This window comes from Corylus avellana, chromosome ca11 (genome assembly GCF_901000735.1).
Source record: "Corylus avellana chromosome ca11, CavTom2PMs-1.0".
Classification (NCBI taxonomy): domain Eukaryota; kingdom Viridiplantae; phylum Streptophyta; class Magnoliopsida; order Fagales; family Betulaceae; genus Corylus; species Corylus avellana.
Genome location: NC_081551.1, coordinates 17,481,845 through 17,552,199, shown reverse-complemented (window position 1 = coordinate 17,552,199; position 70,355 = coordinate 17,481,845). Strand labels below are relative to the sequence as shown.

Genomic DNA, 70,355 nt, shown 5'->3' with positions numbered 1-70,355 from the left:
TCTGTTCTGCGATCTACATCGAGCTAAAAAGTGACTTTCAAAAAGTGATTAATTTAAATTAAAATATCAAATCAAATTCCATTATTGATTGAGTATATTTATACAATTGATTTGGGTGTCGGTTCAAAACACGAGAGATGATGGTACGTAGTAGATCTCAATGCCCCTTGTTTTCTCTTCTTCACAGTTGCAACCACTTACTTGAATTTACTCCCATACCCTCCTTCTCTATTCTTTTGTTATATTATAAAATTAAATCATTATATTAGAAAAATGTTATACTTTTTCTCAAGTACTCATTCTCTGACGTGACAATAACAATCATCATTGAATGCTATATGTATTTTTCTTTGTTATTTCATCATATTGTAACTTTACAGAATAAACACTTAGAATGAGTTACTCTTGTATTACTCTCGTGTTCTTATAAGAATAATGTGTCTCTTAAATTACTATAAAATTTGTGATTGATCAGTATTAAATTTTGATGAAATAATGATTTTAAATATCACCTCATTTTTAGATGGATATAAGATTAAGAATGACACAAGAGACTTCTAAAAAAAATATATATTAAAAATTGGTCTTCTTTCCTGGCCTGCCTAGTTTAAAAATTGCCTACAAAACCGAGGGCCTTTTGGGGATAAAATAACAAGAATCAACCGACAATAACAGAAACCAAAGTGATAAGCGAAAACTAGCGACTCTGACATGATAACACTAGTAAAATGAAAACCATCAAACTTCCCAAAACACCTCGTCAGCCTCTCCATGATATCTTACCAAACTCCTCCCACAATATCCTTTATAAACAGCCAGCAATTCTCACACAATCCATTCATCCAAAGCTTTTCATATCTCCTTTGATTTTATTGGCTAACTTCTTCCATTCTCATTTGTTCCATTAACTCTCCCTTAATAATGGCAAAGAATGTTGCTCAGTCTCCTCTTGAGATTAATAGCCTGGCTTCTCTTGACCAAAGGTTGGCCATGGCCAAGCGCTGTTCTCATGGTATATATCTTTTGCTTTCCTTTTTTGTGTAGTTCTCTTTGGCCTTTTTATTTTCTTTCATTTTTCTCTTCCAAGACATAATTTCAGCTCAGAAAAACTTGATGCTTTCTGGGTATCTCACAAAGTTATGAGTAAATGTTGCATTTAGTTGATAATTATGTGATTAAGATTGAGTATTTCATAGTCTCTAATACTACCAAATAGCATGCAGAGGGGCTTTTCTTGCTTTTAATGGATAAGGATGATCTCCCTTTTTTCATTGTTTTTTTATTTTTCTTCTTTAATGGATAAACAGAGGGTGTGATAGCAGGAGCTAAGGCAGCCGTTGTTGCTACTATTGCCACTGCCATTCCAACTGTAAGCCTTCTTTCTCACATTTCTCACTACTTCTTTTCATTTTTCTTAGTTTTTCTTAGTTAAACTGAAAAATTCTTACATTTAATTTACTGATAATATGCGTATATATTGCAGATGGCTAGTGTGAGGATGCTGCCTTGGGCAAGGGCCAATCTGAATCACACTGCTCAAGCTCTCATAATCTCCACAGGTTACCATCACACCATCATTAATTATCATTATCATATTATTGCATTGATATTAATTTCTTAAAGGAAATTGTTGTTTGATTTGATGCAGTGGCCGGAGCAGCATATTTCATAGTGGCTGACAAGACTGTTTTGGCAACGGCTAGGAGGAACTCCTTCAAGCACTCTGACAATGAAGCATGAATGCCAATTCTTGATTATTATGTAAACCCAAAATCTAAATAAATAAATATGGGTTTCCTTCCACTTTAAGAGCACGATATATAGGAGCATTAGCATGTATTCAGAGATCATCTTATATTAATGCAAATCGTCTTCTACAAATGATTTTCTTTTGTTCAATAGTTACATAATTTACCAATAATCTTTACATGAGCAAGAACCATCTTTAAAATGGTGGAAACGGTTTCGATCTCTGGCGATGATTTCCCTATGGAAGATCTTGGATATTAGCTTTGTAGCCGAATGGCAATTTCCACAAACACGAAGGTTTTTCACAATTCTAATTGTCGTCCCTGGCTTTGTACTGATTAGACCAAAAGCAATGGCCAACTTCTCACTATGATGACTCAATGCTCCTTCCTTCCACTCCTCATCCATGTCATGAAGCACCTCAGATGTATCCGGCACGAACCCGGCCATTTCTAAAAGCCTATCTGTTTCTTCCAACATCTCATAGATATCTTTGCTCAGGGGATGCTCTTTATCACCAACAAGAAACTCATGAACAACACTATCCACCTCAATGGAGGTGCATCCAGGAACTTTCTTCATTCCCTTATCGTTGAGCCTGGTTCTCACCCTAGCTACATCATCCCATCTACAAGCTCCTGCATATATGTTTGATAAAAGCACATAAGCCCCTGGGTTTTCAGGCTCCAATTCAAAGAGATGCTCGGCAACATGTTCACCCAGTTCGACGCGTTTATGAACTTTACAAGCTCCTAGAAGAGAACCCCAGATGGCCCCATCTGGCTCCATTTCCATATTCTTCATCAATGCCTCTGCTTCATCAAACATCCCAGCTCGGCCTAGAAGATCTATCATGCATCCATAGTGTTGCAGTTTTGGCGAAATATTGAAATCATGGATCATTGAACTGAAATATTGGCGTCCAAGTTCTAGCAAACCAGCATGGGTACAAGCAGATAATAAACCAACAAATGTGATATCATCTGGTTTGAGTCCTTCATTGACCATTTTTGTAAAAAGTGCAATAGCCTTATCTGCATGTCCATGGATTCCTAACCCAGATATCATCGCATTCCAGGAAGCCAGGCTTTTAGAACTCATACCGTCAAAGACTTGTTCTGCTGCCTCTATATTTCCACATTTAGCATACATGTCAATTAGACTTGTCCAAAGAGAGCTATTGGTTATATTTTGAAAGTTCTTATCAACATATGCATGAATCCATTTGCCAAGGTCAAGAGCACCTAAGGAAGCACAAGCTGGAAGAACACCTAAGAGTGTCACATCATTAGGCTCAATATGTGATCTCAGCATTAACCGAAAAAGCACCAATGCTTCTTTATAGCAGCTCATATATGTATAACCGCCAATCATAACATTCCAAGAAATCACATCCCTTTGATGTATACCATCAAATAATCCTCGAGCTGTTTCCAAATCACCGCACTTTGAGTACATATCAATAAGTGCATTAACAAGCCGAAGATTTGAACCAAGTCCATGATGGTCCTCAATCCAAGACTGCACCCAATTGCCCAATTCAACCGACCCCGACTGAGCACAAGCTGAAAGTACAGTCACCAACGTACTCTCATTGGGCGGGACGTTCATTTTCTGCATCTCCTCAAAGAACGCCAATGCCTCTTCAAACCAGCCACATTGAGCATAGCCCGCAATCATAGCATTCCAAGATACCACATCTCTCACAGGAATTTCATCAAAAAGCCGGCGAGCATCGCCCATTAAACCCCTTGCAGCATAACCAGTGATCAAAGCTGTAAAAGACACCGCGTCTCGAAGGGTACTTTTATCAAACACCAAACGCGCATTTTCCAATGCACCATTTTGAGCATACATGTTGATGAGCGAAGTATGCACAAAGGCATCACACTCAAGCCCAAGCTTCAAAACTTGTGCATGGACCTGTTTCCCTTCATGGGTAGCCCCAACTTTAGCACAAGACTTCAAAACAAACGGAAAAGTATAAGAATTCGGCTCCGCCCCGCACAGAATCATACGGACATAGAATTCCACGGCTAGTATAGGGTTCTTGCTCAACGAGTGTCCACGTATAATTGTGTTCCAAATGAACCGGTTGGGTTCTTGGATGGATTCAAAGACTGAGAGCGCGTAAGGGAGGTCGCCAATGGGCGAGATGGCGCAACTCTCGATGAGCTTGCTTATCGCGAAGTGAGTGTTGTGGAGGCCGGTCTTGATGATGTGAGAGTGGACTTGTTTGAGGTCCTGGATGCTTCTGCATTTGGAGAGCAGGTGAAGAGATGGGTGGTTTTCCAAGAGTTTGTATGGAGGATCAGAGTATGGGAGAATATGGATTGTGGAGGATGAAATGGGCAGGGAGAGCGAAGTTGGAGAGAGCACCATTTTTGTGTTTTGCTCTCTCTCTCTCTCTCTCTCTCTCTCTCAGAAGAAGAAGAAGAAGAAGAAAGCTGAACCAGGGGCATAGATAACCATACTGAAAATTTGAGTGGTCAATATTTGATTATGAATTTTGTAAAATCTAAAATCTAAAATCTAATGCTTTATAGAAGGGTTTTCTGTTTTCTCAGCAAACCTATAAGCAAATTGAAAGCTTCTTGGAGGCAATTGAAGCTTCACCTAGAAAGCTAAAAGAAGACTTGAAAGTGATTTAAACGTCTTAATTTGCCACCATTGATGGAATGATTTAGTGGGTTGAAGTTCTTTATTAGCCTCTCAGGGTCCAATTTCAAAATAAATGACTAGTGTTTGGGATTATTTTCGCTAATGTTCTCGGTGAGGCTAGGTTTGGCTATAGTTCAACTCATTTGAGAGAAAGTCTCCCATTTTTTTACTATCTAGACTCATGTTACTGATTCCTAATGCGTATGCGCTACTATGGCTTAAGACAAAAAATGTCTTAATTTACTTAATTGAGTATAAAGAGTAATGTAATATAAATGTCTTAATTTACTTAATTGATTATAAAGAGTAATGTAATATATCACATTTTTATCTTATAACTATTATACAAAATTGACGTGGAAATTCCAATTAATTTTTAAATTTTTTTGTTCTTTTAACAATGGCTGATAAGAGATTGGTTAGAACTGCTACATCATTTGTGAGATGAAAATATAATTTTTATCATTACTTGATTGTGAAATGCTAATGGTTTTGTAAAGGTGAGTGATGACAATAACACAAGAAGATTACAGTTTGAGAATAACTTTTTAAGGAACTTGGTACAAATCAAGTCATTTGTGCTTTCCATTAGGATGATGACACATTAGCATGGAACAACAAAAGTGAGTGCTGTAAAAACATCAAATCTATCATTTATCAACAAAATTCAAAAAAACCATGAAATAAAGAAGGAAATCAAAGGAGAAAGATAAATATTTGATATTTTCACGACATTCATTTTTATTGTTTCATATTGACGTGTCATCCTCTTAATAAGACAAAAAATACTTGATTTGTGTGAAGTCCCTATAAAAGCTATTCTCTTACTGTTTTATATGAATTAATGAAAAAAATATTGCAATCAAGCAAATGGCAAAGATTTGGAAGAGCTCCAAAAATATGAAGACACTTCTCATGTGCTCTTGGTGTGTGTTTTCATTTGTATGTATGTGAATGATATTTATGTTTTTGGGTTCCAATTGTCTTCTTTAAATTGTGAATGTTGTTGAATTGGGGGTGTTAATATTCCAAAATGATCGCTTCTAGATGAAAAAAAACAAAGAAAAGAAAAAAAAAAAAAGACACTTTATGAAGAAGGCTTATTCCGTTATTCGCATGCCTTTTCTTGTTTTTGTTTTTCTTGCCCAAGTTGTCGGATTAAACCCCAGTAGCTAAGAAATAGGTTTAACCATAAATTGTGTCCGAAATAGTAAAAACTAAATAGTACTGCTTCATAATATTCCATTTCACTACAGCATGTGAATAACGGATAGGATTCATAGTTTTGATCATTTGGGAAGAATTTAAAGCTTATACAAATATGCATACATGACGTTGAAATTGGCACATTTATAATAATAATAATAATAATAATAATGTAGAATTATGTATATTGTTATATGTACTCATTTTAAATTTTGTTCATAAAATAGATATTATCAATTTTATTTAAAATCAAGAGAAGTAAAACGATAGCTATTAGCCTACCACGGCATAATGAGTCTTTTAGAGCATGTTTGAGATTGTGTTTAAAAAATATAACTAATTTTTAAGTTAAAAATGGCTTTTTGGCAAAAGCTTTATTTTAAAGTTTTTTGTCAAAAATGTGCTTTACCCATTTTTAGGTTTTTTAGATCATTAAAAACGCTTTCAATTTTTTTTACCAAACGGGGTTTTTTTTTTTTCTTCTTAAATGGACTTTTTGAGTATTAAACATACTTTTAAGCCCTTCAAACACACACCCAAACATGCCCTTTAGTACTTCGACAACAATTACAAGCAGAGAAAGTGTTTAAAATATATATATTGCCTCTCATTACATCACCAAAGCTTTTGAGTACAATATTCACTTACAGATTAACTTTGTCACTCAAATGAGAAAAACTATTATCTTTACAAAATTATTGTCTTTACATCTACATTCGGAATCTTGTAAGTACCTCAAGACCTTTTCTCTAAATCCTATTAAATCAAAGATTAATCTAAAACCTTAAACCTTTGGGATAAGTGATGGTTTAATATGGTATTAGAACAAAGGTTTTGATCATAAGTCCATGTTTACACTATTTCAATTAAATATTCTAGGGTAAATCTATAATAAGTCCTTGAGTCAATCGTCTTAAATTTAAAACTCCCTAAGATTTTTTTTTTTTTTTTTTTTTTGAAAATTTACTCCCTGGGTCACTGAAAATGGCAATAAAATCCTTGCTGTCAAATTTTTTTAACTTCCGTTAGCTTGAGTGAAACACACCGTTTTTGTGGTTAGCCATGTCACTTTATTTTTGATCCTACATGTCTGCTGTTGACACGTAGGATCAAAACACACCGTTTTGGACCTATCCAAAACGGTGTGTTTTGGTAAAACTTGGGGTTTTATTTGTTGAACCCCAAGTACTCGTGTTTCATCCCTTCCAGCCGACGAAGAACACAAGCTTCCCTGACAAACAATCCAAGACCCACCGTGACTTCAAGGTTCTACCCCCGACACACTCACCAGCACACCCACCGGTCAAACACTCAGTCCGGCACAGAACCCATCGATCTAGCGTCACTCAGCCTGGCGTCAAATCTCCGGCTAGGGTTACGTGAAATTAAAATTTTTTGATTCAAAAAATCTGGGTTCTGGCTATAGGTATTTTATGGAAATTTTTTAGGGTTTTGTTGGTTCAAAGAAATGGAAGCCTTTTCTTGTAGTTTTAGGTATTTTATTTTAGCATTGGAACCCTATTGTCGAAACCTCGAAACCCCCATCCCCAAGCTTTTTTGTCAAATTTGGATTGTTGTGTTGGATATATATACTGTTGTGCAGAAAACACGCGATCACAATTATGGTTAAATAATGCAAGAACAATCACACACAAAATAACACCAAGATTTAAGTGGTTCCCTCAATGTGTGGTACGTTCACTAATGGAGGCGATCACGAAGAAATTCACTGTGAAAGATGGAGTACAAAAATATAGTATAGAGAGAAAATCACTCAGACCCAAAACCCCAATACATCCAAATCTCACTATCACACAATATAGATTATTCTACAAAAGAATACAAAAGACAAAAATACAAACTCTTCTTCTTTTGCTAGGATACGATGGCGGTTGGTCTTTATTTCTTTTTCTCTTCCACAATAGCACCCTTTCTTTCTCTCTCTTATTTTGGCTCCTCCAAAATCAAGAAGAAAATAGTCGGCGTCCTTTGATCATACACACAGCAGTCTACCTTTTGTTTTCACCTTTGTGCGGCTCTGTTGGTTGGTGTTTTTCACACACTCTACCAAGAAGATCAAAAACATGTATATGTAGGCAAGCCAAGTCGGTTGCTTGGAGGGGAACTCCAAGTTGGCCAAAACTCCTATTGCACATAGGTTTTTAATATTCCCATTAGGTCTTGGATTCCATATAAGACAAAGTCAAATTATTTCCTTCTTAGAGAAGAACCACACATTGAGGACCCACCTTAGTCATGGGTTTAAAGTCACCTTACGTCAACAATCTCTACCTTGACTTGAAACCCATTAAGTCGTAATAATACAAATCTCCTTCTAATGCCTCCGCCCAAGCCCCTAAGGGCAATCACAATCCATGAGTGTCACTCAAGTTCAAGCACCTCTTGAACTTGAGTAAAGGACCTGGTTTAGACAGACTACCATGCTTTTCTGCTAGTCCACTAGGCCACACAACTTTCTCTGTTGGCTCTTTCTCTCTATAGGCCCATTTGCACCCTTTAGCCTCCTTTACCTTGAGCAATTCTGTCGATTCCCAAGCTTTACCTTTTTGTAGTAACTCCACCTCTGTCAGCATGCCATTTTGAACAGACGATTAGTCTTCACTACCAGTTGTCAGAACAAAGGAAACCATGTCCTCAAATCCATACATCTTCGGTGCTTTTTGATCACGTTTCTCTCTGCCTTTTGCTAAAGAATAATGCTCTTCTTGGCGTTCTGAATCTCTTGACGATTCTTCGTCATCACATATGTCCATGAGTGAACGCTGTTCATCAAGCTCCACTTCCATGACCTATTTCCCTTTCTAGCTTTCAGTCGATGCTTCACTCTCACCCTTTCTTAACATATAGGCCTCATCAAATACCATGTCCCTGCTATCAATCTTCATCTTTAAGATTGGATCCCATAGCCTATAGCCTTTAACACCAGATTCCAAATCAATACAGATACATTTTCTTGACTTTGAATCTAATTTTGATTGCTCTTCACTCTGCACATGAACGTATGTCAGACAACCAAATATTCTCAACATAGAATAATCAACTAGTTTACCTGACCATACTTCCTTTGGAATCTTGAAGTCAATCCCAGCGGTTGGAGATCGGTTGGTGACGAAGCATGCATAATTAACTACCTCAGCCCAGAAACTCTTTGGCAATCCTGCACTCAACCTCATACATATCGCCTTTTCCAACAGTGTTCTGTTCGTCCTTCCGGCAACTTCGTTCTACTATGGAGTCCCTCTCACTGTGAAGTGACGAGCAATGCCTTCTGTTTTGCAGAATTCCAAGAATGTAGCGTCTTTGTACTCTAACCCATTGTCGGATCTCAGATACTTCACTCTTTTTCCAGTCTGATTTTTCACCTGCGCCTTCCACTGCTTGATGAAGGTGAAAACCTTTGACTTGTGCTTCATAAAATACACCGAGACCTTTCTTGAAAAATCATCGATGAAACTGATAAAATAATGTGCACCTTCGTTTGATGGCACTGCCACTGGTCCCTAAACATATGAGTGAACATAGTCGAGAACACATTTGCTTGTATGAGACGCCACCTTAAAGCTGACTCTTTGTTGCTTCTCATACAGACAGTACTTGCAGAAACCCAATTTACATGACTTCACACCTTTCAACAAATTCCTCTTGTGAAGCTCAAATATACTATGCTCGCCTAAATGACCAAGCCGCATATGCCACAAAACTGTGTTATCATTATTTGGTTTTGCCGAGGTGGACACTGCAGCTCCACTTGTAACTGTGTCACCGAGTAACTTATACAAATTGCCAATTTTATTACCCTTCATTATCACCATAGCACCTTTAGTTATTTTCATAACTTTATTTTTGGCTGAATAACCATAGCCCAAAGAACCCAATGTGCCGAATGAGATCAAATTTTTCTTAAGGTCTGGAACATATCTAACATTAGTGAGTATCTTGACAATCCCATCAAACATCCTGACTTTTATGGTACCTAGTCCAATGGCCTTACACCTAACATCACTGCCCATTAGCACTGTACTCGCATTACAGGATTTAAATGTGTTGAACCACTGCTTATTTGGACACATATGATTTAAACAAGCAGAATCCAAAACCCAAAGAGTCTATGAGAGAATTTTTACCTGAGGAAACTGAAAGAACATCTGCGCTAACCTCGCTGTCATCAAACTCACCATCGGCCACACTAACTGAATCTCTGGAACCTTGTCTCTTCATATATTCAAGATCTTGTTTCATCAGCCTGAAAAAATTTTCTGTAATGCCCTTTCTTATGACAATAATAGCACTCCACATCTTTTGCATTTGACCGAGATTCTCCCCCTGTGCCAATCGTGACATGGACCGATACTGCTTACCTCTACCATTCTTCCTTTTAAACTTGTCTCTTCATATCTTCAAGATCTTGTTTCATCAGCCTGAAAAAATTTCTGTAATGCCCTTTCTTATGACAATAATAGCACTCCACATCTTTTGCATTTGACCGAGATTCTCCCCCCTGTGCCAATCGTGACATGAACCGATACTGCTTACCTCTGCCATTCTTCCTTTTAAACTTGTCTCTTCCACGCTTGGGCTCAAACCATGCCATAAGCCCATCAATCTGATCATTGACAGGTTTTCTCCGCATCTCATGTGACAAGAGAGATTCTGTCACCTCTTCAAACGCCAGAGTCTCTTTTTCATATAACAATGTCGTAACCAGATGATCATAAGAAGGGGGAAATGATGCCAACAGAAGTATCACTTTATCTTCTTCTTCAATCTTCACTGCAAAATTCAACAATTGTGTATTCAACATGTTGAACTTGTTGAGGTGCTCCAGCAGATCTGTATTTTCCTCCATCTGTAAACCATATAGCTGCTTCTTCACGTACAGCTTATTCGTCAAATTCTTTGCCATATACAGACTCTCTAATTTCTGCCAAATTGATTATGCTTTTTCTTCATCAATCACATTGTAAATGACTTCAATTGATAAATTAAGATGGATCGCACTGGCAGCTTTCGCATCCATCTCTTCCCAAACATCATTCTCCATCTTCTCGTGTTTCTTCGCCTTTCCCAATAACGCCTTGTGAACTCATTGCTCAATCAGCAAATCCATCATCCTTCTTTGCCAAAGAGAGAAATTGTTCTTCCCATTAAACTTCTCCACTTCAAACTTGATACTTGCCATATTTGCCGTCAATTTGATTTCTCGAACCTGAGCTTTGATACCACTTGTTGTGTAAAAAACACGCGATCATAATTACGGTTAAATATTGCGAGAACAATCACACACAAAATAACACAAAGATTTAAGTGATTTCCTCAATGTGAGGTACGTCCACTGGTAGAGGCAATCACGGAGAAATTCACTATAAAAGATGTAGTACAAAAATATAGTAGAAAGAGAAAATCACTTAGACCCAAAACCCCAATACACCCAAATCTCACTATCACACAATATAGATTATTCTACAAATGAATACAAAAGACAGAAATACAAACTCTTCTTCTTTTGTTGGGATACGATGGCAGTTGGTCTTTATTTCTTTTTCTCTTCCACAATAGCACCATTTCTTTTTCTCTCTTATTTTGGCTCCTCGAAAATCAAGAAGAAAACAGTCAGCGCCCTTTGATCAGACATACAGCAAGCCACCTTTTGTTTTCACCTATGTGCGGCTCTGTTGGTTGGTGTTTTTCGTACACGCTACCAAGAATACCAAAAACATGTATATATAGGCAACCCAAGTCGGTTGCTTGGATGGGAAATCCAAGTTGGGCAAAACTCCTATTGCACGAAGGTCTTTAGTATTCCCACTAGGTCTTGGATTCTATATAAGACAAAGTCAAATCCTTTACTTCTTAGAGAAAGACCACACATTGAGGACCCACCTTAGTCATGGGTTTAAAGTCACCTTACGTCAACATATACTTTATTGATAAGGATTGGCAATGGGTGTCGGCATGTAATATTTTGGTTGTGGTCCCATATAGTGGTTTTGTCCATAATAGGTAGATGATTTGCTTCTTTTTTTTTTTCTTTTTTTTTTGTCATGGCTTAGTTGCTTTGTTCATTCACTTGGATTGGCTCGCATTAGTTCTTTCACATAGATTGGCAGTGGGTGTCAGCATGAAATTTTTTGCTTGTGGCCCTGAAACTTTGTTGTTGTGGTCCCATATTGGTTGTTGTCTGCAACAAGTATTACTACATATCATTATTAATTATGAACCTTTTTAAGCTTAGTGGCTTCTTCTTCTTCTTCTTCTTCTTTTTTTTTTTTTTTTTTGTGGCTTAATTGCTTTGTCCATATTTTTGGTTTTGGTCCCATATTGTATTGTCGTGTGTTGTCCTTTGACAGTTGGGTCATAGATATACTAACACTTTCACTTACGAAAAAAATGGGATAAAGTAGAAAACGAAACAAAGCATCTTTTATATTTTTGACCTTCAAAATATAGATTATATTCATTTTTTTTTTGATGTATTATGCTTATTAATCTTCCCACCGTAAATTTAATATTATTGTTGCATGTATCCATCAACTCAAATTAATTCAATGGAATTGAACATTAATAAGCTCCCTAAAAACATGTTGACTTGTGGCTTCATCAAATACATATTTCCCCGTTGTTTGTTCTTATATTTGTCTAGATGTTTTAATGCTTGGAGGATATACATTGGTTATTCTTTTTTATCATATTCTTGTTTTGTCCATATGCTTTTTTGTTCTTTGATACCATTAAATACATTGTAGACATTCTTTTTCTTACACTTTTTCATATGTTCGTAGATATGGTTGTCAATATGAACATCCACCATGGTGGGATAATGCACCATACCCCATTTAAATACGTTGGTGGTGACATCCATCAAGTAAATGGGTTTGATGTTGACTTTTTTAGTATGTGGGATGTTAAAGAGCTGGTTAGTGATTTAGGATACATGAATGACTTTAGATGTTGATATAACATCGGTGACGATCATGACCAAGTGATACCTTTGAATATTGATGTAGGCATTGTAGATTTTTTAAACATTGTTGATATTTACAAATTAGAAAAAGTCCATTTATATGTTGAACATATGGTAGACCATGCTATAATGGTACATGCGCCTTTATTTCTTGAAGCTCGTGAAGCAAATGATGGAGAAGTGGGTGATAGGGTGGATGAAGTACATAGGGCTGCCCGTGAAGACGAAGATGGAGAAGGAGAAGATGGACAATGTCAAAATTCTCAAGCAAGAAATCGTAAAAGCCCACGGATTAAAACTAGGGCTGCTCGTACGATTACACCATCCAAGAAAGTACCTCCACCGACTGTGCATCTCCAAGCGAGCAACCGATCACCAGCCAAGGAGGTACACATGATTTTATTCTTTTCATTTTATTTATGTTTAGTTTATTCTTTTGAATTTAGATTATGTTAATCAACTGATATTTTAATCATTTTAATTAAAACAGAAGGAAGATGAAGGAAAACAACTATTGTTAGGACTCATCCAAGAAAAGGACCTCCACCAACTATGCATCTCCAAGCGAGCAACCGATCACTAGCCGAGGAGGTACACATGATTCTATTATTTTCATTTTATTTATGTTTAGTTTATTCTTTTGAATTTAGATTATGTTAATCAACTGATGTTTTAATTCTTTTAATTAAAACAAAAGGAAGTGGAAGGAAAACAATTGTTATTAAGACTCCATCCAAGAAAAGGACCTCCACCAACCGTGCATCTCCAAGCGAGCAATCGATCACCAGCCTAGGAGGTACACATGATTCTTTTAATTTAACTGATTTTTTTTTTTTTTTTTATTCTTTTAAATTGAGAATGCTTAGTGAAATTGTGGTGGTTGTTGATCATATTGTTATACTTTTTTTTTTTTTTTTTACAATAAGAAGGATAAGAAGAAAAACACGGGACGCTTAACCTGTTTTGCAAAATGAAGAGGACAATTCTAACGTCGGTGTGAAGGACAACTTTAATGTCGGTGTGAAAGGCATTGACCATGTGGGTGTGGACGCCATGCCAAAAACAGGTATAAAACACACAAGACGTGGTAGGCCACGGAAGGCGAAAGTGGTTAAGGCTATTGATGAAGTCATCAAGAGTTGTTGAGCGACTTCGAAGTAACTGATGGCGAGGATGAAGACCTATTCTACGATTTTGATGAGGTTAAGAAAGGAAATGATGGAACAGCCAACTGGTGGGACAATGTTGACTGTAACATAAATGAGAAAGGAGCCGAGTTTGGGGACCAGAAATCTGATGATGAAAGTGATGGTCTTGCAAGTATGCAAGCCAGTGATTCTAATGATGTTGGAAAAAGAAAGAAGCGGTATAGGCAGTTCAATGAGAAACATGATTTGAAAATTTCAGTAACGTTTGCCTTTGGGGATCAATTCGCAGATACGTATTCCTTCAAGAGGGCACTAAAGACTTATGATGTGCAGAAGATGTTCGATTACCACTACAAACATTAGGACATGAATAGAGTTAGTGCAGTTTATAGAGAAGAGCATTGCAAGTGGAGGATTCATGCATCTGTTGATGCTACGATGACATGTATATAGATTAAAACTTTCTACTTGATTCATATTTGTGATAATCAGTACGAAAACACCAGATGAGATGTTGAGTATCTTGTTCGTACTTATAAAAAGGACTTCAAGGATGATCCCACATGGACCTCGTATACATTGCAACAAAGGGTTAAGAGAGACCTCAACATAGATATTCCTATTGCTCGTTGCTATAGATCAAAGAATGAAGCATTGCATCAACTTTTTAGCAGTCATTCTAATCAATATCGCCTCACTAGGAGATACGCGTCAGTAATACTAAGCACCAACCCTGATAGTAGTGCTTATGTTTATAGAGATGGAGCATTCTTCCAAAGAATGTATATTTGCCTTTATACATGTAAGAAGGGCTTCGAGTATAGTTGTCGGCCCACAATTTGTTTAGATGTTTATCATTTGAAGGGGGAATATGCGGGGCAACGACGACATGCTCCCCATTGCATTTGTTATGACCGAGGCCGAGACAAGAGAGTCGTGGCAATGATTTATTCGCATTTTGGTGGAAGACTTATGTGGGGTAAACGGCAGACTTGGTTGGACTATTATGTCTGACAGGCAAAAGGTATTTGGTGTTATTATGTCTTTATGTTCTTATTGTTTTTTTTTTTTATTTGTTTATGTTCTTACATATAATTCAATGCATAAATGTATATGTGTAGGGGCTTGGAACTGTTGTTGACGTTGTGTTGCCACATGCTGAGCATCGCTTTTGTGTTCGACACTTACATGCGAACTGCAAAGCGAGAGGCTACACTGGGAAAGCTTTTAAGGATGAGTTGTGGAGGGCTGCATGGGCAGCCAATATTTATGTTTTCGACGACCACATGTAGAAGATCTTCTCAATGGACAAAGGTGCGCAAGCTTACCTTAGTAGTGTACCTAAGGCATCATGGTCCAAGCACGCTTTCAGCTGTCAAACCAAAAGTGACATGTTATTGAATAACTTGGCTGAGAGCTTTAATATTTGGATTAAAGAAGCAAGGAGTAAGCCCATACTAACCATGGTTGAAGATATTCGTCGGCAGATAATAGCGTGCTTCTAGTAAAAAATGAATGAAATCCAGTCGACACAATAAACAATATGCCCAAAGATTCTGAACAAGTTAGAGAGGTCAAAGAGTGATGCAAGAAATTGTATCAGTCGGTGGTAGAATGAATTAGAATTTGAGGTCTACCACATGTACGATGCACGACAGTTAATCAGGTTAGATCAGTACACATGCACATGTGGGAGATAGCAGTTGAATGAGATCCCTTGCTCACATGCTTGTGCTGTAATTTACATGCATAAACAAAAGTCGAAGGCATATTTGGATGGATATTACATGTTAGACAAGTACATGCGAGGAGATGAAACTCAAGTTTAGGGCATGCAAGGTCCAAATACATGGCCATTTGATGATCCATGCGATGCCATTCTGCCACCTATCATTAGAAGAGCTTCTGGTAGACCAAAGATTGCTAGGAGAAGAGCTGCTGATGAGCCGACCAACCGCTACAAGCTAACCCATAGTGAATATGTTGTGAAATGTGGAAATTGTGGTTGTTTAGGGCATAATTACAAAGGTTGTCAGTTATATAACATCCCCAGCTCGTTAAGGCTGAGTTTGCCACTTTTCTTCTTTTACAACAAAAGTTTTTGCAAAGATCTATAAGGTCTATCAGAGCACTTGATTTTAAAGGATACGATAAATGTATAGAACATTTTTCAAGAGATTTTATTACAAGCGAAATAAGAAAACATTAAACTTTAGTTGCAGAATATCATATTATTACAATAACTGATATGAAAAGACTTTGAAAGTTAATAATTATTCCCACCCCCATTCCGGCCTCCTATTCCAGCGTCCTTTCTACCTGAAAACAAGAAATAAAACTGAATGAGTCCAAATGGACCCAGCAAGTAATGTCCACAACCATAAATAGTTTTACTCTTTGTCCTCAGTTTTAAAAAAATGTTTTCACTTTTCACAAATATATATACATCTAGCCATAATAATATATGTATGTACGGTTGCATCTCCCATAGCATATACATACTATTACATTTAGTAATAAATCATTGTCATAAATCATCATTATAAATCATCATCATAATGCATCATTATAAATCATCATTGTAAATCATCATAGTATATAATTGTTGAAATTATATTATCATTTTCTCATATTAAGGCCCATGTACACTGTTACCCATGTGTATGAGGGTTGCGGGTCCTTGTGACCATGGCATTGAACTGTGGTCTCAGCCATGCCCGACCGTCAATTAACTCTTTTTGGTGCACTTAACTGTCATGTTGATGGAATACCACCTTCTTGCATAGCCTCCTTCAGTGGTTTCGCCTCCATCTGAGTATCGGTGCCGAACTCCTCTCATCCTTACTTATCTTGGGGCCAAAAATACTCTCATCCATACATGTGCCATCATTTCATAAATATTTAACTCATTTCTTGTACTTCTCTTTGTACTTCTTTTGATGCATCTTAGGGCAATGTGTAAGAGGGTTTATCATCATTCTTCTTTCTTATAATCATCATCATTTCTCAACTTTCTTTTCTCAAAAATAAAAACTTTTCAAATATAAACTTGTTGTACTTAGAAAGCGTTTAAAGAAATAGAAGCTGTCTAAATAATTCTTTTAGAAATCTTTCATGCATGCAACATATCTCCATGACAGGTAAATAAAATAATTATTTGAAAAAATTACAGTTTACTCCCCCAAAGTTGACAGCATTTTTCAATTCGAACATCAAAGTTTCAATTTTTGCAATCCACCCCTCCCCCAAAGTTTCAAATTTTTGTAATTTGACCAATTGTGTCCAAAACTTCCCATATTGCCCTTAATTTTTATTTTTTATAAAAAAATTTAAAAAAAATTCGGGTTGGCCTTTGGCCATCTGGCCATTTTTGCACCTCCAAATTTATTTATTTTTTCATAAAAAATAAAATCAAGGGCAATATGGGAATATTGGGATAATATTGGTCGAATTGAAATAAATTGAAACTTTATGGGGGTGGATTGCAAAAATTAAAACTTTGATGTTCGAATTGAAAAACGCTGTCAACTTTAGGGGGTAAACTGTAATTTTTCCTAATTATTTACAGTTTGATACAAGATTGTATAAATAGCATGACATGAAGAAATTTTAGAAGGAGTAGTGAATTTACTTACCTCTAGACTGAAGATAAAAGTTGTCTGAAGGATCTAGTTGCTCCAATCTAACTAACACTACTAATATATCTTTTGAAACTAATTTCTCAAGTCCGTTCTCTCTCGTGTTCTTTATTCTTGTAGCGCTTTGTCTCACCCTTTCTCTCTCTGCTCTGTGTAAACACTCTCAGAAAGAAGAAAGACCGAGTAGAAAGCGGAAGAAGGAAGAATATGTGGAAGAGAAGGGAGATGAGTAGTGAAATTTGTGAAAGGGAAGAGCTCTATTTATTGGAAAAACCAAATACTATTCTACCTTCCATTTACAATTCTACCCTCATTTTACTATTCCACCTACCAACACTATTATACCTACTATTGACTATTCTACATTCCATTTACAATTCTACCCTCATTTTACTATACTAATACTATTATACCTACAATTAACTATTCTACATTCCCTTACTATTCTACCTACTAATACAATTCTTCCTACCATTTACTATCCTATTATTTCACCAATTACCACTTTCTGTAACACCATAATTTTTCCAAGAATTAAAATCAATGGCTAAAATGGATATTAAAATAATATCATCATCAAAATAATTTATTTAAATAACTTTAAAAATTCTAGGGCGCTACAAGTTACCTTTGAATCCGGACCGGAAAAGGTGGAAACCAAAGAAATATAAGTCAAAAAATGATGCTAGTCAAGAATAGGTAAAACCAAGAAATATATACCAAAATTTATTAACTTCGCATTTATATGAATACTAGAATGGGGATAAGTTTTGTCTTAATGTTTGGTTAATGCATTTTAGGGAATACAAGTTCAACCCCACGTAGAAGCAGCAGTTCAAGGATCATCACAGCTAAGTGTTCATGCACGTAGGGCGGCTCAGTCACAGGTAAAACCCATACTTTTTAAGGTTTAGATTGGAGCACTAAGTTTTTTTTTTTTTTTTTTTTTTTAATGATTTCCTAAATATTATTTCTTGGTAGTTATGCTACAGAATTTTTTTATTTTTTTTTTTTGGGACTAGTGTTTGCATTAACAAAATTTCAGTTCGATACATTGATTCTTCTCCATGGATGCCAACATAAACCACTGGCGGAAGCAGAAGCGGGGTCATCACAGCCACGTGTTCGTACACGTAGGGCGACTCAGTTACAGGTAAAACCGATACTTTTTATAATACACATTTTATATACCTGTGCAATATGTTATGTAATATTAACTAAGTTCGGAGCTCCTTGGGCCTTTTTGGGCCTCCTTGAGCTTGGTTGGGCTCTTGGGCCTTATGGCTCCCTCTAGCTCTTGCGAGCTTTCTTGGGCCTCCTAGTCTCTTATGGTAAATAACCTGTTGTGAGGCTCTCTTGGGCCTAATAACAATGGTCTCTTATTCGGTCTGGGTTTCGGGACTCAAGTGTATTTTTTAGATCTATCATACCCCATCTCCATCTTGTCAATTAACTGTCAAGTTAGCTCATGAATTGCTGCTAAATGTAGGGAATGATGATGACTGGAAAAATCTTTAGAGCCTCAAAATTCAACATCAACTAAGGGCATATTTGGTTGTGCGTTTGAGGGGCCTAAAAACCAAAAAAAAAAAAAGTACATGTTTGGTAAAAAAAATTGAAAGTGTTTTAAAGAGTCAAAAAAGCCTAAAAATGGTAAAAACACACTTTTAGCAAAATCTTAAAAATGAAGCTTTTGCCAAAAAATACGTTTTGACTTAATAGCTCTATTTTTCAAACGCAATTTCAAACATACTCTAAGATATTTATTCCCTATGAAAAATATCCTTGGACATCCTTCCGGTGAGAGCAAAGTTGGCAAAGTTATTTCCATCCAATGGCAATGAGGTTTGGCTATGCCCTTTATGCAATCTTAAATTAGAAACTACTCAGCATCTTTTCTTAGGTTGTAATAGTGCTAGAATAATTTGGAGACAATATTCAAACTGCGCTGGCCTCTTAATTTTTTAGATGCCTTTGAGGATCTCTAGGTTAACAAAATAATCATAAATCCAACAAAGCATCTATCTAGCTAGCCCAAAATTAATATTTGAAAAGCTCCCATCACTGGATTTTTCAAAGCTAATGTAAATGTATTTGTTAGACCTTCATTCTCAGTCATCTTTGCTATATCTAGAGCTAATGTTGTTGCTAAGTGGATACTTTACTACTCATAATTTTTTTTATTTATTTATTATTATTTTTTTTTGTGGATTATTCCTGTAATTCTTATTTTATTTCAGCCTTGTAATTTCTATTATTCTGTCCCTTCTCCTTTCCTTGTATTGCTTAGGAAAAAAAAAAAAAGACAAAAAAAAAAAAGGCTCTCAAGCCAATTCATTCCCAATGAGCTCAGCATTTTTAAATTATGACATCATTATGACATGCATGATAAGCTTAAAACCCTTTTGTGAAATGTTGAAATAAATATACAAAAAAAAAAAATAACAAATAAATACTATCAGAGTATACATCACATGCAGATTCCGATAAGCTAGCCTACTTAATCTCTCATTTTCTGGAAAGCCAAATAAATCCGAATAAAATGGAGGATAAATAACCTAAGCACATAGGAATATTAATATATCAATTTGTTCATGATTAATCAGAATTTCCAACCGAATCCTTAATGGCACTAGATGCTTTACAATATTTTTGGTCCAATTAGCACTTACCAGTCATTTTCCCACTCGCTCTTTTCTGTTTTGGATGAAACTTTTTGTGAAGGAAAAATCTGTAATCACCATGTGAGTCACCCACCTACCAATCATATCCCAACTTGGAAAGTGACCTCAAAATTGTGATTTCTGATTGCCTTTCACCTTCAAGCTTGCAATTTAATCATAATCAAGGTTTCCAGTGGTGGCTCATGAAAATATCAACTCATGCATGCAAGAGCAAAAAGGCCAGGAATATTCAATCATTCAAAAGCAACGGCTATTTTTTTTTGGGTGTAATGTGGTTGGGATGTGGATTCTCCAAGTATTATTGAAAGGAAATGGCTCCCTCCCTTTAAAAATTAGTCACATAAGGGGAATAAGGAGTGGGTGGCTGGGTGCAATAATATATATTGTCTAAGGTTTTTTCATGTCGAATATTCATCATGTCTGGTTTTAAAAAAACGATGGTGATTATATGATTCCTCCTTATCGGATCCTTGGTCAACAAGCAAGCAATTATGTGCTCATCTGTTCTATGTGGAGTTTGAATTTGATAGCCATATCAGCACATGTGGGCCTCTCAGGCCATGCTCTGAGGGCTTTTCTATCACAACATGTGTTCATAAACCTTTTTCATCGCTTATATTCTGTAGTAGTTGTGCCGCTCGCAAATATGCTTATTAATATGCTACATAAACACCAATTATATTGTGACATGTGTTTTTAAAACACGCATGCACATGCATGTATAATGCATGCAACAACTTTTTTTATTTTTTCCGTTTGAACTATATTCCATTTATGAAACTTTATTTTGGACCACCTTGTTACAGGGAGTGTCTTGTGATCTTTACAATGGATATTGGTATACGAGAAGAGAAGATTAATACATTACGTATTCATGCTTAAGGACCTAATTAAGAATACTCTCATTCTTTAATTGCTTATTTTCACCCACCAAAACCTAATAGCATAAACATACAGTAAATCATGTTAAATAACTTATGTTTTTTGATTGGATGAAAAATTTCGAATATTTCATGATTTATGATTTAAGGTCACAGCCAGAGTGCCCGTGACACACCCGTGGCACTGCCTGCATGCTTGCGACATGCCCTTGGCACAGCCAACGTGCCCCCGACATGCTCATGGCATAGCTTGCATGCCCCTCGTGGCCCTGCCTACGCTCCCCACCCATGGCACTCTCTGCCTACTCACGACAAGGCAATGGCACTACAAACTAAGGTTAGTGGCACTGCAAACGAAGGTTAGTGGCACTGCCCTGAGTGCCTACGACATGCCCATGGCCCTACCTGTGCGCCCACACACTCATGCCACAGCTTGCCTTGTTGAGTGCCATAGCATGCCTTGGTGGGTGCCATGGCTTGCCTTGGCAGGTGCCATAACATACCTTAGAGGGTGCCATTGCATGCAAAGGATTGCCTTGGTGGGTGCCATGGCATGCAAAGGCTTGCCTTGGTGGGTACTATAGCATGCCTTGGTAGCTAGGTGCTATGGCATGCCTTAGTGGGTGCCATGGCATGCAAATGCTTACTTTGGTGGGTGCCATTGTATACCTTAGTGGGTGCCATGGCATGCCTTGGTAGGTGCCATGGCATGCCAAGGCTTGCCTTGGGCCTAGTTTGATGAGCTTGAACGGTTTTTTTTTTATTTTTGAGAAATTTTGTTTTTGAGCCTTTAAGGCTTGCTTTTTTTTTTTTTTTTTTTAATTGAATAAGAAAAGGGCTACAAAGGAGGATTATTTCAACTCTTGATCCGAAATGAAAAGAGAGTGAATGATCCTAAAACTGAAAAAGGGGTGGATTCCCCAACAACAAACTCAGAACGAAATACAATAATGTGAAAATACATACAAAACTAACCTTGTTTGGATAGGCTAAATTTTATTTTTGTTTTGAATTTTTTAATAAACCGATGCAGATGTGTTGTTTGGATGGGTCAAATTTCATTGTTGTTTTGGATTTTTTAAGAAACCGATGCATATGTGTTGTGTGATTTTTACAACATTTGGCAAAATTTTGAGTTTGTGAATTTGTGTCAAATCTCTTAAAGGGTCGCGCAAGGCAGTTACATAAGTCAAATAGGCACAGATTAAGGTGAACCTATCTGAACCCTCACTTGAAAACAGCAAGAACCACAGGAAAAAGGCTGAAGCCGAAGATGTATTGTCATAGTCTGATGTAGGGACTGGAGAATAAAGAAGTATTAACGACACAAATTCAGTTACAAAAGTCTTTGCTGAAAAATTAACACACCTAAGATCTGGGAGATAGTAACCCACCCAAAAAAGTACCAAAAAGCCAACAAAGCAACAAAATAACAACAAATAATTACAAAAAAAAAAAACAACTTAAAACCCCAAATAACAACAAGATGAGAGTAATGGGAATAAGGCTTGAATTCAAGACTTTTGGTCTTATACCTTATTAAATCATCACTTAAATTTAAGTTGATAAAAAGAAAAAAAAAATTATTTAATTTATATTATAACATGAAAAAAAGATAAAAAGGGCTAATATGAGTTTAAAAAATGATGAGCCTTAGTTTTATAATGAAATGAAATAAAACTGAGGCAGACAAAACTTGGTTTATCATGCACGCATGTTGAAAAGTCGGAGGTAAATCAGAATCTTACTTCCATCGTGCCACTTTTCAGCAAACTAACCGACCATTATTCTCTTCCTGCCCATTCCGCCTGCGTCGGTCCGCCGCGATTCTTATTCTAGCGAAATTGTTTAAGACATTCGCTTTAAAATTAAAAATTGAAAAGAAGAGGGAGCAAATTTACCAGGAAGACCAAATTGTACGTGCTTTATAAAGAGAAATGCTATGTCAATAAGTTTTTTTATATTTAGTCGATATTTATGAGTTATAAATTCAATAGATTAACTATTAGATTTGTGAAGTTCATCATTGACTAATGTAAGGTCCATATATGTCTACAAATCTAATGATTGATTTGTAAGAGAGAAGTGCTAGAGAGCCAAAGAGAATTGTCTAGAATTTTTTTCAAAGTGACGTGGCAGAATTCCAGCCATCCATTGAATTTTCATTTTAAAATTTTGCCACGTCAGTTTGGAAAAAATTCTGGACAATTCTCTTTGGTTCTCTAGCACTTCTCTTTATAAGATGAGATGAGAAAATATAGAAAAAATATTGACACATATATTATTAGAACTTATAATTTAGAGAAGAGAAATTAGAACAAGGAAGAGAGACTCAGAGAATTAAGGTGGTTCGGCCTATGACATACATTCACACATCAAAGCCTTTACATTGCTACATTTTTTCTTGATATTTTTGATTATATACAATACTCTTATTTATAGAGAAAAAGTATGAACGTTACAAGTCTTTTCTACTTTTACATTAACAACAATAAAATTAATTTATCATTTATAACTCTTGTCACTTGAATTCTTGTAACTAACTTTTGAATTCTTTAATTCTTGAGTTATTATTACTCTTGTTTCAATATAGATGGCCGAACACGTGGCAGGCAGCGAGGCAGGAAGAGCATATTATACTAGGTAAGGTATGGTGCACATGTCAGAGCCTTCCCAAGTTCGGAAAGCCCTAGGTGGATATATAGTCGACATGTGACAAGAGAATTTGGACATGTATATGCAAGTAAAGGATCGACGGAAAGAAGGGCTAATGAATGTGAATCTTCTTCGAATGGAATTTCAATTATTGCAAAAAGGAAGGCAAAGATGGAAGGCACAATTTTTTGTTGGACGTGCATTAACAAAGAGAATTTATTCCCATGGTTGAAAATGTTTTCCCCTTGGTGCCTATTCTAACCTGATTCACGTGGATTTTTTTCTTTTTCTTCTTTTTTTTTTTTTTAAACAAGGAAAAGTCTATACGTACACACTACTAATCTGTGTTAGTGTATAGGTAAATCTTAGGTGTTTAAACGACGTGATTAACGACTAGCGTCGTTTGAAACTGAAACGACGTTATTAGGCGTGCGTCGTATGACTCTAAAATGATGGAGAAACATTTTCTCAACCTTGGGTAACATGGCCAAACGGAAACAACGTTATTAAAACAAAACCAATCATCATTCCTTAATATATTATCATCATAAGTGTTTCACATTATTTAAAGTACAATTTTAATCATGTGTATATAAGTTCTTGAACACCTTCTCCTTGCAAGTTGGTTTTTAAGGGTAAATTATACTCAATATTTATATTATTTGATATCAGAGCCAGCCACCATGTCAAGTATGAAATCAAATGAGTTGCAGCTTTGTGGTCGAGTCACAAAGGAAACGGCCGCTGTGAAGCGTGATGGTATGTTACAATCTTAAGTGTTATACATGGCTTAAGTGGAATCTTAACTCTCGGACACCCCTTTCAAGCCGACCCTTACCCAAAAGTGTCCATCCACTTGTCAATTGATCAGATGGTCCCGTGGTGTGAGACATGTGAAACTTATTAAAGTGCAGAATGAACGTTGTGAGCATATATAGGGAAGGTATATGTGCAGGTTAGAAGTTATCAAAAGAAACTTTTTTTTTTTAAAAAAAAATGCAAGTTGGATAAATACAGTTATACACTACATGTAGTCCATGTCAGCTCAGCGCGCGCGTGGACGCCATGCATGTGAAATAGCCAAACGGGTGGAATGGAGTTGCCAAGTAAAAGCTTCCCCTCATAACACCTGACCAGCTGAATGGATATTTCATATGGAGAAGAGAATAATGTGATTTCTTTTACAATAATGCATGAAGAATCAAGTAAAAGAGGCCATGGAGTGAGTGGAATTTTTAGTAATTATATGAAAATGTAGTGCATGCACTTGGTTGTTTCAACCTTTGTAAGCCCCCTTCACAAGAATATAGCAGAAGGAAGAGGAGGTTTTTAGATTTTCATCTAAACCCCTATCATAACTTCTTTTTTTTTTTTTAAACTTTTTGGAACCCCACCTCAGGAAACCATCACCAGAGATTGGAAAAAGGGCCCCCCACAGCCTACAGGGTGCGCTATATAAAGCCTCATAACCTTAACACCAAAATCACCTCCTGCATTCATCATTCCTTTTACTCCTAGTACAAACCACTGCCTGCAGCCTGCTATACTCTGCCAACTGATTCTCTGTAAAGCTTGCATTTTTCTTAAAAGGTGAGCTTCTTCATTCACCAGCTTATGCTTACTATTTAGTAGACTGTTATACGACTGTATCATACAATTTAAATGACGTGGCAGTATAAATTTATATATCAGTCTATTAAATAGCATTTCTCTGTAGGGTAATTGTTGTAGACGACCTTTTGAGTTCTTAAAAAATGTGCCAAAGTTATCAAGAGGGACCATGTTAGGAGTTAAGGTGCACTTTTAGAAGTTGTCTGGTATACAAAACATTTTTTACAAACACCTTGTGCATCTCTCTTATCTCTTATATCATTGCTTATGACATATTCATATATCATAGGATCTTGTGTTTCAGATGAAGGAGAAAATATTTTGTGATATATACTGCTTCTGATATATCCCTTGTTTGGAATGTTGACAATAGAGGTAGAAAATGAGCTGGTCAGGAGGAGATTGGATGTGTGGCGCCTGCCAGCACTTGAATTTCAAAAAGAGGGATGCTTGCCAGCATTGTGGATACCCAAAGTATGGTGGCCCTGACCCATCAACATATGTGTTGACAAGACCAGGGGACTGGCACTGCACTGCAATGAATTGTGGTGCTCACAACTATGCCAGCCGATCAAGCTGCTATCGATGTGGTGCATATAAAAATGATTATTCTGCCATGACAGCCTCTGCAGATTATGGATCAGATGCCAGTGTCCCACCTGGATGGAAATCTGGTGACTGGCTTTGCAATAGGCGAGTTCAATAATATTCATTCACATTTGCTACTTTCTTTCTTTTCAACAGATTATAGTAATTATTTTGTTCTCTCTCTATCTCTCTCATGCATGAAGAAATATTGCATTTGCACTAGCATTATCACTTGTTTTGGTCTTGGCTAATATGGGTGCACTTTGATCAATGGGACAGAATGGGGTGTGGAGTGCACAATTATGCGAGCAGGGAGGAATGTTTCAAATGCAAGAAACCAAGGGATTATGGTAATTGAGAAATGTTTCAGTCATTTCTTTTTTCTTTCTATCAAATGCTACTTGATTTTAGTTTATGTAATTAATACAGATTATCCTTCTATTTTCAGGTGGTGCAGTTTAACCAACAAGAATTTTAGATGGTTCTTGTGTGACATCACTGATTTCTCTTCGCATCTGATCCCTCACCAGACACCACCTTTTTCTTTTTTCCTTTTCCTTCTCAAGATAATTAAGCCTTAGAGTAAGCATATATATTGAAGGCTCTTTATTGTATGCTGCAATCCTGCAGGGTGTCCTTACATGAAGCTTAAAGAAATTTCTTCTCCTTGATTAATGGAGATACTATGTTTTCAATGCCTCTCTCTCTCTCTCTCTCTCTCTCTCTCTCATTTATGTGGGGAACGTTAAAAATTCAAGACTACAACATGTGGGGTGGTCCAAAGAAGGAATGTGTGGCAATGGCTGCTATGACCAGCCAGAGAAATTCAAGTCCTGATCATGGACCATTAGAGCTTTAGATTCAACCAATGCAAAAATGGATAAAAAGATATTAGCCGAATAAAAAGATCCAATGAGTTGTTCACTCAGAAAGACAAGCTTTCTTTTGGAGCAATAATTTATGATCCCTTTAAAGCATCAAAATCCCCAAGAAATAAATACTTATGCAGATAAGAACCTGATGCCCTGCTTTACAAAGTATAGACGACACAACAAAATCCATCTTCAAAGCAAGTCAAATCCAACCTCCCCTGCTTCTGCCCTTCATTTTAATGATCACAGCTGAAATAGACACTGAAAAATTCACTTCCCTTTACTCGATTCATAGCTTCCAACATGAGTTGTAGCGCAGATTGATACCAACTAATCTCATATTACAGATTCCCCTTATTGACTTAATATATAATTTAAGTATTCGTATAATTTTGGTCAAAATGCAACTCTCTATATACTCCATTACTTAGCTTTTTGGAGATTCTAGTCTTCCTCTAAGCAACCTTTTATGTTTGCATGCTTTGTGGGATGTTAAGCAAGGCAAGGGCCCAATTTTAAAGGCACTAGCTCCCCGGCAGAGACAGCTTGGGAGAAAAAGGAAAAAAAAAAAAAAAAATTGCAGGACCATTTGCTACTTTCGAAGGCCTTGCTTATTAAGTGTTTCTTTTTTTTCCTTTTTGGGTATCTTTGTCAAGGAAAACGTGTCCAATTAAGGAACATATATATTGTTATAGTTAACGTTAGTCCAAGATTCGAGTGCTGTGTCTCTGTCTAGGTTCCTATACTCATATGCATACGAAATGCAGAAACTAATAATAATAAATAAATTAGTATTATATACTTGCATGAAGATGCACTTAACTTAGGCATGTGAGAGTATTACCAAAACTATTAATATAGTTTTTGAAGGCATGAATCTCACTAAAAGCTTCATTATAATTTATACCCAATACGCTGATTGGATGAATGAAGTAAACTTAGAAGTTCATGTATCTGGTTCCATTAAAAAATTGTATGGAATTTTGTTGAAGGAGACACAATTAATACTATAAAGAAAGGCTAACCTAGGAGGCAAAAGAATACTGCAATTTATTTGTATTGGGTGCAAAGCCAGATCCAACGCTTTACAAAAGCACAGTTGCAACTTATAATATCTCTCTATCACTCGCCCTGACATTGCATTTGCGGTGAATAAGGTCTATTAATTTATGCACCGATCTATTGGCATTCATTGGACCGTTGTCAATGAGATATCTAAAAAATACAATATCTCACCGCCTCTTCATCAAAATGAGTTGTCTCCAATTCCCAAGGGGTAGCTCAATTGGCTGAGGACCATACCTTATGAAGCGAAGGTCACTGCTTCGAATCCCCTTCCTCACTTTTCCTTCCCTTGTGCAAACATGTTAAAAAAAAAAAAAAAAAGAGTCATCTCCAAATCATAGCCTATTCTAATGCCGATTGGCTAGATGTCCAAATGATCATCGCTCTACAAGTGAACACTGTATTTTTCTCGGTCCTAATCTCATATCACAAAGCTCCCGTGAAAATTCTATAGTGCCTAGATCAAGCTCAAAGGCGGAATAAAGAGCAGTGGCAAATACCACTGAGAAATTAACGTGGCTTCAATCTCTATTTCAAGAACTTGGAGTTTCAATTAAATCTCCTCTTATTTTGTGTTGTGATAATATCGGAGCTACCTGCTTCATTACAAATCCAGTATTTCATGCTCGTACAAAGCCATAGAAATCGATTATCACTTTGTGCAAAACAAAGCTGCTTTGAATCTCTTATAGTCCAGTTTCTCCCAAGTAAGAATCAAATTGCAGACATTCTTACTAAGCCCTTCACAAGAGTTACTTTTTTTTTTTTTTTTTGAACGGATATTTGAGGATTTCATTGATTAAAGATTTCAGGCATAAAGCTCTTATAGAGCAGAGCCAAAAAGCTCTTACAGTAAAAAACATAAAGCTCTACAAAATCATAGCCACATGCTATGAGATTACAAAGTCATAAATACAAACAAAAATTCTTACAATCAAGTGCTATCTATGACTTTAATCTCCCGTTAATCTAGGTACAAAAATAGTTAAAGAACAGATCTACTCCGAACATACTAGATCTAAAACATGAGTAGTCAAATTTCTTAATAAAATTTATTTAAACTGGCCATGAGAGATAACTCCTCACACCGAAATATCCAACCCGTGAGAAATAACCCATCATACCTAATTATTCATACTCCCTCATGAGGGCAGATCTAGAGAGAATAAACTTTTTATTCAAAAAAAAAAAAAAAAAAAAAAAACTCAAATAAACAATCAGCAAACAGCAGCAGCGATCGGAGAGGAGATAAACGGCACAACACGGTGAAAGGTAGATGAATGCATAGCGAAGAGGCCGAAATTGCTGATCTAGTCGGAGAACACCTACAAACATAAAGAAAAAAAAACCAAAAGGGGATATGAGCGGGGAGTAGAAGAGGAAAGGGAGAGGAGAAGTATTAATTCTAAACCTCGACAAGAGTTAATAGACTCAGCTCAAACCTCAACATTTGTGACCTAGCTACCATTAGGTTTGCGATGGCGTATCGAACATAAATCTCACATAACAATGAAACTCCTCAACAATCCAATGATTATCAAGTTGATCGAGATAAGAAGATGTAGTACTCTGAGAAACACAAGAAGATGCAGTACTCCTCAACAATCCAACGATTAAGGAATTCGCGGGAGTCCACAAAATTCTCTCTAGCGTGTTTACATTCTATTGGGCCAACGACCTTTATATTTATCAAATATTAGCGAAACAGTTTAGCCTTAAAAATTGTGTATTTTTCAAAAAAAAAAAAAAAAAAACTTCCTTACCTGCGATTTAAAAAATCAAATTTTTACATTTTCAAGTCACAATTTTTTTAAAAAATTTTTGCTTAATTTTTTCACCAAATATAAAATATATCACATCGTTTACTTAATGATTTGTAGTAAAATAAATAATATTAACAATACTCAAACCAAAAACTAGGCCTTATGAAGATATGTCTATTTATTTGTTAGGCGTATTAATATTTAAGAGTGATCCACATATCTTGGAAAAAGATTTCTATAGGCCCATGTAAAATTTAGATATGGGCCTGAGATCCTCAAAAGCCCATCTGGCTTGTGAGTGAGTCACCAAAGTTTCCCACCGGGTGACCTCGGATTAATAAGCAAAACTAACTCCGATTAATTAGGCATACCCGTAATCTGAGGGTTTTGGGATATGTTGGGGGGTTTTAGCCGTTTAGGGCTTTAGCTTTCCAACTGCTTCTGGCTGTGAAACTTTATAGAATTTTTCTTGTCAATTAGGTTTTGCCCTAAGGCGGCTAGGGTTTTGACTTCCACTATACCTCTGCTGCCTTCGCATGTACTATAACTTCCGCTTCCACATTGGAGTTTCCCTAGGGTTCTCATCTTATGAGATATAAATGTTAAGGTTCTGAACTTTTGTCATTCCCTTTCCCATTTCTCAATTTTCTTCAGCAAAATTCGTTTTTAGCAACAATACCCATCTGGGTTTCTCAGTTTTCTTCGCCAAAACTCGTTTTCCTGATTTTCTTCAATATAAACTTGTTTTGGCCGAAAGATTAATCTGGTTTTTCTTTCCCAATCTCTGAAATTTGACTTTTCAATCTTGGTTTCTTAATTTCGTTCAAAAGATTTCGAATTTAGCATTCTTGATTCGTGTCTTCATGTTCTTTGATCATTATCTGGTTCAGGCTTTCTGATTTTTCATTGCCATTCTACGTCAAATCTTTCCGGGGTTTTGTGTGTCTTTATTGATTCCGATATTCATTTTCCCCAAAGTATTCATCTTGATCTGTTTGATTGCAAAGAAAAGTCTCTGCTAGATTGGGTTTGATTTCAGGCCTTAAAAAATTGTTAATATGAGTTTTCCCGATCCTCGCCCTCCGTTTATGGCGCAGTCCCAGCGTTTTGCTGCAGGCAGTGATGCCATTGCCATTGGTGTCTGGCCTCAAGTCCCGATGAACGATGAACAAGTCGACCTGCATTCACAACCATTCAAGAGGCCCAGAATTTCTGAGGACAACCAATCAAATGTCTTACCCTGCGCACCAATGAGTTCTAGGATGAACCCGCCAAATCCTCCAGTCAATAGAGGCACAAGCAACATTTTCTACAAGACTAAGATGTGCACCACTTTTATGGCGGGTATGTGTAGCAAAGGTGCGGATTGCAAGTATGCTCATGGTATTGAAGATATGCGGCAACCTCCACCCAATTGGCAAGAACTTGCTGGTTTGCGTGGGGTGGAAGATAGGTCAACTGGAAATTGGGATGATGACCAGTCAATAATCCACAGGTTGAAGCTATGTAAGAAGTTTTATAATGGGGAGGAGTGCCCTTATGGGGACAGGTGTAATTTTCTTCATGAAGATCCGACAAAGTATAAGGATGATTCAGGGAGGTTTAGGGAGAGCTCGGCAATAAGCATTGGAACTACTGGATCATCTGTGGTGCATGGAAGTGGCTCTAATCTGTCTGATTGTAATAGGCATTTGAACAATGGTTCGGATGCTTCCCGAGTACATATGAAGCCGTATTTGAAGACAAAGATATGTAACAGTTGGGAGAGAGGACAATGTCACTATGGTGATAAATGTCACTTTGCTCACGGGCATGCAGGTATATGGTTATGCTTAGCTTATCATTTTAACTCTGTTATATGATCAGAAGCAATTATTCTACTTATCTTAGTAGGCCATGGAAATGGGCGATGAAGAAGGTAGTGGGTAGCATCGGCTTTTCATTTATAATCATGAATTGTGAGCTTTTTATTTAGGTTGTGAAGTTTTAGGAATCTCGCTATCTTTTAAAGTGCAGAGATTGTAAGTTCATTGGTGTCTCTGATGTGAAATGCAAATCCAACCTTTCTAAACACTTTATTTCTGCAGTTTTTAATTGGAGGAGAACATGTGTTTTTCCAAGGGCCCAGATAATTAACTCTGCAAGAATTGTGAGAACCAAACTTCCAATGTAGACCTTATTTCAAGGTTTAGTACTGATTTTTTCTTAGTTGTGAAAGAGTTGACTATTGTCTGCAGGACTGGTTCAACTCTTGATTTGATTGTATTGTCCCCTAAGAAGCAGAGCAAACCTCCTCATTTCCATCTCTTGGAAGTAATAATTCATAAAATGAACCGCTCTTCCCTTTCAAACCAAAATTCCAAGTTTGTGAGTTCCACTGCCTGAATCCAGACAAGCAAGCAGTTTTGGAGTTGGTTTTCAAGCATAATTGCACTTCCCAAGTAGCTCTCTAGAAAAAATTCCACCACCCGAATTCAGTTGGTCAGAGTTGTTTATGGTTGACAGAAGGCTATTATTAGTGATAGATTGTTTTCTATTGTCTGGTTTTATGTTTAATTATCTGTTGATTAGCTTTGAACATTTCTCTCGAAGAAGGTAGATGACACTGGGACAGTTCTATTAAGATAATATCCATTGCTTTTATGGATTGAGTGTTGGGAGATCAGCTTTGCGTTTCTTGCTTATCATTTGTTCATGCAATTTGTGCACCAGCATTTTGTTGCAAAATTGGAATTACAAACATTATTCTGAGTAATACTGTATATGTTGAAATTCTTGTTATCATTCTTATTGGCATTTGATCAAAATTTCTGTCATCCTTATTGTCGATAAATGGTACTTTCTGTTAAAACACAACGTTTTTATGGAAATCTACCAATTGAAATGTACAGGGTGCCTTTGTAATTAATTACTAATTAGCCGTCCCATGAAGGTCATTTAAATTATGAAACAAAATAGATGATTGTCATTTCATTATGCAGAGGAAATTCCTTTGTGTCAGTTAAGTTTGTATTTGATCTTATAACTTATAACTTGTATTTCCAATGTCCTAATTGAAGTGTCCATTAATATGCATAAAGTTTACCAGTGAAAAGGCTACTTCAAAGCCCTAACTAACTAATTGGATTGCAATATTGAATTAATTTTTTTAGGAATTGTTTCTCAATTTTTAGTTAAATGACCCGAGTAACCAGATGGTAGGCTAACACACTCCGAGATATCCACTTTATAATGAATCTAACCTTTTTTGAAAAAGCTGTCGGCTCATGGAGCTACAGGGAATGATACTGACAGAGAAGGGTAAACTCCTGCCATATCACGTTGTTGAGAGAGTGCAGCTGAGTACACAAACATGCATGCAGTGCTCCATTTAAAGGAACTTTCTTTCTTTCAGTTTTCCCTTGACTGTGTTGGTTTCAGTATAGGTATATTTATAAGATGATTAATTAGGAAGTACTTTCAAATATATATGGTTTGATTAAGTTGCTATATGTGCAGCAACAGCTTGTATTATATGAAAAATGCTAGAAAGTTGTTTACTTCAGTGAATTACTTTTTGGCTAATGGTTTATTTTCTGATGTTTGGTTTTCCTTCAAATTAGAGTTACGAGCACCAGTTGCACATTTTGAGGGGGAAGCATCGAGTATGGGCTCCATTCCCATTTCTGCAAAACCTCAATCTGTTCCTGTTTATGATGCATCTCCACCTAAAACATCCGGTCTGCCCACTTTAACTGAAGAAGGAAATGGTAATAAGTTTTTGCTGAAGTGGAAAGGATCCAAGAAGATCGATCGCATATATGCTGATTGGCTTGATGATATGCCGCCATTGCAACACCTGCCAAGCAAAGTGGAGAGCTGATTTCAAGTTCTGAACTTTTCAGTTGGATTAAGAAATTTTAAAGAGTCATGCTTCCAAGTTTCAAGAGTTTGGTCTTTTAGGATATATAGTGAGTCGTTTCAGAGAAAGCAAGAGAATTCTTTACTCTTTTAGGTATTTGATCATATGTGGTTGTGATCAGGTTATAATAGTTTTGCTTGTCCTTACATTTCTTTTTTCTTTTTCCTTTTTAGCTTATTTTATCTCCTCTTCAATGATATATGAAATATAGTTTTGCAATTAGAAGTGGCTATTGTGATTAGAACATCAAATAAGTGTCTATGGTTCGAATGTAATTCCATTTGATTAAAGCAAGATCTTGGCTTGAAATTTCCCATTCAAAGTTGGCTTGCTTTGATATTGACAGCCTTATTAACATTTTGGAATCAGTTTCCTTCTGTTTTATTGGAAGTGATTCTACTTGCACCAACTTTGTGTACATTTTTGTCTCCTCTTAACATGGAGCCTTTTTTTAATATAAATTTGTATATTAAATATTAAAAATTATTCTTCTAATTTTTTGAGATGTAAAATTACTAATCAAATTTTTTTGTTCAAATTTTGTTAATATTCTCAATAAATAATATGACTAATCTATTTTATTAATCATTAAGATAAACGATTGTAAGTAGGATTTAATTAAGTTGTTCATTAAAATCTACACACAATTGGAACTCGTTACAACTTACAACAACGAAAGTATAACATATAAAATATCAAATAAATAAAGAATGATAGACCTAAGTAGCAAAAGAATAGAAGTAATGAGAAAAAATAAGGAAAAAAAAAAGAAGAAGAAAAGAAAACGAGTTGTGCTTTAGTTTCTAATTTTTTGAAGATTTTAAACATGTTATATCATTTTTTTTTCTTTTTTTTTTGAGATAAATTTAATATAAAAAGCCTTTTATAAATTAAGAGCCTTAAATGATGGGCTAGCCAGCACTTAATATAAAAAGTCATTGGTTTATTATGCACACATGGCATCCAATATGGCTTGATATATCAGGGATTATGTAGCTTTAAAAAAATAGAAAGAAAAAAAATTATATTTATTCCTTAAGTTTTCATTTAATTTGAATTTAATTTTTGGGTTTCTTAATTTCAATAATAAGGTCATTTAGTTTTGTCCAAATTTAAATTAGTCAATTTATCACTTTACATCATAGTTAACGGTTTTCTATCACTTGTGTCTCATTTGACACGCAAGGGTCCATCTCAACGTCAAAATTAATGATTTTTTTTTTTTCTCTAATGTTACAAATCTATGAAAGTATAATGATATAGAATATGGATTTTGTTTATGGAGTTGGTTTTTTTTTTTTTTTTTTGGGTGTGGATGACTTGGCACTTAATAGTATGTCATTGGTATTAGGTGCTGATATCAACGCTGGCGTGTCAATTGAGACACACATGACATATGACAAACCATTCATTATTTTTAAAAAAAAAAGAAAAGGAAAAAGAAAAAGTGATAAATGAACATATTTTTGAAATTTGGACTTAAAGACCATATTCTTAAAATTAGAAATTCAATAACTAAATTTAAATCCAATAAAACTTAGGGGCTATATTATGATTTTTTTTCTTAGAAATTATTCATCTCATTTTCTACTCATCTCCATATCTTAAATGGAATAATTCATCATTAAATTTGTGGGATCTACGTGTGAGTTTACAAATTTAATTGCAAATTTGAAAAGAAAAAAAAAATGGTTGAAAAATGATGGGAGAGAGCTTAAGGTCCGTTTGGCAATTGCTTGTTACTATTTAGTAGTCTTTACTATAGTAAAAATTGATTGATGTGAGAGAAAAGTAAAAATATTTAGTATGAAAAAATAAATTTTTTTTGTTTGTTTAATAGTGATTTTTATATTTAAATAATAATAAAAAGTGATTGATGTAATGTAAAAAGTAAGAATTTTGAAACTTAATTTTGTTTGGTGAATAGTAATTGGTTGTTGGCAAACGGTGCCTAAGAAAGTTCTCTAACTTCTGTTTTTACGTGCCATTGATCTCAACCATGGCTTGAGTGTAGTGAGCTCAGAGGTCTCCATCTGACCGAGGACACATGTCATCACTGCAACGCTGCTAGTCATCACTGACCTCAGCTCCTTAATATCCTCGCTTTCTTCAAAATGCAGCCACAACCCAATGGACCAACGGAGTCATGCTCTCCTTCCTTTCTTCCTCAACCACCTCTCCCCTCCTTTATCTCTCTAGAAAACTCTCTCTTCAAACGCTAACAAGAAACCTCTCACACACCACCATGGCGATAAACTTACACTACCATGCCTTCGCTGGCAATCCTCTGAGATCCAAGACCCCAAAGCCCGAAGACCCATTTTCACCAATCTCAGCCCTCGAAACCCTCAAGACCCAGCTCTTAGATACCTCCCACAGCCTCTCCTCCCCTGCTTCCAAGGTCCTGCCTTTCAGGAAAGGCAGGCCCTTGGCATCTTCCAGTGGCGGGCTCGGTGACTTGGCGCCAAATTGGCAGCTGGGTTGGATTGGTTTGGATGATTGCAAGGGTTACTTGGCCAATTCTGGGGTCCAGCTGAGTGCGGACTCGTTGGTTTACTTGGGTTCGAGGCCTGAGGACGATGTGGTCTATTGGGGAATTGATGTTTCAGGTGAGGGTGGTCTGGTGCCGGAGTTTGGGAGCAAGCAGCTCAGCTTTGTGGAGCTGAGGACGTTAATGGTGGCAACCGATTGGGCCGATGAGCAAGCTATGGGGGAATTGGCTATTGCCGGTCATGTAAGTGCTTATGGCTATTTGACGAGGATTGTGATTCTTTTGGATATAGGTGATAATATGCAGTTTTGCTCGTTTTGTTGAATGCTGACATGTAGGTGATAGTTGGAGAGTCCCACGTTGGTTGGGTATATACTTTGGTCAGATGCTCTTAACAATAATAATTTTTTATGTGCTTAATAGGTGAACCGATTCAAATTTTAATTTGGTGGCCTATAAAAAATTCTCATGTGCGTGAATTCTAGTTTCACTAGACGTATTTCTGGTATTGATTGACAACATCCTAAATATGATTGTTTTGGCTGCTTGCTTGTTTTTACAAGTTTTATTAATGTTAACCAAGCAAATATCTGTATGGGATTTGCTAAAAAACTTCTGTATGGGAATCAATCTCAAAGTAAGTGCAGATATTAATGTCAAGTATTTTGGGGAAAGAGATGTATACCAAGTGACCTCAGTTTGTTAAGAGTTCAAGGAACCCAACGGTATTTGACTAGCTGACTTGTAAAGCCGCTGTTTGTGCATGATAAATACAATTTTTCTTCATCTTTTGTTACTGCAAAGACATGATAAATACATGATAAACAGCCGCTGTTTGCTGTATTTTAATTATGTACAATTTTTTTTTTCTTATCTGTATTTCTATTTCATACATATTTTTTTAAAAAACCATTCAGAGATTTCGAATGGCTAGTTTCTGCTAGATTTCTATATATGATGTCTGACTGTAGTTTCAGTCTCTGCAAAAGAAGTTCTATAAATGATGACTTTAGAAATGAATGTATGCTTATTCATGCTTCTCATGACCATTTCATGACATATTCCTTTTGTATTTTGCTTGCACTTGCTTTTATTACCTGTTATCTTCCTGCATCATTGCATAGTTAAGGTTGCTGAGAGCTGCACGTATTTTCCCTGGTCTTGGGGTTTGATTAGGCCAGGGCATTGCTAGAATGGCATAGCATATCAAATTTCTGTGGACATTGTGGGGAGAAAACAGTCCCCATGGAAGCTGGGAGGCGGAAGCAATGCTCAAATGAGTTATGCAAAAAGAGGATTTACCCTCGTGTTGATCCGGTATGATTATGCTTAATATCTTCTGCTTCATGTGGTCATTAAAAATCCCTATAAAATGAATGCTTTAGGTGTCACATTGGTTTCTCTGGCTTATACTTATTACAGGTTGTCATCATGTTGGTCATTGATAGAGAGAATGACCGTGCACTCTTAAGCCAACAATCAAGATTTGTACCCCGAATGTGGAGTTGCTTAGCTGGTTTTATAGAGGTATGTGCTTTGTCAACTTCTAAGTGTTGCATGTTTATCTGTCGTCATTAAATTGACATGGTCCATCCCTCCAAGAAAAGAGAGATTGATTTATGAAGAAAAAGATCATTTCGCCTGAACTGGGATGCTTCTGACTTCACTATATGTCTTTGTGATCCAATTGTAGCCAAGAGCGTCTAGAATCTCAATGTAATAAATTCCATCATATGCAGTGATAGTTTGATAAACTATTGTAGTCTTTCTTTAATCTTGTTTCAATAAATTAGTAAAAATATCATTGATTTAAGGCTTTTGATTCTCTGCAGCCAGGAGAAAGCTTGGAAGAGGCAGTGAGAAGAGAAACATGGGAGGAGACTGGTGTTGAAGTTGGAGAAGTTATATATCATAGTTCTCAACCATGGCCTGGTATAAGTTATGCAAAATGCATTTTCCTCATGTGTTCCTAGTTGACACCATTTTTAACACTGTATGAATGCAGTACCTTAAACTTTATGGTTCTGTGTCTTGTCCATTAATTTTTATTTGTTAAATACATTACTTCCATTTTTAAGGCTTTTAAAAAAAATAATAATAAAAAAAAAATTTAACGAAAAAGTCGCAAACATAAAGAACACCTGGTCTTTTGGCCATCTTATGAAAATTTGAGCCTTTTAGTTTAGTAAGTCCTAAATTATAGAGTGATTTAGACTCTCAAATAGAGTCCAAAAAAAATTAATTTTATAATAAGTGATAATGATCCTTACTTTGTTGATAATTCGTCAGTTCAACAGAAACATGGTTTTGGTTAGCTTATAATATTTATATTTTCATTCATACCCCTGGGTGGGAGATCCCAAATTTGTGAAACTTAAGATCTTGTTTTAAATTCCACCCTCCTCTCTCCTTTTTTTATTTTTTATTTTTTGCCCCATTGGTTTTGTTAAAAAGATCTTAGTAACCTTCCTCATAAGAAGCCTTCTAACTCGTAATAAACTTTTGGAATCATTTGCATAAACCATCTTAAAGAATAGTCATCTTATTTTCTTGGTTTTTAATTATAAATTTTTTAATATTACCAACCGTGGTATAATGTTTTGTCCTCTGATCTTTGAGGCCCCATTGGGGGTCGAAATCTTATTCAGTTCAACGGAGCTTTCTTTGGGAAATGGTTATGGCACTATGTGCATGAGAGAGACTTTGGAGGGTGGTAGTGGGTTATATGGGGTGGGCCTTTTGGCATGATGTGTGGCGTAGGAATCCCTTACGGTAGCTTTCCATGTGCTATTTAGTATTGCAAGTTGTAAGGATGTTTCCGTGATAGATCATCTGGAGTTTTCTAGTGACTCTCATTAGGGGGATTGTTAATTTTATCAAAGTGGTGCATGACTAGGAGGTGGACCTTCTTATTTTGTTCTTCAATTTGTTGTTGTATTCCTTCAAATTAAGACGAGGAGGTGAAGCTAAGGCCTGCTGGGTCCCTTCCAAGAAGGTGTTGTTCGATCTTAGATCATTCTATAAAGTCTTATCTCCCCATGATAGTACTCATTTCCCTTGGAAGAGTATATGGTTGAATAAGGTTCTATTGAAAGTGGTGTTTTTTGCTTGGTTGGCTGCGTTACGGAAAAATCTCACTACGGATAATCTAAGGAAACAGCATATCATAATGTTAGATTTGTATAGTATGTGTAAGAAGATTAGGAAATCCGTTAATCACCAGTTTCTCTCCATTGTGAGGTTGCTAGTGCCTTACGGGATTCTATCTTCAATCTTCCTTAATACCTTGTACCACTGGATAGCTGCCAATGATTACTTTCAGATTTCAGGCTTTCTTGATTTTCTTGCTCTTTTGTCTTTTTATGAATATGTGTTTCTGTTGTATACATCATGTGTACTAGGGTTGCGCCCTTGTGCTTAATAATAAATTTTCAATTACTTATCAACTACCAAAATACAGGACTGTGAACATTCTTTGTATCCCATTCTTTGCATCCTCAGCTTCCCCCACTCAGTTGCAACCACGGATAAGTAGTGTTTCCATAAGCTTGTCCATTGTGAGGTTGCTAGTGCCTTACGGGATTCTATCATCAATCTTCCTTAATACCTTGTACAACTGGGTGGCTGCCATTATTACTTTCAGATTTCAGGCTTTCTCGATTTTCTTGCTCTCTTGTCTTTTTATGAATAGGTGTTTCTTTTGTATGCATCATGTGTACTTGGGTTGCACTCTTGTGCTTAATAATAAATTTTCAATTACTTATCAACTACCAAAATACAGGACTGTGAACATTCTTTGTATCCCATTCTTTGCATCCTCAGCTTTCCCCACTCAGTTGCCACCACGGATAAGTAGTGTTTCCATAAGCTTGTCCTGACAGCATGATTAGTTGAGAATACTTGGTGTTTGTTTATTCTGCACTATTTGTATTTTTTAGTTGATTTTTCAGCTCTGTGCTTTTCTGTATCAACTGATGAGATTGATGGTTACTATTTCCCTAATGATGCACATATAATCAGTTTATACAAATCTTCATGTAGTTTTTCGATTATTGTCTGTTGATTTATTGTTCTCTTGATTTTATTTTTTCCCAGTGGGGCCAAGTAGCATGCCATGCCAGCTGATGGTTGGCTTTCATGCATATGCAAAATCACTAGAGATAAACGTGGACAAGGAGGAGTTGGAAGGTACTTTCATCATTTACCAATGTTTAATTTACCCTTTTTCCTCTTGATTCTTTCTCCTTGTCTCTTCTCCATGATGAACGGCTCTTCTTGAAGCTATTGTCTACAATTTTTACTACAATCTCATTTACAAAATGATGTGGCAGTCCCTAATTGGTAAAATAATTAAGAGAAATTGATAAGCCAAATTTTTTTCTTAAAGGGAAAATTCACTTTACTCCCCCTAAAGTTTGAGGTGATTTTTAATTTGAATCTCAATGTTTAAAAATTTGCAATGTACCCCCTAATATTTCAAAAATTTGCAATTAACACTCTCCATTACTAATTTCCGTCTAAGTAGACGAAAATGACATCACGTGCGTCTCACGTGGGATTTTTATGTTGCGTCTTCCAATTTTGCACCCAATCTAGCTAGTGAAATGACCTAATTGCCCCTCATTAAAACCCAACGCCTATTTTGATTTTTTTCTCGTAAATTTTGAACAGTCTTCGGCTCACGCGACTCAACTTGACCCATTTCGTCCAATTGCTCCACCATGCGCTAAGATCCATTCGAAGTTTCGTGAAGTTGATGATTCGTGATATGGGATCTCGACGCCGCTGTCAAATCCATTGACCCCAACGCCACTTTCACGAACCCAAGCCACCGGTTCTTCGCCTTCAAATCCTTCGTGTGCGTAACCATGTTTGAGGGCTTCAATTTCCCTCAATTTGATCAGTCCCAATGACAACCTCTCAACAAACATCGCCACCACCTCTTCTTCGACAAGTTGAAGAAGCTCACAAACGTAAACCCTAAACAGTTTCTTTCCCAGAACCCAAACTCGTCGTTTGCAAAGTTCGCGAGCAAGTACCTCCACCTCGTACACGCGAAGATTGGATGCTTTCTCTTTGGCAACCTGAACCAGCGAAAGCTCGTGAACGCTGGCGGCATCCCCGACTCCACGTTCTTCGTTGCGTTTGCTGAGACTGTGAAGCGCGTGTGGCTTTTGCATTTCTTGGCATTTTCGGTTCAAAATTGACGAGAAAAACAACAAGACATGTGTTGGGTTTAATGAGGGGCACTATGGTAATTTCACTAGCTAGGTTAGGTGCAAAATTGGAAGACGCAGCATAAAAATCCCACGTGAGACGCACGTGATGTCATTTTCGTCTACTTAGACAGCAATTAGTAACGAAGGGTGTTAATTGCAAATTTTTAAAACATTAATAGAGTACATTGCAAATTTTTAAACATTGGAGTTCAAATTGAAAAGCACCTCAAACTTCAGGGGGGGTAAAAAGTGAATTTTCCCTATTTCTTAATTATTTTATCAATTATAAACTGTCACATAAGTTTTTAAATGATAAAAGTTGTAGTACCGCCCTTTTACTTTTCCTTGAAAAAGGAAAATTCCATTTCAAGTACATGTGAAGTATAATTGGTGCTTGACTTCATCAAATAAATCAGCTTAGCAAAAGGCAAGAAGCATCACATACACAAATAGAAAGTTGAATTGAGAATGAACCTACTTTAAGATGCAGGGATTTAGTTTATCCGGATGGGGGTTTGTTTAACATGGGAATGATCTGTACCATTTGTATAAACTATGCATTTAGCAGCAAAATCATGTCTTGTTGAAGTTTTTGGATATCAACCAGAATTAGTGTTTATTTTGACTGTATAATTTACACAAGTTCTTACACTTGTATAGTTTCATGGGCAGTGGCAAAAAGGAATAATGCGAAAAGTAACCATCGCAGGAAGAATGTGATGGTTACTAATTTGAGCAGTGGCAAAAAGGGCAAGAGGGAGGTTAGGAATCTGGAGTGCTCGGTGAATTATGATGCTAGAAGTGTGAGCTCTGGCCGTGGCAATAGGAAGGGGAGGGGGCAGGTAGTAGTTTTATGAAGCTAAGCATTCTATCTTGGAATGTGAGAGGGTTGAACAAGAGAGATAAACGTTTGAGGGTGAGTAATATGCTCAAAGATTGGAAGGTAGATATTGTATTCCTTCAAGAAACCAAGCTTTAGGGTATATCTCGCAATATTGTCTGCAGCTTATGGGGTGGAGTCATGTGGATTGGTGTTGTTTGGATTCTAGTGGGGCCTCGGGTGGTATTTTGATTATGTGGGATAATAGGGTGGTGGAGAAGGTTGATGCTTGTGTAAGGGCTTACACCCTGGCAGTGTCTTTCGGGAATGTTGTGGATCTCTCTGTTTGGGCTTTTGTAGGGGTGTATGACCCGAATCTAGATAGGGATAGAAGGCTCCTTTGGGAGGAGTTGGCTGGCGTTCTAAGTTGGTGGTGGTGTTCTAAGTTGGTGGAACATGCCATGCTGTATTGTGGCTGATTTTAATGTAACTCGGTTTCCTAGTGAAAGATCAGGTGGAGCTCGTCTAGATTCTGCTATGATGGAATTTTTTGATTTTATTTCTAAACAAGGGCTAATGGACCTTCCTCTTGTTGGGGGTTCTTTTACTTGGTCGATTTCTAATGATCCCCCCCTCTAAGGTCAAGGATTGATCGGTTTATTGTTTCTCCAGAGTCGGAAGCCTGGTTTCCAGGGGTTAGGCAGAAGAGGCTTTCACGCCTTTGCTTGGATCACTTCCCAATCATTCTTGAGCTGGGGGATGTGGTAAGGGGGAAGCTTTGTTCTTGCTTGTAAGCTCAAGGCCCTGAAGATGAATTTGAAGACATGGAATGAGGAGGTGTTTGGCAACATTGGTAGGAATAAGAGGATTCTTCTTTAAGATCTCTGGGTGTTTGATGTGCACGAAGAAAGTAGGCCTTGGATGATGAGGAGCTAAGGAGGAAGGCGGAGGTGGTTCGAGAGTTAGAGAAGTGTACCCTTATGGAGGAGGTGAGTTGGAGGCAGAAATCTAGGGTGATGTGGTTGGTTGAAGGAAGGTGATAAGTGCACTAAATTCTTTCACTCTATTTCCTACTCTAATAGAAGATACAACTCTATAGATACCCTTATGATTGGAGACAATCCCTCTTCAAATCCGGCCAAGATTAGTGAGCACATTGTTGAGTTCTATCAAAAGCTCTTTTCTGAGCAATGTAGTTGGAGGCCTATGGTAGTAGGCATTTCCTTTGATTCCATTTCGGAGGTAGAGGCTCGTTGGTTGGAGAGAGACTTTGAAGAGGAAGAGGTAAGAAAGGTAGTGTTTAAGATGAATGGCAATAAGGCGCTGGGCCCGATGAGTTTTCTATGGCTTTCTTCCAAACTTGTTGGGAGGTTGTGAGGGAGGATATTATGAAGGTGTTTAGTGCATTTCATGCAGGAGGGGTGTTTGAAAAGAACCGCAATGCTTCTTTCATTTCGCTTATTCCGAAGATTCCTAGTGCTATCAATCTCAAAGACTTTCGACTGATTAGCCTTGTGGATGGTATCTACAAAATCTTAGCCAAGGTTTTAGCAAATAGATTGAAGGTAGTTTGGGATAAGACTATCTCCAAGTCGCAAAGTGCTTTTATCAAGGGTAGGCAAATTCTAGATCCTATCTTGATTTCTAATGAATGCCTGGATAGTAGGTTGAGATCTAAGGAGTCAGGGGTTATTTGCAAAATGGATCTAGAAAAAAGCGTATGATCATGTGAACTGGGATTTTTTGTTGTATTTGCTAAGGAGGAGTGGATTTGGGGGGATTTGGTGCTCACGGATAGAACATTGCATTTCATCGGTGTGGTTCTCGATTCTGGTCAATGGTCCTCCTAATGGTTTTTTTAGCAGTTCTAGGGGATTAAGACAAGGGGATCCCCTGTCTCCTTTGTTGTTTGTTTTTGTGATGGAAGCTTTGAGCAAGATGATTTTTGCGGCGGTTCATGGGGGGTTGTTAGAAGGTTTCAAGGTCAGTAATACTACTTTCTCACATCTTCCGTTTGCTGATGATACCTTAATTTTTTGCAATAGTGTGCCTGCCCAGTTACGCTATTTGCGGACTTTGTTTTTGCTGTTTGAAGCTGCCTCTGGTTTGGAGGTTAACTTGGCTAAGTCGGTGTTAATCCTAGTGGGGAATGTGGAGCAAGTGGGATTGTTAGCCGGTATTCTAGGGTGTGGGGTTGCCACTTTGCCTGTAAAGTACCTTGGTCTTTCGTTGGGGGCCTCTTATAAGGCTTATAAGCATATTTGGGATGGAGTTATCGAGAAGTTAGAACATCGGTTGGCCAATTAAAAAAGGTTGTATTTGTCAAAGGGTGGTAGGGTCACGCTTATCAAGAGCATTCTCGCTAACTTGCCTACTTATTATTTGTCTCTTTTCCCTATTCCAGTGAGTGTTGCTAAGCGCGTTGAGATGTTACAGCGCAATTTCTTATGGGGTGGGTTAGGTGAAGAGCTCAAGTACCACTTGGTGAAGTGGTCGAAGGTGTGCACTCTGATTAAGGAGGGAGGGTTGGGTATTAGAAACTTAATGGTGTTCAATCGCGCTCTTCTAGGGAAATGGTTGTGGCGTTATGGATCAAAGGGAGATATTTGGTGGAGGGTTGTGGTAGATTCGAAGTTAGGAAGTTTATGGGGAGGGTGGTGTTCTCTTGAGCCTGGAGGAGCTTTTGGTGTGGGGTTATGGTAGAATATTAGGAATGGGTGGGATACTTTCAAAGGCTTTACGAGATTTGAGGTGGGGGATGGGACTAGGGTTAGCTTTTGGCATGATTTGTGGTATGGAGATACGGCTTTCAAGATAGCTTTTCCAGGTTTATTTAGTATTGCTTGTGTGAAGGATGCCTCAGTTGCGGCTAATTTGGAGGTGCTAGGTGGTTCCAATCAGTAGAATGCAAGCTTTTCTAGAGAGGCTCGTGATTGGGAGGTGGATGTATTTGCCTCTTTCTTCCATGTGTTGCAGTAAGCCAGAGTGAGACGATAGTGTGAAGATAGATTATGGTGGATCTCCTCAAAAAGAGGCATTTTCAAGGTCAAGCTCCTCTTTTTATCCTTGGCATGTTCTGAAGGGAGGAGATTCACTTGGAAGAGTGTGTGGCGAATGCAGGCTCCTCCGAGGGCGATCTTCTTTGTGTGGTCTGTAGCTTTGGGCAAAATTTTGACCCTAGATAACCTCAGGAAACGACATGTGATTGTGATAAACAGATGTTGTATATGCAAAAGAAGTGAGGAGACGGTGGATCTTCTTCTTCATTGTGAGGTAGCCTATGCTTTGTGGAGTGCCTTTTTTGGTCGTTTTGGGTTGTCTTGGGTGATGCCGAGACGGGTTTTCAATTTGCTCACCTGTTGGTGGTCTTCGGGGAGGAGGGAGAGTGTTGCGGTCTAAAAGATGGTGCTTGCTTGCATTTTTTTTGTGTTTATGGAGAGAGAGAAATAATAGGTGCTTTGAAGACTTAGAGAGGTCCTTGGAGGACATATTATCCTCTTGTTTTTATACTTTGTACCTTTGGACTGTTGCGTATGTTTTCTCGGTGTCGATTAGTTATGATAATTTCCTTGTACGTTTTTTCCTTTCTAGTTAAGTGATCCTATTGTATACTTCCAGTGTACTTTGGAGCGCCTTACGCTTTTAATAAGACTGATTATTACTTGTATAGTGTCATGGGTTCACAAGATGAGAATTTTTTTATCTGGCAAATTTTGTTTTACATAATGTTTCTATTTTTCTTTGCGTAGATGCTCAGTGGCACAGTAGAGAAGATGTGAAAAAAGCTTTGACATTTGCCGAATACAAAAAAGCTCAAACAACAGCTGCAGTCAAGGTAGAACAGATGTGCAAGGGGGTTGAGAAAGGACAGAACTTGTCTGCAGATTTCAACGTGGAAAGTGGTGAACTTGCTCCCATGTTCATCCCTGGGCCATTTGCTATTGCCCATCACCTCATCTCTTCCTGGGTCTACCAAGATACAATCAATGGTGTTGAAGCTCTTTTAAAACAACCTAGTGGTTCTATGTCAAGTTTGTAGAAGCGGCTCAAATTCGTTCTTAAGATAGCATGATTTCATGGAAATTATTTTCTTTTGATCATCAATATATATTATATATTGTTTCCCAGGATTGTAAAGGGTAGTTGGTATCCAAATGCCTTGGAAATTCATTATGATTTCAACTTGTCATTGTTGTAAAAGATCCTACAGCCTCTGCAATGAGTCCGAGCTGTTCTCTTTCTTTCAATTATTTATTTTAGGGAAAAATTTACTTCACCCCCTATAAGTTTCAAGAGTTTTTCAATTTGAACCTCAAAGTTTAAAAATTGGCAATGTACCCTCTTAATGTTTTAAAAATTTTCAATTTAAACATTCCGTTACTAATTTTCGACAAATTGGACTAAAATTTCTAAAATTACATAATTATCCTCAGGCTTTTTTTTAAAAAAAAAATTGTCTAATTTAACAGAAATTAGTAACGGAAGGTTTAAATTGAAAATTTTTGAAACATTAGGAGGTATATTGTCAATTTTTAAACTTTGGAGTTCAAATTAAAAACCTCCTGAAACTTTAAGGGGTAAAGTGGATTTTCTCCTTTATTTTATTTTGTTTTATTTTAAATTTACACTCATGAGTATGTCATTTTGACCATTTGATTACATATGGAGGCAATGGGCAAATTTCAAGCAACACTCCAAAGTTAACCCTGGCCACTTGTATTAAAATACATGTTTCTTAGATAATCAAAATGAAATTGATTATTTAAAGGAAAAAGAAAAAAAAAAACTTTAATGTAAAATGGTTTAATCATGGATTAAACTCAATCAATATCTCTTTTATATAATTTCATCAAAAAGAAGAAAAAAAAAATCATATTCATTTTGAACTTTTCCACATTTAACGAAGAATCAAATAAAGAGGAAATTTTTTAAGTTGTTTAATGGCAAAGCCTGTTGCTTCCTCAAGTCTTTAAATAATTTCTTCACTTTTTGCTTTTTGTCCATTAGAAATATTTATTTATTTATTTTATTATTAGTATTTTTATTTCATATCACTAAGCAAGATCTATGCCTACGCGTTACCTATTGGCTATTGATGGAGTCATATCAGAAAGCACATTGAATTTATATCCATAAGATATCCGTAGACAAGAATCACAAGATGGGAAAGATGTGGGGTATAAATGACCCACTTTGAGCACCAAATTAACATTTTCTTTGGAAAATTTGTCTCATTTTCTCTTATTTAACTTGATATTGGCTGTAGAAAGAAGGTTTAGCCGCCACACACATGCATAAAGAAGACCTTTGCCACTCTTTGTCGGGACAGTACCTTTCTCTAGAAAAACTTATCAGGTTTTCTCTTTCTTGATAAGAACCTAACTCTAGTTTTCTTCTTATCTTTTCCTTTTCTTTTTTTTTTCTTTTTCTTTTTTCCTCTCATTCTTCTTTTCCTTTCCTTATTTCACTACTATCTTATTATTCTGATCCTGAAATTTGTTAGCAGTGCAATAACTTTTACACCCAGCAACACAGAACATACTTTTGGATAGAATGAGTATATGCCATATAAAGGGTGCACATAACCCAAATCGCAGTAGATTATTCAGATGATCAAACTAATCAGGTTGATTGATCTTTCCAGCAGCTCATACTCAACTATGGAGTTCTGATGCATATTCCTCCTATACTCTCCTTGCATCAAGTTCTTTGCCCTTTTCATTTCATTATTGGGAGAGATAATGTTAATTCTCCAATTCCACATCGGAAAGATGAACAACCCACATAAAGAGAAAAAAATCATAAAGATACTCAAGGACACTAAGTCTCATACGAGTTTCTTAGTAGGTGAAACTGTGCTTTATAAGTGATTATAGAAAATTTCAAATTGACTAGTTCTTTTAGAGTGATAGCGCAAATGTGGCTACCACTTTTCCTAGGTCGTTACAAATACCATCTAAGCCATGCCTTAACACAAAGCGAGTCACATGTCCAATTCTATTCTTTGGTATGGTCTTTCTGCTTACCACCCTTCATAGCCTTCATAGACTCAACAATATACAAGCATGGGCACTGCTTTTTGATACACCAGCATATTCCAACCGTGATGACTCAAAGAACTTGTACATATTTTCGGTGATGATGCTAGGTTTTCTAATGCACCTTTTATGTAGATTTAGCCCACTTTATAGTTGACCTGGCCAAAGCATCCATGGGGTCAATACATTTCTTTAGAAGAGGATCATCATGAGGCAGAAGACCATGCATTTCATCAGAAGCAAGGATGACAGTGTTCACAGCCCTCACCAAGAGAAGTTGGATAGCAATTCTTAAGAGATTCCTCGCCCCTTCAATGTCTCTTCTGTTCATTGCATCAATTGCAGGAAGTACAATGTGCTGCATGCTTGCTTGGTCTGGCAACACAACCTCAAAGCCCTGCACATTGAAGGTTGTCGTTTCAAGCACAAAAGAGAGCAGGTATTTTAGGGCTGGCCATTAGTGTCAAGTGTCAACCAGTGGATCATAAACACAAAATGCAGACATAAGCTTATAGCTTTTAATATTTTGGTTACTAATGATCTTAGTTTGATGAAACAATTTATAATTCAGAAAAATATAAGTCAGCCACAAAATAGTAGTATAGAACTTGAAAGGGGATCTCGATACCAAGTCTCCATTTGAGTTTGCAATTTCAAAACGTGGGATTTAGTTTAGAATCGCACTTTTAGTACTTGAAATCTAGTGCCAAAGTCACTCTAAATTGGGTTACCTGACTTCGTAGTTTCTCCTGATAAAAACCAGAGATTGAAGCTGCATGTGTAGCAAGCACACCAATTCGCACATCACTTCCAGCTTCAAGTGGCCTGAGCTTTGCTTCGCTGAGCTCCCTGGCAACACACTCACCTACATGAAGGAAAGGTAAAGAACATCCCTCAGAAATCTCACTGTGCCACGCATGTGAGAGATGGCATGGCATGACTATGCAACGAGCTCCAGACTGCTCAAGAAACACCCTTTTGCGCTGCAGATTCCCCACTATTGGGTCATGATTGAATTGGATTTTATCATTTTTACCCTTGAATGAATGAAATGAGCCAAGAACTGGAAGCCCTGTACTTATTGCTGGGTCGCTGCAGACAACGAAAGGCATACATCCTTGTCCATCTTTAGAACTCCAAAGGACAAGCTTTTCCAAGAAAATCAGAGTAGAAAAGACAGACACCCCTCCAATGATTCCAACTGTATTTCGTTGGCTGAGCAGGGAATTTGGGGCCTGACATCTTTTTAGAGCCAAATTCCTCTTGGATTCAAGTAAGTTTCCACTCTCATCACAGTGTATAGGCTCTGAAGATGTTTGTGCTGCTACAGATGGATTTCTGAACTGGGTTTTATTCTTATTTACATTACCTAGAACAACTGGCGGGCAATTTAATGGGTGGAAGGACATTGTCATGGCCAACACCTATCCTATGAACTTCACCTCTGAAGCTAAAATCTCTCACTTGTGAACAAAACCCAGCTCTTAAAAACTCTAGAGACTCTCCATGGAATCTTCACTCTAAAACACTAGTATTTCCATCTCTAACAGCCAACCCAACCCACCTCAAAGAATCTTGTATGCCATGGCTTCCAATAGACAGATCCATTATGATCCCAAAATGAATCTAAACTAATTAACTCATGGTTGGGTTATAGACAGATTTCAGAATCATAACCCAAAAAGACATCAGAATCAGATTTCCTTCAAGCACATGATCCTCCAACTTTGGAAGGCTTTTTATACATGCACATATATATCACACTGAATGTACCCAAGCCATGTGAAATCAGGAGGAATCTACATAATTGTAATAGCGTCAGCAGTTGCCAGAGCATCATTGTCAAAAACATGGATATTTAATATATAATTTGTAAATATCCACAATAAGACAAATCTTTCTTATATTGACATGCATCACTTTTAATTGTTGTCTACATGTACGACAAGGATGGCACTTTGGAAAGACATAATAATAATAATAATAATAACTGTAGAGTATCTAACCCTTCAGATTTAGTCTCCTACCATTGTTGGTGATCAACCTAATTTACAGAAAAGAAAAACTCAGGAAGTTTCAAGACAACCAAATATCATATATAATGACTTTCTCTTCACAAATGATTACAGCAAAAATGAGTGAAAATTCCAATAAGGGTTGCATAAAAGTTAAGCAACAATCAACGGAAATAACCTCTATGAATGAATGATGGAGAAAAGCCTAGCTAGGGTATTAAGCAAATAATTTAAAAAGCATTTTCGTCCTTCACAATGGAGAGAGACGTGAATCAATAGCAACTAGACACGCAAGGATTTAACTCGAACATTATACCAAGAATTTAGAGGTAGACACATATTCAAAAGTCTTTCTCAGTCCATTTAGCTGGAACCGACAATTGTTTACACCACCCGCGAGCCAAACACTAATTTTATATGAAATTAGCATATTAGAATTAAAGGGTTCGATCGGTTTACTTAAATGAGTTGGGTTAACATAATTTGAATTCGATACGAGACATAAGTCCTAACAATTTTTGACACGACCTGCGAAACTTAAAAAATTCATAATATTTTTAATATTAAATGCAGAAATAATAAAATAGACAAGATATTTTATGTAGTTTGGTAAGTCTATTAACTATATCCACAGATAAAGCTCAAAAGACTACATTATGTTCTTATTGAATTGATTTGTTTACAATACAAATGATCCTTATTTATAGGGATAGAGAGAATACAAAAAGATAAATTTTTGATAAAATCAAATCAGTATTAAATATTTCTGATTTGATTTTATTAATTACAATCAATACAAAGATATTCTCGTAATATCAAATATGACACTATATATTCTATCAAAACTGACAAAATTAGTAGAATAGGGTTGAGGATCGTCTGACCTGTTTTATTAAATGGATCAAATTAAGATTGACATATATAATCTTATATCTATATCTCAACATAATTTAAACCACACGTGTGAACACAATTTACCGCCCCTTATATTTAACTAGCGAAGGCTATGAATCAGCCTTTAGCATCTTGTTCTTGTTAAAGTTAAAAATAATGTAAGAAAAAATTGTTTTATGTTCCAATGGTTATCCCCATGACCAGTCAAATTGATTGTCTCATAAATCCTGACATCATGGGGTCTAAAATGATTGGTTTGATCAGGATAAGTGAGACGGTTTGCGATAAGTCATGTTGCTGCCCAAGCTTATCCAGTCTTTGATCATGTGTCATTTGATGAGCTCAAATCAGCCAGAGCTCCTCTGGGTATATATGAATCAATTAGTCCTGGAATCTTCTAATGGTTTTTTCTTCTTCTTGGAAAATGATGTCTCATTTGATTAACAAAGTGGAGATGTCCAAGTCTTACAAGCCATCATGCTCCGAGAGAAAAATGTTGCATTGATAATTGATAAGGTTTAGTGTGGAAGATAAACACTAGGGATTAAATCATTAATACGTGTATTGCACTATTTAGCTCTTATCTTAGCATTTTCTTTACTTTCTTTTAAATACTATTTTTATTCATTTAGCTAGTATAGGCATTTTACCCTTCTTTATTCATTTCATAAAAATAGTTGCTCATAAATACATTGAAGATTTTTTTTTTTGGAAAAATGCAGTTTTTCCCCCTGAAATTTCAGGAGTTTTTCAATTTTAATCTCAAAGTTCAAAAATTGGCAATTTACCCTCGTGAAGTTTTAAAAATTGGCAATTTAAACCGTCCGTTTAATTTTTCCGTCTAAATGGACGGAAATCTATAAAATTACATCATTATCCTCAGGCTTTTTTTCAAAAATTTCCGTCCAATTTAACGAAAATTAGTAACGGAAAGTTTAAATTGCCAATTTTTTAAACTTCAATGAGGTAGATTGCCAATTTTTGAACTTTTGGGTTAAAATTGAAAAACTCCTAAAACTTCAAGGGGTAAATTACATTTTTTTTTTTTTTTTTTCATCCACACTTAATCTATGCTTTGTTTAATAGCCATTTTGGCTGACTTAAGGGCAACATAGTTTGCCACCTTTCTAACACGAACAATATGCCAATCAGACGTTTTATTTAGAATTCCTTAAATATCATCTACGATATATATGTCCATACTTGCTCCAATTTCGTCTCTTGGATTTGACAGCATTTACTATTTGAAGTGTGTCGGTCCCTTCCAATATGATTTATTGAAGACCCAAATCTATACAAAATTCTACACGATGTAGGGCTCCCAGGGCTTGAGCTACAACCGGTTTTAGATTCCCCAATTTTGTCGAGCTAGCCAGCCAGAGATGTTAAAAAAAGAATTGCTTATTTTTTTTTTTATTAGGGTTAAATTCATTTTACCCTCCTAAAGTTTCAGGAATTTTTCAATTCGAACCCTAATGTTTAAAAATTGGCAATGTACCCTCTTAATGTTTTAAAAATTTTCAATTCATATTCTCCGTTACGAATTTCCGTCTAATTGGACAGAAATCATTTCACATGCGTCTCATGTAGGATTTTGATGCTTTCTATTCAAATTGCCCTCATTACCCTCAATTTCATAGGTTTTAATGAGGGTAAAATTAGAATAGAGGACATAAAAATCTCCCGTGAGATGCATGTGAGATGATTTCTGTCCAATTAGACGAAAATTAGTAACGGAAGATATGAATTGAAAATTTTTTAAGCATTAGGGGGTACATTGCCAATTTTTAAACATTGAAGTTCAAATTAAAAAACTCCTGAAACTTTAAAAATACAGTGAATTTTTTCCTTTTTATTAACAAATTATTGTTTGGCTTTTTCTCTCAATATAATATGGTGAGACATGGTGAAAGGTAAGCTTGTACCTTGGTATGGGTGCTTGACCAAGTAGAAGCACTTTCATTTAAATTATTTAATCATGTATGATTTTGAATGGGAAAAAAATATCTATGGAGATTATGCACCCCAACAAAGTCCTGCCTCATAGGCTCATGCATCTTTATCACCCAACAAACAGCTCTTCTTTCTTTACCCAAGTCCAACTTGTGCCAAAGACTTAGAATAAGGAAACAAATAAGTATTAATCAAATTATATTGAGGAATTTAGAACAAATAACAAATTTACTCCAAAACCGCTTCATATTTCATATCATCGTTCGGAAAAACTCTGAATTTTTTTTTTTTTTTTGAGTAGAAACTAAATTCTCATAAATCAAAGAACTTCTTCTTGTTCAGCAAGTACAGAGCTATGAATAAAACTGGGACATTCTCCCACCCACACTTGATCTAAAGATCTGATAATAGCATTCTTTGCCACTATATGTGCAACACTATTTGCCTCCCTACCGGTATGTCTAACAGACCAAGACAGGAAACTATGAAGATACCGACCATACTATGGTGGCTAAATATGTGACAAAGGACATTTTATGATTGTTTTTATTGTTTATAAAATGTTGGATTAATTCGATGGACTCAACCCTCACCACACAAGAAGTCAACACTAGTTGAATTTAGAGAATTTTTATATAACCTTTTTTTTTTTTCATTATTATTATTTATATGTTTTTTTTGTTATTTTGACAAGAAATGTCATCATCATCACCTACCATCACCGGAGCCACATCATTGTTGTTTGTTACATGTCGTAATCAAACTACCAAATGTGTAGAATACCTAACTACTTCAAACCTTCATTCATTCTTTCTTTTTCTCTTCAACAACATCTTCCATTCATTTCTAGAACCTCTAATTTGATGACCGGCTGTCATGAGAGAAATCTACTTATAATTTGTAAAAATACCATTCAACTGTATTCTGTGTTCCGCTATTGTGAAGTCATTCTATAAGTCATTATTATATCACTTTTGTATCACTTTAAGACCTTCATTCATTCTTTCTTCTCTTCAACAACATCTTCCATTCATATCTAGAACCTCTAATTTGATGACCGGCTGCCATGAGAGAAATATACCTATAATTTGTAAAAATACCATTCAACTGTATTCTGTGTCCCGCTATTGCGGAGTAATTTTATAAGTTACTATTATATCATTTTTGTATCACTATAAGAGTGTTTAAAATTGTGTTTGAGAAATCGAGTTTTTAAGTCTTTTTTTTTTTTTTTGGGTCATTTTTTGAGTTTTTTAGACTTTTAAAAGCGCTTTCAATTTTTTTTTACCAAATGAGAATTTTTTTCTTTAAACGAACTTTTTGAGTGTTAAATGCACTTTAGTTTCATCAAACGCACACTCAAACAAGCCCTAAGAATGATGTGACTTTTAAAATTAATATTTGATTAAAATAATATAATAATCAATTATAAGGTTAATAGAGATTTTAGAAGTTATATCGTTTTTGAAGTGACACAAGAGTGACTTTTAATATTACTCGGTAGTGTTAGGACTAGAACTAAAAATTGAGGTTAAAGTGTATTAAAAAACATTTTAGGGGCCAAAATAAAAGAATGAAAGACCTAATTTAAAAAAATAAATAAAAAATTTAAAGGTCAATATTTTATTATTACTTTTTTTTGTAGAGGGAGCTAGGGGGCATGGGCCGCCGCATGGCCCATCCCAGCCCTCCTTATTCTGTCACTAGCTCTCGTGCTCTAAATTATATTATTGAGTATTTACACTTGCCTAGCTAAAAGTGGCTAGCAATAATGTAATTTTGAATAAAAAATCACCCACTAGCTAACTATTTTAACCAAATTTGGTTATATATTAAAATTTTAAAATTATGACACTTCGAAAGAGTATAAATAAAGTATGCCCCAATTTTATTTTTTATTTTTTTCATTCTATCAACAAAGAAAAATGAATAATAATAATAATAAAAAAAAAAAGTCATTGAGAAATAATATTTAAAAAGAATAGCAAAAGTTGATTGTGAAAAAAAGAAAAAAAGAAGAAGATGTAATAGCTTTAAAAAAATAGATAATTAAAAGGGATAACTTCACTTTAGAAACATAAATTACCACGTGATTTGATAAGTTTCTAAAACTTCAAAACCTCTCAATTTGAACTCCTAAACTTTCAAATGCAGTTAATTTGAACTTCTTCGTCAGATTTAGCCGTTAATTTCTAACGACAATACCTAAAAAGACCAAAATATTCATAATTTTTTTTTAAAAAAAAAATACCCGTGGGTCAGGCCAGACCCATGCGTGTCTGGCTGTGACCCACGACTGGGTATGGCACGAGCTGTGGGTTTGCACAATAACCAGGGGTGGTTATGGGTCTAAACAGTTCGGTTTTGGCTAAGCTTTTATTTTGAAATTATCGGTTAAATTGGTAATCGGTTAAAACGGTTTGGTTAAATCGGTTACTGTGAGCTTTTTGTTAATTGGGCAAAAAATTAGTTGTTTTAGGGGGCCAGATTTTTTTTTTGGGTTAGGGTTATGAAACTTAAATCTATAAACAAAACAGAGCAAACCAAAACATGTTCTTCAGTCCTACATTTTCTTGGAAACCAAAAAACAAAAGAAATCTATAAGCAAAAGAAAACCGTGAGAGGAGAGACAGATTGTGAGAGGCGAGGCCGCGAGAGCACAGAGCGACTGAGCCACAGAGGCGAGGCCGAGGCACGAGAGCACAAAGTCGACTCGAAGTCGAGAGCGTATGAGAGAGTGAGAGGGGCGGCAGTCGACAAAGCAAAGAAATTAGGTTAGGGATTTTTTTAGAGATGTATTTATAGCATCTCCTTAAAAATAAAAATCATTTTGTGTAAAACGATGAAATGACGTCATTTTATTGGTCCTTATCGGTTATATCCGATTACCGAAATTTTCCAACCGATTATCAAATCGATATAAAAATCTTAACCGATTATCGACTGATTATTACCGGTTGATGGTTAATTTCAGTTTGATCGCAACCGATAGACGATCAGTAATCGGTAATCGGTTAATCTGGGGCAAGTCCTCGAGAGCTTTCTTGATGGATTGCAGAGCTAGAAAATCAACTGGGTTTAGAATAGCCAACACCCGCAGATGACCAAAGCAAGCACAAAGCAAAGCCCCATAGCCACAGATGACCAAATTTAGGAAATGAAGAAGCGTGGGTCACGGCCAAAAGTTGAGTATCCTTTTTAATTTTTTTTTTTTAAAAAAAAAAATTTGTAATTAAAGGTAAATTTGAAATTTTATAAAAAAGTCAGGGGTATAAACGTCATTGTCTCACATTTAACATTTAAAATTTGACGGATGGTCCAAATTGACTGTAATTGAAAGTTCAGGGGTTCAAATTGAAAGATTTTGAAGTTTATGAGGCTTTTTAAATCACATGGTAATTCATGGGTCTAAAGTGAAGTTACCCCTAGTAATTTTTTTTATAAAAAAAAAAAATGATAATTTACTAAATGATTTATATAAAAAAATAATAATAATAATTTACTAAGGGGAATGTGAATGCATTCATTAGGCCATGTATGTATTCATGAGGAAATAGTTTTTTATTTTTTTATTCAGGAAACTAGGAAAGAGTTGTTATTGCAAGTAAAACGTTGGTAAATTTACAAGCAAAATGGGCTCTTGGGTCCATTCTATCGACCGAGAGCAAATGGATGGTAAGGCCTAGAGGGACAAATTTAGCAAACCATTAGAAGAAATAAAGTAAATAATGAGGCCCAATTGAACTTTGTCATGATAGGCCCATTCTTTCAAAATGTGACCCACTTAAACACGAGCGTAGGCTCGCTTTAAAAATTTAAGACACCTGGCAGCATTTCATTCCTCTATTATTGGCCTTTTACCACACTGTATCATTTCTCTTCTTCTCTCCAGAAGAAGAAAGGCACAGAGATACTCGACTAGCGTACAAAAAAAACGAAAAGCGCTAAAACCCTCTTTATTTGAGCGTTATTTCTTTGCTTCTTGTCCATTGAAAATGGCTACGTTCTTCAGGAGGCTCGCCAGAGCTACTCCGATCGCATTTACCAATGCATTTGGCGGCCAAACCAAGTCTAGCTTCAGCGCTTTTCGGATACCCATTGGAGCAGTCGCAGCAGTTTCTGGTGGAATCTCGTACTACTACTACTTTTCCTCGTCGAATTTGGTAATGTACCTTTATAATTCCATCTGGGTTTTCTTCTGATTGGTCGGTTGTGTTGTGATATGCGGTGGTTGATTACGTTTCTGTGGTTGAATGGTGGGGTAAACTCAGTTGGGTTTTTAAACTTCGAATGCTCAGGGAGAAATTTTGATATTTTACGAATAAAGAGAGAGGATTCAGATATTTGGAGTGATGGACTGGTTTAATTTGATGTGTATAGTACTTGGTCAAATCGATTGATTATTAATGTTTTTTAGTTTATGTGAGTTTTGGAAGTGCTGTGGCAAATGGCAATGCTGTGAAATTGCACAAGTGTTTATCTGTATTCGAACAAGTAAAGATATAAATATTCATATTTTACGTTACAAGAACTGAACGAAATAGACATAGCACACAATTTCATTTCTGGGTAAGCACCAAACAAACTCATAAGATTTACTGTGAAGAGGAAAGAAGGAAAGGCAATTTTCATACAAGGATCTTTAAATGTATGCACAACTCATTCCGCCACAAATGCCCTTGACTCTACGTATCTGCGATGGGCTATATACTTAGACTTTATATGGTGCAATTCACAAGGAATCAGTTTGAGTTCCCTGATGAGTATAGCATAATTTGATATCTTTCTGCCTCTGAACAAAATTCACTGCTGATAAATGTAAAAGCTGATTTTTTGTAGATATTTCAAGTTGAGTGCTCTTATGAAGTTTAAACTTTAAAGTGTTTTTCATGCTCATTATGGGGCTTTAACATGAAATAGTTGTTAGATTTCTGATTACCATATTTGACTCATATATGCTAGTTATCTATATCTGCTTTTTATTTACAGGTTTATCTGGATCAAATCAATGAAGAGGCAGGCCCAAAAGTTGGTGAGTCTTTTATCAACTTTAACATTGTTTAGGAAGGACTGGCTTGGACTTTCTTGGCTTTTTATTTTTTATTTTTTATAAGTAATTTTTGTCCCCGAGGGGAGTAAGGGAAAAGGGAGATTCAAACTGGTGACCTCTGCTTCATAAGGCGTGACTCCTTGCCGATTGAGCTACCCCTTAGGGACACTTTCTCAACATAAATAATCAATTTATGCAGATGTTGCAAATTTCATACGCTAACGAAGCTTTTTAACATTTGGAAATTGCTTCATACAGCTGCAAATTCCTTGAAGTGCCTGATACGTGATTTTTTTCACCCTTTATTGTATTGTGTAAGTTCAATGGATCATTTTTTTCATTTTCAGCACTCAACCCAGATAAGTGGATTGAATTTAAGTTGCAAGACACAGCAAGGGTTAGTCACAATACTCAACTCTTCAGGTATGTAGTCTAGGCTCAACCTTTTTCTGTTTTATTGAAGATCCGCTAATGGGTAATCATCTTGATGGGTGAAAAGTGTTTGGTCAGAAACCCGTGACCAGTTTCAAAGAGACAGTACTCAACCAATTGGGGGCAATGTAGAAAAACTTTAAACAAAGAATATAAAGGAGAATGAAGTGAGTCAAACTAGGAATAATTTACCTGTAGTTGTTGGAGCTGAAGAAAGCAAAAAAAATATATCTAAATGAGGGTTGTTGTGGATGACATAGTATTAGTAAGTAAAGTGAAGTCTATATCAAATATACGGAGCCTTTTGTGATATCTACACCCCTTACTGGAATGAACCATCATTTCTCAACATTTACATGTATTAAAAGCTCACAAAGGCACCGGATTTCTCATGGAGGTTTATTTTTACTGTTGGATGTCACTCACCATTAAAAGCTTATGAAAACCTATAATATGCTTATGTTCGCTAGTCAACTTATGTTTATTTCTATCTTTCCACTAGATGTACAGTCGACATCCAAATGTTCTAAAGTACATTTGATCAGCCTTATATTGTGCCCTGGTTAATTTGGCAGCATCATCATAATTTGGTTAACCTTTCTAACAGTGTAGGCTTTTTAAGTTGTCAGTGTGGCTTCCACATGCCTTGTTTGTATAGTTTGGAAAGAGTGTTCAATGTAACTTATTTTTTGATTTTTCACCTTGCAAATGGTAGGTTTTCATTTGATCCTACAGCCAAGTTGGGTCTAGATGTTGCTTCATGCATTATTACAAGGTATGTTGTGCTGTTTGTGACAAGTGAACTTTACTGTAAAAAACCTGTTGGATCTGGAAGAAATCCACCTCTGAATTGATCATCTTGATGCATTATTGTCACCGTAGGGCTCCTATAGGACAAGATGCTGAAGGGAAACCAAAATATGTCATACGCCCGTAAGTCTTCCACTCTTCCTGTTTAATAAGATGCCTGATCGGAACCTTTTTATCTCAGTCTATTGTACCTGATTGTGCAAATTTGAAGTTTATTGTTTTACTAATTGTATCTATTTATGATGAGGTTTATACACTTTAAATTGCATGAGTCTGCAAATACACACATTGCCATGCCCTTTTTATACTGGCAAGCTCAATATCATCCATTTTTTACTTCTCAGTTCTTGCATTACCTGAACCTAGAAGGTAAGGTCTGTGCTAGGTTTGGCAACACTGAGGGATGAATTTGAGCTATTAGTTTCCAATTTAGAACGTTTAGTTTACTTCATATTTATTTATTCATTTTTCCTCAAAGTCTTTAGATGTTTGCAGCTTACTAACCAGAGAACAAATTGTGAGTTAGAGAAGACTGTATACTAGATACAGAGGCTCTGATCCTTATCTCTAAAAATTACATTTCCTTGGTCTTAAATTTAAATAAGCATCTCTCCATCCCAATAAATATAATAACCTAATTATAAGCATCTCTCCACCCATTTATTGACTTACCTAATATAATTTAGGGTAATGCTTATTTATTGAATTGCGTAAAATTATTTAGGCCAAGCACCTATTTATTGAATTACCAAAAAAACAGCACCATTGACTTTAAAACATAAAACTAAATATAATAACCTAATTAATTAATAAGATCTAACTTAAAATAAAATTTGTATCTTTCCATCTGCATCATAGGGCAAGTTTGTTACAAGCTCTAAATGCGTTGTTTTTTGTTATGAGATCTCTACCCCTATCTATTTTAACCATGTTGTACTGTTGTATCTCATTTTTTCTCTTTGACTTGGTTATATCACAAATCCTGACGTTTCTGTATATTTGGATGTCCTGATTACCTGGATTAGTTACTCTATAAGTTAGTTTGATATTAGATTAGTTGGACTTTGATGTATTTAGACAGTATGATCACCATAATTTAAGAGATTGGGTATCTTTTATATTTCTTCAGCAAAAATCAACTAGGAAAAAGGCACATTGTTCCCTGTTAAGGTTCATGTCTTGATTGACAATGTCTTAATATTGGAATGATCAGATGTTGATCATGTACTTGCCATGTTGGCTACTTTTGGTTTTGTCTATAGGCAACTTGTGGAGCTAACGTGATATGTTCTGTTTTCAGCTATACTCCCATATCAGATCCAGATTCTAAGGGATTCTTTGACTTACTTATTAAGGTTTGCTGTCAATTATGGATTACTCAACTTTCCTCCTTTTTTTTCTTCTTCTGATTTCACTTTTGAAAATGTCCTGCATCATACATGGAGTGCTCTTCATATTTAAAGGTTTTTTTTTTTAAAAAAAAAAAAAATTATTCCAGGTGTATCCAGAAGGAAAAATGAGTCAGCATTTCGCAAGCTTAAAACCTGGCGATGTAGTTGAAGTCAAAGGGTAAATTATACTTGTCCCCAAGTGTTAACAGATGATGTGCTGTATATTATCTTCATGGAAAGCTCAAATTTCTTGCAGGCCCATTGAGAAGCTAAGATATACTCCCAATATGAAGAAACACATTGGCATGGTAAGAGAAATTATCTAGAAATTAGATTTTATTTGACACCGATGTCGTCAACTTATGGTGTGCCATTTATTTACAATTTAATTTATAGTAAAATGATAGTGCTAGGCTGCGACTCTTATTGTATCAATGATGTATTATCTGTTTGTGATTGGAACTGTCTCTTAGTTCTTAATATTACATTCAGTTTCTAGTTCTCACTGCTGTCCTTTTCTAATGACAAGAACCATTACTTTATCTGTAAATTAGTCATTGTAACATGGAATATTTTTGAAGTTTAGTGAATATGTGTGCTCCTTTATCTGAAGTTAATTATATTTTGTTCATTCAGATTGCTGGTGGCACAGGCATAACTCCAATGCTTCAGGTTATTGAGGCTATACTGAAAAATCCTGATGACAAAACTCAGGTGAGGGTTGTGCCTCTCTCATATTGCTATTTTTGTAACCCTAATTAACATTTTTCTCTTGTTGTGCAGATTGCATGTGCTACATGTGTGTGTGTATTACAATTATGGTTTTAAAGGCATTAGGATTAGTTAGGGGTGGCAATTTGGGTTTGTGCCGTGTCGAGTCGTGAAACAACTATATGGGTTGACCCATTTAATTAATCGTATCAAACCCCTCACTCGACCTGTTTAACTAAATGGGTAACACGACAAGACTTGAATATCTCATTTAATAATTAGATCGTGTTGGGTTGACACAAACACGACCCGTTTAAACTTGTTTAATATAATGGTTTTTTTTCCCTAAGTAACACAATATTTGACTGATAAAAGAAGATTACAAAGGGGAGCGGAATGGAGCCCAAAAACCAAAAGAAGTAGCCTGTGGGATGGGCATTAAGCCAATTAACAGTAAGTCAAAGGTGGGCCAAAGGCCCAAAACCAAATAACCCGTGTTCCCGGTGGTGGGACCCACCACACCAGCCAGGGTGCCTTCGGCAGCATGTGCTGTGGTGGCCAGTTCGTGATCTGGACCAAGTTGGCCTTCAAGAAGCTGGACTCGATATACAGATCATTCGAGAAGCCCTCAGAGAAGGACTGTACAAACTCAGGGCACTGGGAACACCTGCTGCAAAAGGGCCCATATATTTGCCATGTGGGTGGAAAATGACCAGGTGGATAGGTGTTTGCCCCGTGCGCTGATGTGGAGGCACATAAGGTACACGCACGGACACACGGTGGATAAAAGGTGCAGGGGGCAGAGGAGATTCTGAAGATACTAGAGGAGGGGCATGTGGGCGGGGATAGAGGGCGTAGAGGAGCATATCTGGCTTTTAAACAAAAGAAAACGAAAGGAAGCGGGGAAGGAGGGGCAGGAGGAGAAGTTGTGGAGGAGGCCCCCTCATCCTGCCCGGAGCTCTCATTGGGGAGGGGGGGAGTGCCCTCACTAGGAGATGGGGAACTCACATGGTGGAGATGGAGACTCTCACATGGGAGATGGGAAACTTCTTTGTCCAATGAAAATGCGGTTATATACTTGAGACTTTATAGGGTAAAAATGCAATTTAATTATAGGAGATACACGGGTTGACACGATTTTGACCCCTTTTTTAATCGTGACTAAACGGGTCGACCTATTTTGACTTGAATCCTATTACACTAAACTCTAACCCTCTAATTTTGTGTCGTATTAATGTTGGGTTCGTGAGTTATGCCAATCATTGCTAGTCCTAGGATTAGGTACATGCACAGGCATAAGTGGCAAGGCATTTGTTTCTGTAGATTTAAGTGTGTTTTCTCTTTTATACCACCCTCAACAGATATTTGTAAAATTTTCTTGATGATCTCGCAGGTATCACTGCTTTATGCCAACGTCTCCCCAGATGACATACTGCTTAAACAGAAGCTTGACATACTTGCAACTAGCCATCCAAACTTAAAGGTACAGATGTTTCAGTATGTCAAGGCTATTGCTGTTTTGTCCAAATTGCTTGTTTGAAAACAACATTATGGCTTATTTGTTATGACAAAAAACAAAAAAAAACCAGGTATTCTACACTGTCGATAATCCATCAAAGAATTGGAGAGGAGGTACAGGTTTCATATCAAAGGATATGGTTGTCAAAGGTTTACCTGATCCTAGTGATGATACTCTAATTCTTGTAAGTGTTACTTCGTTACTTCATCTCAACTTTCACATGCTTCTACTTAAATCATGATATGGCATCAGGATATTATATATATATATATATGTGTGTGTGTGTGTGTGTGTGTGTGTGTGAGGAAGAGCAAAAGAGGAAAAAAGAAATACAAAGGATCCATGTGTGTCTACTCCAATTAGTTTAGAAAGGATCCATGGAGCTGACCCAATTAGTTGGGATTAAAGCTTTGCAGTTTTTTGACATTTTTTTGACTATTGGTGATGACCCTTGTACCCCATTTGTAATCTGAGGTAGGATCCCCATTTGAGTAGCAAGCCAATCTGCACATGAGTTGGATTGGCTTTGCTGTGAACTTGCAATTTATCAAGTTCCTGCACCCATCAACCAGAGGTTTGTCCAACTCAAATTGAGAAGGGCAATTTCTCAAATTGTCCACTGCTGCTTAAAAGCACCATAAGATTTGAAAGTATTCACTTAAAATGGATTATGGAATGGAAATGTGGCTCTTGGAGATTGATCATGTGTTACCAGACAAGCGTTGTTTGTACAAGTTCATGTTCATATAATCTAGCTTGATTTTAGTGTTCCCATAGACTTGGGGTGATGAGATATTCTAACGTATTTTCAACTCCCTGAATAAAATTTGTTCTGTTTGTTCAGGTATGTGGCCCCCCTGGAATGATGAAACACATATCTGGTGACAAGGCTAAAGACCGCTCACAAGGAGAGGTATTTTGAGAGAGTATTTTCTGCTCTTTAATTGGTGTGACCAATTTGCTAATATGTCTGTCTTTTTAACCTTGACTTCTCTCCTTATTTTCTTCACTGCAGCTTACTGGCATACTCAAAGAGCTCGGATATTCTGAGGAAATGGTTTACAAATTTTGACTGAAGCCTGTGTGCATTTGCTTCAAATTTTGAGTTCTCTCTAAAGAAACATAATAGGCAGATTGAACTCGAAGAGCATAACATTGAATTTGCAGATGATATTCGATATAAAATAACGCACTGTGAGAGCTCGCACTAACTCTAGAGTTTTGATTTTGAAGAAACTTGCAGAGTTTCTACTATGGGTTTCTCCAGGCTGTTTATATTTTCCATGAGAAATAATATATACTACATTTTTATTTCATGATTATCAGACAATACTCACGTGGCAGTTTCAATTAACCCTTATTTATTTATTTATTTATTTTAACAATAATTCAACTGTGTCAATAAATCTCTCATTTTTATTCAAACCCTAACCCTTCTTCCATTACTCACTTTTCAGCAAACCACAACAACTAAATCACACGCAAACAACCTCAACTTAGATATCAATAACACAATACAATTAACATTATCTCTTTGAAACATCAAATTAACCATACAAAACACAAAATAGCTCCATACAAACGCCTATAACACCTTAAATCAGCATTAAATCACCATTTTTTTTGAACCCCAAGGGGTTGGCTTGGTGGTTAGGGAGTAAAGCCTGGGGCTCTGAGTTTGCTCCTCAGTGGTCTCAGGTTCGAAACCCACCAGGTGCTACCTCCTCCTTGGGGCCACACCCCTCTGGTGAATAGCCAGTGACTTACCCTGTTCCGTGTAGGGAAATTTCCGAGGGTGCGGTGCACGGGGCCGGGGTTTACTCTGCAGGGGTGGGTCCGAAGGGCCCTGCCTTGTAGAGGTTCCTCGATATCAAAAAAAAAAAAAAAATCACCATTTTTTATGTAGGTTACAACTACTTATTTTGAAAAAACACAAACAAATTTAAAGTTTACTTACAAAAAAAGTATTAAAAAAGAATAGCTATGTAGCCACCTTTGGCCGGAAAATAAGTGGCCGCACAACCCCTTTCTCATCCGTTGAGGGTGGCCAGCAGTTACACGATCGGGACAGTAGTTACACGACCATTCTTTTTTATTTTTTATTTATTTAAACATTTTAAAATAATAAGTTGACCTTTGCACCTTTAAAAATTAAGCACGTAATCTGTTAAAATGTATCTAAAAGGCATGAATTATTATTATTACTCCCTTGTAACCTTTTCCCGCATTTGATTAAAAAAAAAAAAAAAAAAAAAAAGAATTATTATTATTATTATTATTATTATTTTTTTTTTTTTAAGGTACCTCAAACCCCTAACAAAACACCAAAATAAAACCCAATCACGCACACTCACTCTCTCTCTCTCTCTCGTTTGCGATCTGACTCTCGGCAATGTGAAGTTGTGAACCACAATTCGAAGGCTGATGGCCTTTTCTTGATCTCTCTTCTCACATTTCGCCTTTTGCAAATACTCTCATTCTCTTCGAAAATGGACGAAGAATTGCAGAAAAGGAACACCGACTGCGTGTATTTTCTAGCCTCACCCCTCACCTGTAAGAAGGTCCGTGAAAGGCAATGCGGCTGTTTCGTTTCTTTCTACGAAATATTTCTTGCTTTCATGAGTTTTTTTGATGCGCCTGTTTCTGCTTTTATGCTGCGAATTCTGTTTGTTTTTTTTGCTTTACGATTCATATTCTATGATCTGGGACCTACATTTGAAAGGGTCATATGCTACGTTAGGGTTTGTTGAAACGAAGGATAGCTTAGGGTTTTGGATTCGACCTGAATCGAGTTAGTCTTATTTTTCATGTTCTTTTACTTGGAGATAGTCTGGCATTTCCATTTTTTATGTGGTGTTTGCTATTGTGACGAATTTTGAATTTATCTTTCATGCATTCGACTTGGTAGGGTTTATGGACTTCTGGAGAGTTGGGGTTTTCTTTTTCCAATTTTCGTTAGTGTACTCTTTCTGTATCGTTATGAGTGAAATGAAAGCATCTATGTTTTTCATGGTACAAGACTCAGACACTTGAAAGAAAAAAGATAGTGATTCCTGGTGTTTGGAATATTGCACAAGTATTGGTAGAAATGATGTTGTTTGTTCAAGACTGGGTTCTAGTGTAGATTGTATTGAATCATATGCGATTGCGTTTCGTGTAAGGAGAGTCTAGTTTTAGGGGTTTATGCAGTCAGGTTTTGTTGTTAGTATGCCATAATCTTTGTTTCTGTTTCATGGTGAGATTCATCTTTCTTTCTTTTTTTTCTTTTTAATTTGTTTCTCTCTCTTCCAGGGGATTGATTGTGAGTATCGGCACAGCGAGATTGCGAGGCTCAATCCCAGAGATTGCTGGTACTGGTTGTCTGGCGATTGTCTTAATCCTACCTGTGCTTTTAGACACCCTGTAAGCTTGTGTTCTCTTTCTCTTTCTCTCTTCTTTTTGGGTTAACTTGTCTCCATATATTTTGGTTAGGAACCTTGATTTATTTCCGAATATCATTTGCACATTCAATAACCTAAACCTGGGTATTGTTTATGCATTCTTTTCCACCACTTTTGCTATCTTGTGTGTGTTGTAGATGAGTTTTCCTTGTTAGGCGGTTGCATAAGTTATGTTGGATGGTATATCTTTAAGATAAGTCAGTTGCACCTTGAGAAACATGTCTTTTATATGCATTAATTGATAATTATTACTTTGATAAATACCGTGAGAAACCAGTATTTACATATTTAGTTTCCATCTTGATAGATACATGGGTTCCATTAAAAGGGTCAAACCTTTGCATGTTGCTAAAACCAGGTTTTAAATTATTTTGTTTGGGTTTGCGATTTTTTTTTTTATTCTACTGAACTGAATTCAAAATTGCGAATATCAAGGAAAAAAAAGAGTTAAGATTATGTTTGAGTTGTTAGAAGAATATAAAATTTTGAATAAAGTTGAAAATTTTTTAGTTGAGTTGAGTGTTAGTGGTGTTAAATCAACTAAAAAAGAGAAAAAAGTTGAGAAAAATTGGGAAGAATTGTCTTCCCAAACAAGCCTGTAATGAAAAGGAGGTGTACTGTGAGAAACCAACCATTATGAAGTAGATAATTTTTGTTGTTACTAATATGACCTAGATGTTGTAATTGACTTATTACCCTCTTTCACACCAACTAGTTTTCTGTGCTTTTCATGTGGGAAGCTTCTTTTTTTTTTTTTGGGGGTAACTTTTCATGTAGGTAATAGTTGATTTGATGTGCTTGGATGAGGATGAACTGATGAGATTGTGATAAGTTTTACAGTGACATCCTTGAACACTCACAAACTAGAAGACAGCTAATGTGGGTTGTTTAAATTCATAGGCTGATCGGCAGGAAATTGGTGCTTTGAAGTATTTGCCTGTGCAGTCTGTAGTCTTGTAGCAAGGTCTTTGTTCCAGTGGTATGGCATCACGAATGATGTAGTCTAAGCAGATCCAGCAAGGGTGGATAAGAGTTTTTAGTGCAAGGATCATGGATGATAAGTGTAGTGCCACATTCAAATCTATAATATTCAACTATGGGAGTTATTACTTGCTGGATCCTTTCCAGAAGGGAAAAGGATCCTTTTACTTTTTCATTTAGACAAGGGGGATGGAGGTTGGGTCTTTTAATTAACATGTTGCTTCTGTAAAGACTGGAGTCTATGTATGATTGCAGAGAAATTGTGTGCAAGTAATAAATGAGACTGAAAAATTAACGAATGGAACACAGAGATATTGTTGCACTTATGCCCAGGACTACATCTGTTTTATTCTCAATCTGTGATAGTATCTTACTCTTAAGGTGTATTTTAAACTTGTTCCATCATCTTTTACCATATCAGAGCTTTTCTTTTGCACATCTTTTGCATTCCTTTTTCTTTCTTTTTTTCTTCTGTTTTTTTTTTTCGGTGTGTGTTTGAATTATATGCCAGGGGACTGCTGTGTTTACTATTCTCATCATCTCTTGGTATCTGCTAATGTCATTCGAACTAAACTTTGTTATCTTGTAGCCATTGGATGGGCATGCTGGAGCAGCACCTGAATCTGCCCACTGTTCGACACCTGTGAACAAGACCAATGTTCCCTGTTACTTTTACTTCAATGGGCTCTGCAATAAAGGTGACAGATGCTCTTTTATGCATGGTCCTGATGGTAATGCACCTGCTGGGAAATCTATAAAGACGGCCTCTAGAAGCAGTGATGCACCTGCCTTAGAAAACAAGACATCTGCCGGAAGTGAGACAGGGTCAGCAACTGCAGAAACACATCTGAATCCATCTGAAAGTGCTTCTAAGGTACCAATCAATTTTAATTTTCTTCCCAAGGAAGAACTTCAGCAAGCAGTACCCAAAATTCTCTTCCTGCAAAGTGCCTCTCCACAGATTGCTGTTTGTGAGTATGATGATGCGGTGATTAGGTCAGAGTCATTGATTCCAGCAGAAGGTTTTATTCAAGGAAGATCTCATATATGCACAGATCAGAGTTCAGAGGAGCAAGTGGAAGACCATATTGAGCCAGAGGAGCGGTGGGAATCATCTCCTGGCTTTGATGTTCTTGTGGATGATAAATCAGAGAATTTGGGTTATGAGGACGATCCAGAGTATTTGCTGGACCTTGATAGGGAACATAGAGAGCTGAATAGCCACTTCTTGGTGTATGGTTTTGAAGATTCAGTTGAGTATGATCCCATGTACCCTGATGCAGAACTTCTTCGTGAACATGGTATATGTGATGGCTTTGATCATCTGGATGATGAGCATCTTTTCACTAATGTTGAAAGAGAACCTGGTCATTCTAGAAGCAAAATGTTGGGTTCTATATTGTCTGGGAAAAGGAAACTCGTTCCATTGGAACTCGCAGTTGGTGACTGTAATGACATGGATCTTCGAGACCATCTGAGAAAACGCAGGGTGATTGATGGTTGTCAAATTACTGGCTCTTCAAGAAGGCATGGCTCATCCCATCTAATTAATCGTAGCCAAAAAAGGCATCCAAGGCATGGTATGGGTCAACGGCTACATAGAAGAAGATTGGCACCAGAAGTGGGAAAGAACACTATTGAATCACTGAGAGAGAATGGGACCTTTTTAAATGGTGCAAACCAACATGGTTTGCTGAGGCGCTCACATCAAGATAGGTCAAAGAAGAATTTCAGGAAAAGAAGACTACCTAAACGGCACTTCTCAAGTGAAGTTTCAAGGAAACCAATTGAAAGAGAGAGGAGAACAACTCGGGAGTCTACTATGTTTACCGGACCCAAGACCCTTGCCCAGATTAAAGAGGAGAAGAAAAAAACTGAAGACAATGCAGATTGCATTTGGAAAGTTGGGAATTCAAGCAGAACTAAATTGGCCGACTTCCAAGGTCCCAAACCCTTGAGTGAAATCCTGAAGGGCAAATGGAGGCTGGATTCTGTCAGTGACAGTGATATTAGTGGCCGCTAAAAAAAGGTGCGCCATTGATGCTAAGAGGAATCATGGTCATTTAGTGATAAGTAGTAATTTTACAGAGCAATCATCAACATTTAGCAAAAAGTAGTATGTTTGGGCGATGAAAAAGGGCCTAAGAAGGAGACCTCTAGCATAATTTTGTGATCATTGGATATGCAGGACACTCTAATTTTACATTCTAATGAACGTAATGAGGGCCTTGAGGAGAAGCTTACCTGCACTTGTTCTCAGACCTTCTCAAGATCTTTTCTGTAGCCCCCAACGATTTCTAATCTCTGAAAGTTCAAGGCTACAGCAGCCTCTTGGCCGGCTTCCACGCGAACACCTTATACAAAAACTCTTAGATCAGTGTTATCAAGCTTCTCTTGATTTCTTGTACAGAGGTGCTGATGAATACACTCACTTAGTGATTGTTGCATTTGTATTAGAAAAGTTTACTGTGCATAAAATGCTCTTAACGGTGTCCATTTGGTTGCATAACAATGATGGAGTTGTCTCTTTGGATTTGTTTGATGTGCTTTATATGGGTTTTTCATCACTCATTTACCACCGACTTTTATTCTCATCCGTCTATTTTGTTGATTTGTTGGCCTAGAAAATGCTGAAACGTTGGATTTGGTGTGATTATGATGGCATACGATTTGTTAAACCATTACCTATAAAACATCAAGATTGAGGACGGGTTAAATAAGAAAAGTGCAAGAACAAATTAATTACTAGATATAGAATAAGACTACATATCATGAATTTGGCTTAGGTACAGTGTCTAGATTTAATTTTACTCTTTGATTTTTCTTAAAAAATTTGAAATTAAATCTAGACGGTTGAGAAACAACTCTATCGCTCTCATTGACTATATTATTAAGGTTGGTTTGGCAAGATTTGGGCATTTTTATGACCTTAACAAATCAGACTATATATACGTGTATAGCATCAGATTTTGACATCTGCAATTTAGATGCTCATCCATAAACCAAATCTCTGACTTATCACCATAAATGGCCAGAAAATCTCCCAGTCGTTCGATATTATTGCTTGTTATTGTGAGTCAAATGTAATTTGACCTTATCTACAAATTCAAAAAAAGCAATATTATTAATATTACTCAAAGCCTAGGGGGAGTTCTTAGATTTTGTAAATCTTAAAGGAGGATTCTCT

The 70,355-nt window shown here is 36.5% G+C and overlaps 8 protein-coding genes across 8 annotated transcripts; 6 read left to right on the top strand and 2 right to left on the bottom strand.

Annotated features, from left to right (window-relative positions):
* The first annotated feature begins 758 nt into the window (after nt 1-758).
* Nucleotides 759-1,844, top strand: LOC132166733 (early nodulin-93-like). Its single transcript, XM_059577607.1, has 4 exons — nt 759-1,012; nt 1,308-1,369; nt 1,484-1,559; nt 1,649-1,844. The coding sequence occupies exons 1-4, from the start codon at nt 922-924 to the stop codon at nt 1,738-1,740; spliced, it is 321 nt and encodes a 106-aa protein (XP_059433590.1). The 5' UTR covers nt 759-921; the 3' UTR covers nt 1,741-1,844.
* A 53-nt stretch (nt 1,845-1,897) lies between these two features.
* Nucleotides 1,898-4,343, bottom strand: LOC132166732 (pentatricopeptide repeat-containing protein At1g08070, chloroplastic-like). The gene has a single exon (XM_059577606.1). The coding sequence runs from the start codon at nt 4,129-4,131 to the stop codon at nt 1,912-1,914; it is 2,220 nt and encodes a 739-aa protein (XP_059433589.1). The 5' UTR covers nt 4,132-4,343; the 3' UTR covers nt 1,898-1,911.
* Nucleotides 4,344-25,110: 20,767 nt separating this feature from the next.
* Nucleotides 25,111-26,496, top strand: LOC132166805 (uncharacterized). The gene is made up of 4 exons (XM_059577690.1): nt 25,111-25,194; nt 25,589-25,908; nt 26,083-26,153; nt 26,252-26,496. The coding sequence occupies exons 2-4, from the start codon at nt 25,598-25,600 to the stop codon at nt 26,263-26,265; spliced, it is 396 nt and encodes a 131-aa protein (XP_059433673.1). The 5' UTR covers nt 25,111-25,194; nt 25,589-25,597; the 3' UTR covers nt 26,266-26,496.
* A 3,433-nt stretch (nt 26,497-29,929) lies between these two features.
* On the top strand, nt 29,930-33,741 carry LOC132166723 (zinc finger CCCH domain-containing protein 39). Its single transcript, XM_059577594.1, has 2 exons — nt 29,930-31,321; nt 33,106-33,741. The coding sequence occupies exons 1-2, from the start codon at nt 30,562-30,564 to the stop codon at nt 33,363-33,365; spliced, it is 1,020 nt and encodes a 339-aa protein (XP_059433577.1). The 5' UTR covers nt 29,930-30,561; the 3' UTR covers nt 33,366-33,741.
* Nucleotides 33,742-35,502: 1,761 nt separating this feature from the next.
* Nucleotides 35,503-46,210, top strand: LOC132165498 (nudix hydrolase 19, chloroplastic). Its single transcript, XM_059576094.1, has 6 exons — nt 35,503-36,138; nt 37,072-37,212; nt 37,318-37,422; nt 37,728-37,827; nt 39,991-40,083; nt 45,684-46,210. The coding sequence occupies exons 1-6, from the start codon at nt 35,551-35,553 to the stop codon at nt 45,971-45,973; spliced, it is 1,317 nt and encodes a 438-aa protein (XP_059432077.1). The 5' UTR covers nt 35,503-35,550; the 3' UTR covers nt 45,974-46,210.
* Nucleotides 46,211-47,724: 1,514 nt separating this feature from the next.
* On the bottom strand, nt 47,725-49,780 carry LOC132165636 (uncharacterized). The gene is made up of 2 exons (XM_059576279.1): nt 48,704-49,780; nt 47,725-48,369 (listed from the first exon to the last, which is right to left on the bottom strand). Exons 1-2 carry the CDS (start codon nt 49,385-49,387, stop codon nt 48,100-48,102), a joined length of 954 nt encoding a protein of 317 aa, XP_059432262.1. The 5' UTR covers nt 49,388-49,780; the 3' UTR covers nt 47,725-48,099.
* A 6,955-nt stretch (nt 49,781-56,735) lies between these two features.
* Nucleotides 56,736-64,077, top strand: LOC132165401 (NADH-cytochrome b5 reductase-like protein). The gene is made up of 13 exons (XM_059575943.1): nt 56,736-56,997; nt 57,824-57,866; nt 58,232-58,307; nt 59,032-59,091; nt 59,199-59,249; nt 60,427-60,481; nt 60,625-60,695; nt 60,774-60,825; nt 61,154-61,231; nt 62,622-62,711; nt 62,818-62,931; nt 63,592-63,660; nt 63,763-64,077. Exons 1-13 carry the CDS (start codon nt 56,830-56,832, stop codon nt 63,817-63,819), a joined length of 984 nt encoding a protein of 327 aa, XP_059431926.1. The 5' UTR covers nt 56,736-56,829; the 3' UTR covers nt 63,820-64,077.
* A 1,010-nt stretch (nt 64,078-65,087) lies between these two features.
* Nucleotides 65,088-69,717, top strand: LOC132165400 (zinc finger CCCH domain-containing protein 34-like). Its single transcript, XM_059575942.1, has 3 exons — nt 65,088-65,308; nt 66,039-66,149; nt 67,758-69,717. Exons 1-3 carry the CDS (start codon nt 65,237-65,239, stop codon nt 69,189-69,191), a joined length of 1,617 nt encoding a protein of 538 aa, XP_059431925.1. The 5' UTR covers nt 65,088-65,236; the 3' UTR covers nt 69,192-69,717.
* Nucleotides 69,718-70,355: the final 638 nt, after the last annotated feature.

Excerpts from the sequence above, each read along its gene's own strand:
- LOC132166723 (XM_059577594.1), top strand. The coding sequence starts at position 30,562 with ATGAGTTTTCCCGATCCTCGCCCTCCGTTTATGGCGCAGTCCCAGCGT. Across the intron at positions 31,322-33,105 it reads CTTTGCTCACGGGCATGCAG|AGTTACGAGCACCAGTTGCA; the intron begins GTATATGGTTAT and ends CCTTCAAATTAG.
- LOC132166732 (XM_059577606.1), bottom strand. The coding sequence starts at position 4,131 with ATGGTGCTCTCTCCAACTTCGCTCTCCCTGCCCATTTCATCCTCCACA.
- LOC132166805 (XM_059577690.1), top strand. The coding sequence starts at position 25,598 with ATGAGCTGGTCAGGAGGAGATTGGATGTGTGGCGCCTGCCAGCACTTG. Across the intron at positions 25,909-26,082 it reads GGTGACTGGCTTTGCAATAG|AATGGGGTGTGGAGTGCACA; the intron begins GCGAGTTCAATA and ends TCAATGGGACAG.
- LOC132165498 (XM_059576094.1), top strand. The coding sequence starts at position 35,551 with ATGCTCTCCTTCCTTTCTTCCTCAACCACCTCTCCCCTCCTTTATCTC. Across the intron at positions 37,423-37,727 it reads GCTTAGCTGGTTTTATAGAG|CCAGGAGAAAGCTTGGAAGA; the intron begins GTATGTGCTTTG and ends GATTCTCTGCAG. Across the intron at positions 40,084-45,683 it reads GGACAAGGAGGAGTTGGAAG|ATGCTCAGTGGCACAGTAGA; the intron begins GTACTTTCATCA and ends TTCTTTGCGTAG.
- LOC132165400 (XM_059575942.1), top strand. The coding sequence starts at position 65,237 with ATGGACGAAGAATTGCAGAAAAGGAACACCGACTGCGTGTATTTTCTA. Across the intron at positions 65,309-66,038 it reads CACCCCTCACCTGTAAGAAG|GGGATTGATTGTGAGTATCG; the intron begins GTCCGTGAAAGG and ends TCTCTCTTCCAG. Across the intron at positions 66,150-67,757 it reads CCTGTGCTTTTAGACACCCT|CCATTGGATGGGCATGCTGG; the intron begins GTAAGCTTGTGT and ends GTTATCTTGTAG.
- LOC132165636 (XM_059576279.1), bottom strand. The coding sequence starts at position 49,387 with ATGACAATGTCCTTCCACCCATTAAATTGCCCGCCAGTTGTTCTAGGT. Across the intron at positions 48,370-48,703 it reads AGGAGAAACTACGAAGTCAG|GGCTTTGAGGTTGTGTTGCC; the intron begins GTAACCCAATTT and ends TTCAATGTGCAG.
- LOC132165401 (XM_059575943.1), top strand. The coding sequence starts at position 56,830 with ATGGCTACGTTCTTCAGGAGGCTCGCCAGAGCTACTCCGATCGCATTT. Across the intron at positions 57,867-58,231 it reads AGAGGCAGGCCCAAAAGTTG|CACTCAACCCAGATAAGTGG; the intron begins GTGAGTCTTTTA and ends TTTCATTTTCAG. Across the intron at positions 61,232-62,621 it reads ATCCTGATGACAAAACTCAG|GTATCACTGCTTTATGCCAA; the intron begins GTGAGGGTTGTG and ends ATGATCTCGCAG.
- LOC132166733 (XM_059577607.1), top strand. The coding sequence starts at position 922 with ATGGCAAAGAATGTTGCTCAGTCTCCTCTTGAGATTAATAGCCTGGCT. Across the intron at positions 1,013-1,307 it reads GGCCAAGCGCTGTTCTCATG|AGGGTGTGATAGCAGGAGCT; the intron begins GTATATATCTTT and ends ATGGATAAACAG. Across the intron at positions 1,560-1,648 it reads AGCTCTCATAATCTCCACAG|TGGCCGGAGCAGCATATTTC; the intron begins GTTACCATCACA and ends GATTTGATGCAG.